The sequence below is a fragment of the Peromyscus maniculatus genome, chromosome 10 (assembly GCF_049852395.1).
Source record: "Peromyscus maniculatus bairdii isolate BWxNUB_F1_BW_parent chromosome 10, HU_Pman_BW_mat_3.1, whole genome shotgun sequence".
NCBI lineage: Eukaryota > Metazoa > Chordata > Mammalia > Rodentia > Cricetidae > Peromyscus > Peromyscus maniculatus.
This window is the reverse complement of record NC_134861.1, coordinates 27694779-27766867: the sequence shown is the minus strand read 5'-3', so window position 1 is coordinate 27766867 and position 72089 is coordinate 27694779. Positions and strand designations below refer to the sequence as shown.

Genomic DNA, 72089 nt, shown 5'->3' with positions numbered 1-72089 from the left:
TTTGATGAAGAAATGTGTCATAAATTCTACTCTGTACTTGAATCGTGTGACACAGTCATTGTGTCTCAAAGCAGGAATGATGGAACATTGTGTAGTTAAGCTGCATGACATGGTAAGGCAACTGTAGACTTTCTGTACAATGTGCAAGTCCAACATTGGTTCTACAATTTTCACATGTGTGACCTCCATATTTTTTTAAAATTGTACTGTTAGCTTCCTTGTTTATAAAAAAGTTTAAACAAAATACACATTTTGAAGGTCATATGAAATGACAGTGTAGATGGGGCTTGAAATATAGACCCTTCATATATATGAGTTTGTCTCCATCCACAGTCCTTACCTTATAATCTTTCTGCATCCTGATGGAAAGTAATCAAATAGTTAAGTGAACAGACATTGGAGTTATGCTATCACAAATTATTGCCCTGGGACTCTGGGTAACTTACTTAACCTTATCTTTAAAATTTGAATTAATAGTTGAACTGACTTCACAGGATTATACTAGGAATGAAAAGAGATGATTATATAAACGCTTAGCCCCGAGTCTCTGTCAGACAGTGCTGTGTTTGCTGACACTGTTTCTGTCATGTCTTACCTTCTTCATCCCTTCGGAAGCACAGCCCTGACGTGTTCTAGTGCCAAGCACCAGTTTCAAAAGTCCCCGAGCCAACCTGGACCAAAATGGAAAGGGCTCTATCTACTTCCTGAGACTAGCTAAGTGATATGGAATTCATTTATTATAGGAAAAATTCCAGAGACATCCCATGCATTGTAACTCCACCCCTAAACTGTTTCTTTTATTCGCTCTTCTTTCATCCCAGACTGTGCCCTCTACTATAATACTTCAAGGCAGGAAATAAAGACTTCTCTTTGGCAACATTGGAAGCCACAGGCAATGATTAATCTTGATTATCAACTTAACTGACTTAGGAACCACTTGGGAGATGAGGAAAGCACATCTCTGTGTGTACCCATGAGGGTGTTTCCAGAGAGGATTAACAAAGGCAAGACACCCCCTGAGTACTGGCACCATCTCCCTCCCTTGCTGGCAGTTTTGATGGGATGAAGGGGGAAGGGGAAAGATCAATGGCTCAAGTATTCTGCCTCTGTTTCCTGGCTGCCATGATATGAGCTGTCCGGCTCTGTAATGCGCTCCCATGGTGACAGGTGGAAATCTCTGGAACTTAAAGCCAAAAGAAATATTTTTCTCCCTTAAGTTCTTTGCTTAGGTATTTTTTCACACCTATAGAAAACTGACTACAGAAAGCACACATTTAGAGGATTCAGTCACAGTCGTTTAACTAGGAGACTACAGAGGAAAAAGGAAAGGGCTGGCCTGAGGTTAAGTAGCAGACACTGTCTATTTTGGATAATGATAAAAAGAGGAAGCTTGGGATTTGAGAGGAAGAAGTATTGTTAGACTAGGCCATGATGAACCCTCTTCAGTGAAATTTGCTGATATGTTAGGAAAGTAAATGGTTATTACAAGAAAAAGGGAATCTTGCTCTAGATTTCCAACTGAGATTTGGAATAAACTACCCTTGGATGCTCTTTATCATTATTGTTATAATTATTTCATGTGTATAGATGTTTTACCTGCATGTATGTCTGTGCACTATGTGTGTACCTGGTGTCGATGGAGGCCAAAAGAGGGCACCGAATAAGATCCCCTGGAATTGGAGTTGAAATGATTATAAGCCACCTTTGGTCATTCTTCTCTTTCATTTGAGCCCATCTATCCTAACCATCCATGTTTATGCACCTACCTGGAAGTAAACTGGGTTGCCTGGACTGAGTAGGTGGAGAAAACGTCCTTTCATTTACCCTTTGTAGCCTACTTCTATGCATAGAAGACAGCCAGATGTTCTCTTCTCTTCCTCCAAAGGACTTAGAAGGCATCTGGGTGGGGTTCCAAAGGGACTGTGATCACACTTAGAAACTACAGCCATTAGAACAAGGCAGAAGGCCCTGGAAAAGCCAGAACAGAAATCAAGTTGTATCACACAGGCATCACATATGCCCAACTAAAGACAAGGGTGTGTCTTCCTAGACCTAGCTCCTCACGCTTTTGGATAGACTTTGGGATTTGAGCTGCTTTCCATCTGCATGATGTGGAAAGGACTGGGCAAAGGGGCCCAAGTGGGTGTGACTTAATTGTAGATCTCTTTAGTTGTATTGACAAAAATATTTGTATATTTCAAAACACTCAATAAGTTTAAATTCTGGTCCCTAAACATATCCAGAATTAATTATGCCAAAAATGAAACTAAGAAATGTTTACAGTTAGTTATATATTCTAAGATTTACAGTTAGTTATATATTCTAAGAAATAGAAGAGAATAATGACCAGTGGCAGACACTGTGGTATGAGAATGTGCTGTGTACCTATGACCAGAAGTACACTTAGATAGCTAACAATGGAAGATGAAAACACAAAGGAGATTCCAAAGCATTTGATGTCTGTTGGGGTTTACTTCAGAAGCAGAACCACCAAAGGGCGGGACCAGGCCCTTAGTCGAAGGGCCCTCTGCAAATGACACTGTAAATCAGAAGTGTGATAAGTCGAGTACTGCATAAAGCTGCCTGAGTAATTTTCACACCCAAATCTATCCCAGCTGCTCCAAAGTAGTCACTGGTTACATGGAAAAAGAAGGTCTGTGACATTGGTGTTGTACCTGGGAAGATTTTTACCAACTGAGGGCCGTGGGTGAGACGTGCCAGTCTTCTGAAGGGCAGCTTCCTGATGACATCCTTCTTCGAAGCTGAACTGGTAAAATAGAACTATGTGTGTCTCAGTTCAAGTTCTCTGGGTCAAGATTTTTCCAAGCGTTCATAACAGGCCCCATCCCATCACAACCAAGTCGGGGAGGGAGGACTGTCAGAGGGAAAATCTCCCATCACAGTAGAAATATTAAACTACCCTCAAGTTCATCTCATGAATTTGCAGAAAAAGATACACAGATTTTATCTGAAATTTGGATTTTGAAAAAACATTAAATAATTAGTTGGCCATGATGTACAGCTATCTCAGGCCAGCCCTGATCTCAGGCATCATTCAACCTTGTTGTTAAATAAAGGAACCTTTGGGAAGTGAAAATCATCAAGACAGCTGCTAGTCATGGAAGCAGAATTCTGGTAGAGAGGATTCATCTCTGTCTTGATCTCCACTCCCTAATGCATGAACTATGAGCCATTTATACTGCACTGCTTGCTAGCCAGCCCAAAGAAACAAAATCAACATTCTACCTTTAGTCAGTACATATCCTAAAGATATTTGGTACCTTAATTGTCTACACCCCACCTCTAGGGAGTGGAGGAGGGGTGACACATATATCAGCCTCAAAACCATGCCACCATCTAAGCCAAAGGATGCCCGGTATGTGGAGTGACAGTGGCTTGAGGGGGCACTAGCTGTTGCAGGTAGGAGACTCCAGCTAGTGTATACACACGGTCAGTCATTGTGATGGTCCGGCACAGACGGGAAGGAATGTGCTGAGTTTCTTTCTCTATACATATCAAGAAGCTTAATTAGCACTTTTGCGGGGAAAACTGTTAGCAGTGAGCTATACACCACCACACTTACCACAGGGGTCAGGGAGCAAATGATCATCAACACTATGTTTCTCTACCTTTAATTTGGAAATTCTAGTTCAGTGACTGATACATTTGGGCTTAGAAGCAGCAATGTGTTTATCAGGGTTGCATCTGGGACCATTTTTAATGGATATTTCCCTTTCCCTTTCTCTGCCTCCTTTTGGATCTCATTCTAATCCTGTGTGCTCTGGGACCACACTGATAATTCTGTGTGTCTGTGCCTGAAGGGCACTGAACTCTTTTCTGGCTTTAGTTACAATTAAATGGGTACCAACACCTAAAAACAACTAAAGGAATGGAAAATAAATTAAGAGAATAAGTAAATGAATAAAAAGTCCTCATGTACCCAGTAGACCCGCAAACTCTGGAAACACAGAACACACCTGAAAGCCAGGCCCAGTCCTGCTCTCTGAATCTCCCAGTGACCACCAATAGATGGGATGCTAATATTTATTTCTGAAACTCATACTCGAGGCACTCTATTAACTGTTAGACATGTCACTTAACGTGGCAATGAGCACACTGGTATAATAAACCACAGAGGGGCCCTACTCTTTCCATATGGAGACTATATGGGCCTGGTTCCTTCATATATCAATAACTTACAAAATATATTGTTAAACAGACCAAATTGTAAACACCTGGTAAGATTATGCTGAAATTTTGAGATGTTTTTTCTTTTCTGTGATTTCTGTTGCTTTAAAACATTGAAGATCTCCATTGGAGGAAAAATACATTTAGTGTTTTTGTTATTAAAGCCTTTCATCTGCTTGAAACAAATGGGCCTTTATGATCTCTGCCATCTAGTGAGTATTTTAAATAATTCTCAGATTTCTTCCAGGGAAGATGATGTTATCTTCACAGAGAAAACAAAAAATCAAAAATGGGTGATATGGCCCCAAGGAGACTTCTAATCTTGCCACCAAGATACATTAAAATCATGAAATTCAAGCCATGAGTGGTGGTGTGTTTCCACTGTTGGCACTTGAAATGCTGAAACAGAAGAAGCATGAGTTCCAGGTCAGACTAGGCTGCATTCTCACACCTTATCTCAAAACAACACAATAAAATGCTAAATACGTGCACCCAGAAAAGCCTCACCAGTGTCAACCACCCTGGTTGTGTTATGTAGGTGTTCTTACCTTTTCTGTGTTATTCATTTGTTTGGTATTTGCAAGTATCTGCTTTGTAACACTTTGTCCTTCACCTTCCTTAGGCCTTGCAAGCATAGATTGTACCATTCACTGATTTATAATCTTTCCTGGCAACTACCCTTTCACTATAAATAGCCAACATGAGGGAATGGATTATGAATGATGCTCCCTTAAAGCATACACATGCTCTAAAAGGTACCAACATTCTTTTACCAATGGATGCAGAGTCAGCACCACAAAGAAGAATCTCCCTGCTGAGTAGTTGTGCTCCCTAGAAAAATGAAACCTCTGGTTTCTAGCTTCCTCCATTTGTGACCTGACATTAATGTTGCTGGCCATGGCTGGACTTACCTTGTCTTTGAAGAACCAATGGTCAAGGCTGATGTAATGAAGTTATTGCTTTTGAGAGGTGAGTAACAGGTGATGCAGAATGACCATTCTGATAAAGAGTAAATAATGTAATACCCGCGCCACTCTCGCTCTCTGCCTGGAAGTTGCAGTGAACCACAGAAAAGAGAAAGAAAATCAGAGACGAAAGAAAGAAAGCTAGAAAGGGAAAAGAAAACAAGAAAGGAAGGAAGGAAGGAAGGAAGGAAGGGAGGGAGGGAGGGAGGGAGGGAGGGAGGGAGGGAGGGAGGAAGGAAGGGAGGGAGGAAGGAAGGAAGGAAGGAAGGAAAAAGGGAGAAAGAAAGAAAGAAAGAAAGAAAGAAAGAAAGAAAGAAAGAAAGAAAGAAAGAAAGAAAGAAAGAAAGAAAGAGAGAAAGAAAGAGAGAAAAAGAAAGATCGCTGAGAGGAGGAGAGAGGGCCTGGAGTGAGGCAGAGGAAGGAGGTGGCTAGAATTTGGCCATTCAGCAGAGAGCAGGTGCCCTAGCAGGATGCTGGTAGAGTCACAGACTCATAGTTTCTGGTGAGAGAGAGAGAGAGAGAGAGAGAGAGAGAGAGAGAGACAGAGACAGAGACAGAGACAGAGACAGAGACAGAGACAGAGACAGAGACACAGAGAGTGTTGTAAAGGGCTAGGATGCTGCTGACTGACAACTCCAAGAATTTACACTGGAGGAAAGACTTTCAAGTTTGCGCTACCCATACTGGAGGGGGAAAGAATCGACACCAGGAAAGACAGGGTGCTATTAGGCGACCTTAAATCCGTTGACATACTCATTGAGATAATATTATTTTTAAAAGCCAGAAAGTTGACAGCTTAGATGAAACAGATAAGTTTTTTGAAAGACAGAAATTATCCAACCTGACACTAGAATAAATAAAAAAATATAAATAGCAATATGTGTTAAACAAATTGAATTATCAATTTTTAAATGCTCCCAAAATAAAACCTCCTAGATAGCTAAACTGGTGAATTCTATCAGTCATTTTATAAAGAGAATTTTCAAATTTTATATAAACTTCTTCAGATACTAGAGTCCAAGAAAACATTTTTCAATATAACTCTGAGTCCATTGTTTCCATGATTCCAAAGAAAGAGGCAGCTGGGAATGGGAGAAAACATTATAAGTTAGTGTTTTTCAAGAGACATATGATTTAAAAAGTGGGTTTTATTTTCAAAATGAGTTAAAGTGTGTGTGTGTGTGTGTGTGTGTGTGTGTGTGTGTGTGTGTGTGTACCATAACACTTTCAGAAAAAGCATTAGCAACATTCAATGTTCAGGCCTGATACACTCAACAAGGTAGGAATAGAAGGAAATTCTCTCCACCTCACATAGGGATGTATCAGAAAGCCTCTAGGTAATATTTCTCCCTAAGCTTGGATATCCACCCTCATTATTGTTATTCAGCTTTACTATGAGAATCCTAAATGTGTAACATGAACACATACACACAACAACAAAGAAACAAATCCACAATACTTGCCATACTTATGTATTCATCATAAGAAAATAGAAAAGATACACTTGACAGGAAAAGGAAAATTGTTTTTATCCACATCCTACTTGATTGTAAGCCCAAGAAATCTACTAAAAAGCCATCTGAACTATTACATTAATTTAGTGAGATTTTAGAATGCAAAGACAATGTATAAAAATAAACTATACTTCTAGATAAGGATAACTAGAAAAATATGGATCAAGTAGGGATAAATTCATACATACTTGCAAGACTACAGAACACTGCAAACAGTGAAAAGACACCTGAATGAGAGCTGTATTATCATTTTGTTTCAGAGTGGAATTTATATGTGAAATAATCTAAAGCTGATTTATGGGTTCACATAGTCACAACAAAAATCATACATTCCAACTTTCCTTTTGACAGTAATTGATAAATTTTATAAGGTCAGGAAATATCAAAGTGGTCACTCTGTTCCTCCTGGTTCCAGAGATAGCCTTATTCTCTCTTCTCATGTGGTGCCAGTCTTGTTCCTGAGACAAAATAATGAAGAGTAACACTGGCACTCTTAGCTCAGGCTACAGAATACCATAACTAAGATGGTTAAAAAACAGAGATGTGGTTTTCACAGTTTTGGAGACTACATAGTCCAAGATCAAGATGCCATGTGGTTCAAGTCTTTATGGGAATACCCTCTTTACCTTGTACATGAATATGTTCTCACGTTCTTCTCATGTGAGTTGAGGAAGAGAGCTATGTAGTTTTCTCTTATAGGACACCAATCCTATCAGATCTGTTCCCCATCCTTATTATTCCACTTAGTCCTAATTACATCCTTACTCAAGACACTAACACATTGGGAATTAAGGCTGCTACTCATGCTTTTGGGGAAGTTGACATTTGGTCTGCAGTAGTGACAGCACTTTTTTTTTTTTTTTACAATTTAAGGCTTTTTTTTTTTTTTTTGCAAAGTCATAGTCATTAAGAGAGTTTGAGATTAGTGTAGGGAGAGGAATACAGATCAAAGGAAAAGAGTAGTTTATAAAGAAATCCACTCATATGTGTCAATTGATTTCTTATGGGGTTGTTGTATTGATTCAATGGGAGAGAAGACTCTTTATAACAAATGAATGGAATAAGTGGGCATTCAGATGTAGGTGAGGGAGGAGGGAAGCATTGGCTTTGCCTTATAACATGGGTGATATGTGAATGGATTACAGTCTCCAGCCTAAAAACTACAACTGTAAAATTAAAAAGTAACCATGGAAGAGCATCTTTATGATCTTGAATAGGTAAAGTCTTCCTACAGAAGACACGCTCACCCATGACAATATCAATTTTTATCCAAATTACAAATTTGATCATTTCTGTTTTAAGTCCCCATTGAGAAAATAAAATGTTGAGCCATAAAGTGGGGTGGAATTGGTTGTAATTCATACATCTATCTGTGAAGGGCTTTATTCAGAGCAAGCGTGGTAAGTCCTATTTATTAAGAACACAACTTATTTTTGGACCAATCAAAAACATGCAAAAGATGAAAGAGACACTGCAAAAAAAGAGGATGTCTGAGTGGTCCACAAGTTGGGGAAAGCTGTTCAACATCATCATCAGAGAAATGCAAAAGCCACAGTGTGACAACATTGCACGTCCACTAGAAAAGCTAAAAATAAAAATAAAAACTGACAAGACCAAATGTTGTTGAGGATGTGGAGTAACTGGAATTCTTGAGCATCAGATGGGAGTGTACATTTTTGTTATCACTTCGGGAGAGAGTTTGGCAGTTTCTTAGAAAGTGAAATATACATTTACCACATGACCCAGCAATTCCACACTTGAGTGTTTATCCGAGAGAAAATGTATCCACACAAGGAAACTTGAACATGAATGTTCCTTGTAGCTTTATTCGTCACAGTTAGAAATTGGAACTAATCCAAATGTCCAAAAACCCGTGAGTGATAAACAAATTGTTGTTTATGCGTATAATGGAATAATACTTGGTAATAACAAAGAGTGAACTACGAAAAACATGAATGAATCTCAGAAAAACATTATGCTGAGTGACAGAAGTCTGAAGCCAAAATGTGCACAATGTAGGATTTCGTTTAGAAGACATTTAAGCACAGGCAACATAGAATACACAATAGGAGATAAGCCAGCAGCTGCTGGAGCCAACGGCCAAAGGCAGAGGTCCTGGGAACCTGGAAATTTTTAGTTTAATGTGGGTCACAGGGTATGTATATTTATTAAATTCCACTGAACTATACGTTTAAAATTATGTGTTATAATGTATCAAGTAGATAATTCAAAGAAATAAGTGAACGTACTGTCATCGGTAAGTACTTAAGGAAGCCAGGCTGAATTCTGCACGATACGTGATAGGTTTAAAAAGAAAAAGTAGGTCTTTCTTTCTCTCAGTTCCTCTTTTTTTTTTTTTTGAGACCAGGCTGGCCTTTGCCTCTGAATACTGGGCCCTCCTACTTCCTCTCAACAATTTCAGAACTTTCTATGTTCTCTGAAAAAAATATATGAATACACTTGCCATATCTCTACAATTACAATAGTGATAGTTTTAGAGTGAATTTTAATTATTGAGTATTCTTAGATAGTGATGTCTTTAGAACTTAGGTGTGTTTGAGAGATTAATTCAATCTTTTGTTAATTAATCTTTTGTTACAGTTTTATGAGATCTGATAGACTTGAGACAAGTCATCTACTGTATCAGAACTGACAGACTTGGAGAAGTGAGGTGGGAGCTAGGAGCAAGGAGTGAAGTAACACTTACTTGTATGGTAGACTGCTGTGTTGGCTTGAATACCAATTGCACTGTTAACACACATCCAAACCAATACTGTGACTCTGCTTCTGAGAATGCATAGAAACTGTAAGCTCCTCTGAACATATCCTACAGATGGCTTGTGTGGTTCTTCAAGACTCAGTCCTCGGCACTGTTTCTACAGGGCAGTCTGCTTGGTGATAAAAATCCATGCATTTATTCCACACCTCAGGAAATAACTGGTTTATTTTTTCTCATTATTTCCAAATCTTCTTATAAGTGCTAATTCACCTCTTTGAGCTCAGTGGATCAAATGAATGAACTCTGTTTCTAGATATTGGGTGCACAGACCCAACTGCAGCTGCGACACCACACAAAAGCCGTGTTCCGACTCTCTATAGCCCATTCAACTTCCACAGCACCTTACTTTCTGTTCCGTTGTTCCTTCCCATCGCCATTCTCTAACATTCTACTTTTCTGGAGTCAGATTTTTTTGGATGCCTTTAAATAATTTATTTCTATCCCCTTACCTGACAGCATGTATGTGTGTGCATTTGCACATGAAGGTCAGAGGTCACCATTAAGGATCCTTTGCTATTGCTCTGCACCTTTTTTTTTTTTTTTTTTTTTTTTGAGACAAGATGTCTTACTAAGCCTTGAAGTCATTGCTCAGGATAAACAGGATGGCCAGTGATCTCTAGTGGTACTCATTTCTCTGCCTCCCCAGTGTTGAGTTTACAGATCTATACCATGGTGCTCGGGTTGTTTGTGGGCACCGGGGATCCAAATTCAGGTCCTCGTTCTTACGTGGTAGTCACTTTACTGATTGTGCTGTCTTCCCATTCCTCACACTGTTCTTGTACCTGCTTTGACTTCTGTCTCCTTTACTACCCCTCTGGTTTAGCTTCACATTACTTTATGAAGAGTGATCCTGATTCCCACAATTGGTACTCTATATCAGCACACTGATCACATAATTTCAATCTCTCCATTCCCTGGTGACTGTGGTCCATGTGTTATTATAACATGCAACTCTCCACAACCCCAGCCTTGCAACTTTGTTAGTGTTTGCTTTTAAATCCACTCCATTTTTCTGTATTTCTTAAATAAATCATGTCAAGTTTGTCTCAAAGTTTGTGTCTATAGTTCTCAGACCTCTGTAATTCAGCATTTTACTATTTTCTCAATATTCTATTCAAAGTCTCTGTCCTCTGGAAAGACTTCCATTAGTTCTTAATATAAAACAAATACCTAGATTGTAACTCTTTTTTTTGTTTTGTTTTTTTTTTTTCTTTTTTCTTTTTTTTTTTTCGAGACAGGGTTTCTCTGCGTAGCTTTGCGCCTTTCCTGGAGCTCACTTGGTAGCCCAGGCTGGCCTGGAACTCACAGAGATCCGCCTGGCTCTGCCTCCCGAGTGCTGGGATTAAAGGCGTGCGCCACCACTGCCCGGCTAGATTGTAACTCTTATATCTGGCCATTTTCTGTAGACACAGATTCTTGTAATCAGTGTCTATCAAGATCTGTCAATAGTCACACTTTGTTTTTCTTTTAAAATTTTTTATTATTTTATGTGAATGCTTGTTTTTGCCTGATGTGTATCTGTATACTACATTTGTGCAATGTCTGTTGAGGCCAGAAGAAGGCATCATATTACGTGGAACTGGAGTGACAGATGGTTATGAGCCACTTTATGGATGCTGGGAATTGAACCTGGACCTTTTGAAGATCAACACCTTCCAGTCCCACTTTGACTTGCCCTATGTAAGGTGTTCTCATGCTAAACTTCTACCATGACATTATTTAACCCACTCATCCTCAATGATCTCTTAGGGAGAGAATCTTGACTATGAACTGGGTTCTTTGTTGAGTCTTATCACATTTCTAAGCACTAGACTTTCATGGAAGTATTGGGTTAACTTCCCTAGTCACTGCCCTATAAGTGGAGAGGACTCAATGTCATTCCCATCTTCGGATGGATGTGGTCTGACTTATCTGATCTCTACAAACACACTATTGATAAGTCATCCTGAAGACTATCAACTTCAGTATTCTCATCAAGAGTTCTCTTTTTTTTCAAATAATCTGTGATTTGTTTGAATGAATTGACTTATATGAATAATTCCTTTCTGTCTCTTCACGAACACTGTATTTATAGAGAGCACATATTTGTTAACTGGTTTGCTGGGGCTGCTGATGGTGGTGATTCCACTTATTGTAGTTAACAACAATAATGTAGCTTGGAGTTAGAGATAATTATGAGGATTGACCAGAACTATATTGTTGCATCAACTTATATGCCTTAATGTAATTAAGCATATATTCTGAGTATGGGCATTTTTATAAGAACATCAGTTGAAGTACTTATTGGAAAACCTCTTTATTTTGATAAGCATAGACTTGAGGAGAAGAAATGCTTATCACTGATGAGTAGCAGGAAATATACATCTTGATTTATAAAATATGGAGAATAAAGCATAGGTTATTAAGTAATTTGTAAATAACTAATAATATAAGCTTGATTTCCATTAGTGTCTTCTCAGCACTTTAACCATTGCAATTTCCAGTAGCCTCCCCCAAAATATACAAAAGCTACCACTAAAATATGTCCTCCCTAGTTGCCAAATACAAAGATGGGTTTATATTCTATTTTTCACTTTCCTCCGAATATTGTTGAAAAGTGATATTCATACCCATTAAACAAATGTAGTCAGGATTGTTGCAGTTATATATAACACATCAACACCTGCTTGTTTCTTCTCATTAAAAACGTGATATGTACTGAGATCTGGTTGCATTTGAAAGGGTGAAAATGCATATCAAAAGCAAATCAAAGATTTTGTAAAAGAGCAGTGGTGCAAACCTCTGAGAGCATCACTTCTCAGAGATGATGTATTGAAATCTGTCCTTTCTGTGAAGTTTCGTGTGCAGCCTCTTTAACTGGTGAAGGCTCCCTCTCCTAACCTGATGGGTTTTTAATGGATGTGTTGGGGAATGAGGTATAGGGCTTTCATTTACACGACCTTTCTAGTGGAAGGTGAGTAATGAGAGCATTCAACAAGCATCTTTTGACTGCCACATCTTATTTTGCATCATTGTAGGATTCATTTAAAGGCGATATGGGCTGTACTGGCATCTCATATTTGCCAAAGACTGTATGTTTCCCAGTTCCAGAGATCTACCAGGATTTTCAGGATGATGCAGCTATGATAAGGGACCTTGTTCCCAGCACCATCAACATGATATCAAGAATTTCCAAGAAGTTTTAGAGTATTAAAATATATTTTATTATGCATATTGAAGACATAAAACATGATGCTATTTATATGTTTGTGTAAAAAATATGTGACATAGAATGTTTATTGTGGTGAAAGAAATTAGAAATAGATATTTTTTTAATATAACTTACTTTGCGTGACACAAAAAGAAACAGATTAGTGGTTCCTAACATAGGCAACCAGTAGTATTTTCATGTTTGATCATATCATAATGTCTTTTATTTTCATCAATATTAACTCCTAAATGTTGATTTTTCCAACTAGCTCTTTTCCAACATAGTGGCAAGATCTTTGATATAGCTGAATTTAATGGTGTCCTTGGGCCAAAGATTTTAAGAATTAGTTGCTCACAGTCTCTCATACTTTCTAAGAAGTTTCCTTTTTTATTTTATGGGTGGTTATGTGTGTGTGTAGTGGTTTGAATGAGAATGGCCCCCATAAGGTTCATTTATTTAAATACTTGGTTCCCAGTTGGTGGACTGTTCAGAAGGATTGGGAGGTGTGGCTTTGTTGGAAGAAGTGTGTCATTGTGTGTGTGTCTGTGTGGGGGTTGAGCTTTGAGGTTTCAAAACCCCACAAGATTCCCAGTTAGTGTGCTCTTCTCTCTCTCTCTCTCTCTCTCTCTCTCTCTCTCTCTCTCTCTCTCTCTCTCTCTCTCTCTCTGCCTCATACTTGAAGCTATTGCTCTAGCACCATGTCTGCCTTCCTGCTACCATGCTCTCTGCCACTATGGTCATGGGCTCATCTGAAACTGTAAACCCCATTAAATGTTTTCTTCTGTAAATTGCCTTGTTCATGGTGTTTTGTCACACCAGTAGCAAAATAACTGAGTCAGTGTGTCTGCGTGAATGTATGCCACATATATGCATGTGCCCATAGAGACCAGATCTCTGGGAGCTGGAGTTATAGGTTGTTGTGAGCTGCCAGATATAGGTGCTGGAAACTAAAACCAGGTCTTCTGGAAGATAAGCAAGTGCTTGTAATCACTGATTATCTCTCTAGCCCCTCTCTTATACTTCAAATTAAACATTTCTGTCGATTTAGTTTGCTTTATTTATAAGTTACATGAATATGGGAAAGTTAAATTTTGGTTAAGAGACAAATACATATAAAACATGAACATGCGAGTTATTAGACAAAGTTAGAAAGGGTAGACTAGCACTGAAACGAACGGCCTCAAATCTGAATAATTTTACTCAGCTAAGATGGTTTCTTGACCTTGTCAAAGTGGAAAGGAGCCCTTGGTATTCCCGAGGGATCAGTCCCCTGCCTGGTTCCTGAAGATCTTCCCATATTGCCAGTAGGTGGAGAATCAGGATAAGAATAACATGGGGGACTTTTATGTCCCAAGACTTTGGTCAGAAATCAGTCTGTGACATTAAGCACAACCTAACTGAAAGGAAGACTGATGAATGCTGTCTCTGTGACCTGAAGGACAAGGGACATGGCTTAGGAGACAGTGGTGGTCAGTGCCACATGAACTGACAAGACAATTTCAAAACCACAAAGCAAAAATGAGAAACTAAAAACTGTAGGCCTACCACTGCAGCCTCTGTGGAGAATGTGCAGGATGTCCCACTCATTGGACTACTCATTCAGGGAGACGCTGTAAGGTTTATGTCCACCAAATGCTGCTGATGAAAGGCTTTTGGATCATCTATCACTCACATCCTCCATTTTTTTTTCTTTGTCAACTGATCGGCACCTGCATGAACTAGGCCAATGAGCTCCCTGATGTAGGCTACATTGTCTTTTGTATAAAGATATTTAGTTCACAAGCCAAGATTCTCTGAGGGTCAAACACAAACACATCCCCCCAAACAACCATCATGATATATTCATAATTGTAGGAAAGGCTGTACTGGAGGTTATAGAGCAATGAGGGAAAAATAGGGGTCATTCTCCTTTAAATAAAATTGTGGCATATTTTCTACTAAAATGATTTTTCGAAATAATAGGTAAGCTGTCCTTGTTATTCATAAACATCTTATTTATGCATCTTCACTGTTGTGATAAATTAGCTTGGTTTGTTTTATATTTCCCTACAGTTTACTTTAAATAATCCTTCACAGTCATTCACCACAAGACCACATAAGGTTCTTTTTTTAATACCTAGAATGCTGAAATAGCACTTTGAGCACAGACTGTACTGCATAACAAGTGTATTGTTTCTGCTCAGGAATGCCTTACAAAGACTTGTTCCTTTCACATTGTTTGTATGTTGTTTAATCCTTCAAGGCTGCTCTGTGTTTTGAAGCAGTATTACTTGACCTTATACTCAGACACCACCTACTTTTTCTTCCCTGTATTCCTCAACACCACCACAGCAGCCTCTCCTGAACCACACTGTCACAAATTGCTGACCATTTCAGTGAGGATATTAACAGAGTACAGCCTACTCTCTTTCACTGTAACCAGCTCTTTAGTTTCTACACCAAACCTAATAATTCTGGTTTAGGAGCATCACTTATTCAAACTCACCCACCTCGGCCAGCCCAGGTACCTGAGTGTTAGTAATGGAGTCAGGCTTACAAATAAAAATTCTGAAATGCTGATTTTCAACTTTAACACACCTCCACAAACTCCAGATCCCCGCATGCCAACATCAACACTGCTGTCTGTACATGTATGCCAAACCAACATTGTGATCACAGCTAACACAGCTTTTACAGGAAAAGCATTTCGACCCACAGATGTCTCTCTTTGGATGTGACCTTTTGTGCTACAGACCTGATTGATTCTGAAGAACATAAAAATTACAAAAGCACTTATTCTTCTTTTATAATACATCTTGTGAAAGCAATAGAGAATTGTATGAAACCATTTATCCAAAAGACTATGTTGAGTACCAAGTTAGTGGAGGTGACAAGGTACTGGGAGCCTGACTCACGCAGCTGGGAGGAGCTGGCCGCAGTCACGATGCAGCAGGCAAGGGGCTGAAGGTGGTGAGAGCGGGACCCGGCCCTGTTTTCCCTGAGCTTCAGAGTCATAGTTAGCCCTGAGCCATAACTCAGACTCGATCACCCTGCTTCAAAACCCCTGCTCTGTGTCTGGAGTGTTTTAGATGTAGCATTTTCTCTGACTGAGGTATCCTTTCTTCTATCTTGTCTTCAGTGCCTGAGATTCTCTCCCCCATCTCCTGCATTCTGTTAGTTTATGTTAAGTTTAACTTGCCTCTAAGATTCTTGTTTGAGTTCCTAAATTTTTCATTTCCACTTTTGCTTCAGTCTGGATTTCCTTTATTGTTTCTATTGCTACGTTCAGGTTTTGAACTCTTTTATTCATTTCTTTCCACTGCTTGTTTATGTTTTCATAGATTTCTCTAATGGATTTATTCATTTCTTCTTTAAGGACTTCTGTCATATGTGATATGATGCATGTATATATGTGGACATTTTTTGTCCCTACCACTTGTTCCCAAATACCTGGCAACTCCTTCCCAAATTACCATACAGAGGCTTAATATGAATTATAAATACTTGGCCGGTAGCTCAGGCTTATTTGTAACTAGCTCTTATACTTAAATTAACGAATAATTATTATCTGTGTTTAGCCACGTGGCTTGGTACCCTTTCTCAGAATGGTGATCTCATCTTGCTTCTCTACATTTGCCCAAGACTCTCTGATTCCACTCTTCCTCTTTCCAGAATTCTCCTATTCTGGCTCTCCCAACTCAATTTCTTCCTGCCCAGCTATCAGCCAATCAGCTTTTTATTAGCAAATGAGAGTAACACATATTCATAGTGTAGAAAAGAATTGTTCCACAGCATATATGCATATATACATGTGTGTGTGTGTGTGTGTGTGTGTGTGTGTGTATGTGTGTGTACTTAGTTTTTGTTATTTTTCCAAATAAAATTTAGGATGTTTTATTTCTCTCTTTTATATTTTTACTGGATCTTTGGGAATTTCACATTATGTATTCTGATCACTCTCACTTCCCAGCCCTTCCATGTCCACCCCTCCAAGCTTGTGACCTCCTCCCCCAAAAAACATTAAAATAAAAAAGTACAATTTGTGTTATCTCTATACTCATTGGACCATGTTCAAACTCCCAGCGGCCTGCCCCTCCCACACCTGTTCAGGAAGCTGTCAGTTGCAGAGAGCAACACCTCAGCATCACATTCCCATCACAAGTCTTAAGAGTTCTCTTTGATGGCTTCCTGTCTAGGCTGCTACCTTTTCTCCGTGGGATAGAAGGATAGTCAGGGTTGTCACGGAAGCCTTCCATGCCATCCATCCTGACTGCAAAAGTGGTTTCCTTGCTCTTTACAGTCAGTGGGAGCACAGATCATGGGCTTCCACATGTTTTCTGGTAACAGCACTGAACACGAACATGGCCCCCAGCTGCAGTAGGATCACAGACCTAGACAAGGCCCTCAGAGGTAGCCCAGACCACAGACACCAACCTGGACCCAGGTGGCAGCTCAGGCCACCCACATCAGTACTGCCCCTAGCGACAGCACAGCCTATGGACATCACCACGGCTTCAGGTGGCAGCCCAGATCACGAACATCCTGAATGGCTTTCAGTGGCAACACAAGCCACCAACATCAATGCAGACCCTGGCCACAGTAGGATCACAGGTATAGGCATGGCCCTCAGTGGCAGCAGGGACCCAGACATCACCGTGGCCTCAGGTGGCAGCACAGGCCATTTCTATCAACATGGCAGCATAGACCATGGACATACATCAACATGGCCAAGGATATTTCAAGGTCATTGTTTTATGCTTCAGCTATGTTGCATTTCTCAGGGCCCACTGTAGTAGAACAGGCCCCACTTTCCTCTTGTGTGCTAATGCTAACCCTTCTTTGCTTTTGCAACATCCATTCCCCCACATTTGGACAGTAATGGTTTAGTCATGTATTGAATTCTCCAGTCTAGAAACATTTCTCACTCAGTTTTATATAACTGGTACTTAGTACAGTGCCTAAAACATAGCTCTTGAGTGTAGAGCTACATTACATACATTTAGTATTAATCAATACTCAATAATACATGAAGTATATTTATATAACATATATAATACATACCGTTTATTACCAATACAATTTTTAAATGAACTGGATAGAAAATTTTGTCAAGGAAAGTTAGGGGTATTTATAGACAGAAAAATATTTGGAAGCAAAGAGGGAGGGATACATCCTGGATAAAGAATACCTAACAGAGGTGCAAAGAACTGGACCAAGAGATGGAGCAAGGCTTCAGAATTTCAGAAGCATGTGGCAGGTGCCACAATGGAGCTTTGAGATAGAGCGAATGATTGCTGGCATGAACAGGGCAGGCAAAGATCATCATGGAGCACACCCATGAGTATGCATGTCCCAGGCTTACCCTTTATTTTACACAGACGTTAAGTTTAAAGTAACTTCAGTTCATCAAAAATTGAAAGGTACTGGCAGTTCTCCCATACCCTCTAACCCTTTGTAACTGTATCTTCTTCTATTGATTACACCCCCGCCCCAACACTGGTGGGTTTGTTCTGTGATAAATACTCAGTAATATGTCATCACCTGGAGACAAAAAGGACATATGTCAATCACCATAGCATATGAAAATGTTCCATTGGTATACTCTTCTGTTATCCATCTATCCATCTTTCCTTTCAACCACACAAAAAAACTGATTTTTTTCTTGTCACCATACATTTGGCTTTTTGAAATTGTCACATGGTTATACTGCTGCAGAATGCAGTATTTTTTTTTTTTCAGATTGACTTTGCTTATTTAATAATATTTAAATACCCACCTTGATTTTTTAACAGTTGGACAACAGGGTTTTTTTTGTTTGTTTGTTTTTGTTTTGTTTTGTTTTGTTTTGTTTTTGTTTTTTGGTGATTAAAAATGTTCCATTTCTGGGACATACTACAGTTAATACATTTACCTATGAAGGATATCTTATTTGATTCAAGTTAGGCAATTACAAATAAAGTTTCATATGTAGGTTTTTATATTTTGTTGTTGTTCTGTTTTTTCCTAAGACAGAGTTTCTCTGTGTAACAGCCCTGACTATCCTGAAACTCACTCTGTAGACCAGGCTGCACTGGAGCTCACTGAGATCCACCTTCTGCTGCCTCCAGAGTGCTGAGATTAAAAGCATGGGCCACCACTGCCACAGCATATGCAGGTTTTGTATTGATGTAGCTCTTTAGTTCTTTTGACTAAATACTAAGTGGTGTAACTGCTAGAGCATATGAAGAATATTTGTCATTGCTCCATATCTTAACCAGAGTTTCTAAGTGGTCTAGACTTTGGACATCTGAACAGGAATACAGTGATAACTAAACTTTGCAGAGTTACTAAGCTGTCTTAGGATTTCTGTTGCTCCCTCCTGGAGAGGAAAGGATTTATTTGGCTTACACTTCCACACTGTAATCCTCACTGAATGAAGTGAGGACAGGAACTCAAGCAGTACTGGAACCTGTAGGCAGGAGCTGATGCAGAGGCCTGGAAGATTGCTGCTTACTGGCTTGCTCCTCATGGCTTGCTCAGCCTGCTTCCTTGTAGAATCCAGAACCACCAGGCCAGGGTAGCATCACTTACAATGGGCTGGGCCTCCCACATCAATCACTAAATAAGAAAATGGCCTACGAGCTTTCTTACAGCCCCATATTATGGAGGCATTTTCTTAATTGAGGTTCTTTCCTCTCAGATGACTTTAACTTATGTGGCATTGACATAAAACTATCTAGCACACAGCTATTTGAAATAGGGAAGCATCCACAGACTTTTCATTTTCCACACAAAATAAACATACTTGCATAAGCAAATAACATCAGCATTTTGGTTCTTAAACTTCCTTAAAGTCACTTAAGGAATATGTAAAACAAACAAAAATGACTTGTTTGGTTTTTGTACCACTGGCATTTAGCATTATCTGAGGCTGTGATGTCACCTTTGATTTAAGAGTAAATCTAATTAGTTTAAGGTCCCTTTAGGGGAGAAGAGGCTGGAAATCAAGACTTCAGTTGAATCTGTTATTCTCCCAGAATGGAACCCCTTTGAATAAAGTCTTAGTCTTTGAATAAAGTCTTATTCTCCCAGAATGGAACCCCTTTGAATAAAGAGATAATAAGCATTATCTCTGGCTGTGGATACATTTTGTTGCTTTTTCCACCCCTTTTAATTTGTTCTTTTGATCCCCAATAGAACTTTTTGATATTAATCTCTTTGACTCATATTCCACTTGTTGTTTTCATGCATGTTTCTATGGTACCTGAGAGTTGGCCAAGGAGACATAGTCCTTATTCAATAGTCGTGTAGCAAGGAGACAAGGGATGGGCATCTGAACAAGTAGAAAGGAAACAGATCACACACATTTAATAATTTTTTTTACATAAAAAGCACTGTTTAACTTTAAGGTCAATATGACAAGGCTTAAACAATTAAGTTAACAACATCACATGTCATTACTTTCACTCTTTCAGTCATTACAGACAGATCTTGTTCATGTGATAGCAACCAGCTTTCTAGTTGGCTTCATTGTAGTTGCTATATGTGATAAATCTGGAAAATAAAGGTGATGGTAAATAACTTCTGAGTTTAAACTGTAGAAGTGATGTTTAATATCCATTGCCAAGTTATCAATCATTCAATCAGTCATCGACTTCTCTCTCTCTTTATACATTGTTTTCTTCGATCACAGGTACTATGAAAGCCCACTGCTGTGCTGCAAGGACTTCCCTGAAAGGAACTAAGGCTTCCAGCCAACCGCTCCTAGAGACCTAGTTACTAATGGCCATTTTGGGTGACCCACTGCCCCAGCGGAGCCTCTGTTTCCAGCCTAGTCTTCAATAAACACAGACTTTACAGAAAACTGGCCTGCAGCCTTATGAAGTTGGATGAGCTAGAATCATCCAGTCAAGCTGCTTCTAAATGTCCAACTCCTAAAAGCTATTAAAAAAAATAAACATTTGCTGCTTTAATCTGTTAAGCTGGGGAATGATGTGCTATACAGCAATAGGTAGGTAACACAGCACAAGGGTTCTTTGGTATTTTTTCTCTGTTTTGAGGCTGTCCAGGAATATTTTAACATAATAATCCAGACAGCTACCTCCAACATAGCATTAATGTTGGCAGGAGACAAAACCTCCTTCTTTGATGTGGTGGTTTGAATGAGAATGTTCCCTCATAAGTTCACATATTAGAATGCTTAGTAGCCAGGGAGTGGCACTATTTGAAAGGAATAGAAGGATTAGGAGGTGTGGCTTCCTTATTGGAGAAAGTATGTCCCAGAGCCATGGGATACCTGCCAAGAAGAGCTGCAGATGGGGGGAGCCCAAGAGAGAGAAGTGTGTCCACATCGACAAACTGAAAGGAGTTGAAGATCTGAGGAGAGCTTTGACATGAGACATGGAGATGCCGATTCTGGAGCTGCCCTGCCGGTTTTCAGTCTTGCTTTGATCCACTGTTTCCTCACTGTGCTCCCTTTCCTCCCTTTTGGAATAGTAAAGTAGATTCTGTGCCAGTGTAGACTGCAAGTATGCAATCTGCTTTTTGGTTTTTCATTTTACAGGGGGTGACAGTTAAGAGATTGTTCTGTCTCAGAAGAGACTTTGGACTTTGGACTTCAAATAGTGTTGAGGCTGTGAAAGATTACTGGCACTTTTGAAGCACAGCTGTATGCATTTTTTCATTATGATGTGGCTATAAGCCTATGGGAGCTAGGGGATGGAATGTGGTGATTTCAATAAGAATGGACCCCATAGGCTCATATATTTGAATGCTTAGCCACCAGGGAGTGGCACTATTTGGAAGAACTAAAAGGACTGTGAGGAGTGGCTTTGTTGGAATAAGTCTGCTGCTGGGGTTGGACTTTGAAGTTTCAAAAGTCCATGCCAAACCCAGAGTCACTTTCATTCTGTCTCTCTCTCTATCTCTGTCTCTGTCTCTGTCTCTCTCTCTCTCTCTCTGTCTCTCTGTCTCTCTCTCTCCTTCTCTCTCTCTGTGCTCATGGCAACAGGATGTAGCTCTCAGCTACTGCTTCAGTGCCTGCCTACATGCTGCCATTCTCCACAGCACAGTGAAACTGTTACCAAGTCCCTAGTTAAATGTTTTCTTTCTAAGAGTTGCTTTGGTCATGGTATCAGTTCTTCAGGACAGAACTGGGACTAAGCCAATGGCCTTGCCTAATATTCCAGCTCCAGGAAATACAAGGGTAATACATTTTGGGGAGTCATCTGGGTACTCACTGCTTCTCTCAGCCTGCCTGGGAACTGTGTTTATAAACTATCAACAAAAAGAGCTAGAAATGATCCTAGGTCTCACGTAAAACACTATTGCATAATGGAAGTTATAAACATTAAAGGAAAGTCGTGTCATTTAGGAGAGCATCAGGTCAGCCTATAGTCTAAACAAAGAAGTATTCTAGAACAATTACTCCCAGGGCCCATCAAAGCAGCTATGACAAATAATAATGGCACGAGGACACTAGAACTAACATTTGGAGAGTGTTCCAGCCAAACTCCCTATCATACTCACTCAGGGCCTCCTTAGCTCAAAGTCATAAGAATGATTATGACTCTGGATATACTGACTAGGGAACTGGGACTTTGGGGTTGGAAAACTTCAGGAGCTATGCTCCATATCAAAGCCCTTGTAAAGGGCAGAAACAGAATGTATCTTAGTTTATAAAATGCATCTGGTCTCAGTTCCTGTGAGTTTAGCTCTCTTCTCTTCCCTATCTTCATTGAAGCACTTTCTGAGTCTCAATGCATTTATCTATATAGTGAAAATACTGATAATACCTGGTTTTCTTTTTCTTTTATTTTTTTTATACTATAACATAATTACATCATTCTTCCTTCCTTTTCCTCATTCCAAATGCTTCCATATATACTTCCTTGCTCTTTCCAAACTCATGGCTTCTTTTTTCTCTAACTACTGTTACATACATACATATACACACACATATATATTCCTAAACACAATCATCTCAGTCTATAAAATGTTACTTGTATATATGTTTTCAAAGTTGACCATTTGGTATTGGGTAATCAATTGGTGTGTTTTCCCTAGGGACTGTTTCTTCCACTCTCAGCATTTTTGGTTGTCTGTATTACTTTGTGTAATGTTGAGGCCTCATGGGCTTTCTTACATCCACTTTGGCATGTCTGTCGATGTCTAACTGTCCTTGTTTAGCTTGTTTTAGGTAGTCATGTTGTTGAGACTCTATACATATAGCTCTGATATTACTAAGTGTCACAGCCTCACAGCTAACTCCCTGATTCTATGGTTCTTGTAATCTTTTTACCCCCTTTTCCACAATGTTCCCTAGGACTTATATGTAATTGTGTTTTGGAGATATATCCCTTGGGATTGGGCCCCACAGCTCTACATTTTGATTGGTTGTGATTTTTTGTTGCAAAGTGAAGTTTCCTTGATGAGAGGTGAGAACTATATTTTTCTGTGGGTGTGAGAACCAATGTTTAGATTGTTGTTAGAGATTATTCTGGCTTAAAAGAGTAGTGGTTGTAGCTTTCCCCCCAATATCCATTGCTTCACCAGCACTGTGTAGTTGGCTAGGGTTTTAGTACTAGATTTTGGGAAGCTAGATTAGTGTTTGCCTGGCACATTCTGGTACCATGAAAGCTACTTCTCAGAAAGGAGTCATTCAGGTCAGTTCCAGCTCAAGGAATACCTGCTTTTTAAATTGCCATAAAAGAGTGCTTAACAGACACAGCATATTTGGTCATTGGTGCATAATTGAAGCACAGTGCTTTGTGGAGTTCCATGGAATACAGTGCTAGATCCTGGGACCTTTCGGTATTCATAGATTCCCCCTAATTCCTCTGGATTTCGTTCTGTGATTGACAATGTGTTTTCTCAAAATATAGCTTCTTTCCTATAATTGGAAAGACTATCATTTGACCAATTACCTGATAGGTTATGTACTTAAGGTTGTATTCCTAAACTAACATTCTCATCTTTTCATCTTTCATTGATTTTTTTTTTATAAGCCTGGATTGTCACCATTGAGTCAAACACTGTTCTGAGCCTGAAAACAGAAATGTCAGACAGGAGCAAAAACTTAATTCACAAAAAACATCTGTCCTGAGGAGTATGACACAACAATGTGTCTTTCTGAACAAGACCCCATCTCCTTGAGGCCTCTACAAAATCCTATTGCAGTATTTCAAAAAGACAAAAAGAAATTAACCATATTCCAAGCATTATGGAAGTCCTGCAGCCTAAGTCCCATGGCACAAAATCCCTTTCCTTCCGAAGAGCAGCGTCTAAATGTCCCCTTTGACACTCCTTTGCATGTTTAGAGCCAGTGCCATGCTCTGTGCCTCTCACCCCACCATGCACTGAGCTCATTCAGAGAAGTGCTTGGGCAGTCTACTATTCAATAATTGGGACATATGGGGATTCTAGCTCCCTGACTTAATATTATATATTAAAACAGCCATTTCCCTTTTTAAGATTCCCCCCCTTTTCTGATATGCATCTCTCTCCAGTCCTTTATTTATTCACTTTTTAATTATATAACACTATCAAAGAGGTCTAAACCCTAAGCTGGAAGGAAATCTGAATTTTCTTACTGATGCATATAAAATCTTAGTCGGCTGGATTTCGTGCCATGCTGTGCTCTGTGGGGATCAGGAAACAAAAGGGTGAAGGACAGTGGCTGCCTGGTATCTTAATAAGATGCAGATCAGCCGAGGAGCATCAGACCATCAAATCCAGGGTCTGCTGCAACTGCACACCTTTCGTTAGTCTTGGAATGGGCCGAGATGGATTCGGGGCTTTATTGAAAGATCATACAGGATGACTGCGAAATCCCATTACTTGTTGATTAAGTATTGATTGCCTCAGTATTAACAAGCCAGCTAATATGAAGTGACCTCTGAGGCCAGTGGTTTGGGGGGAGGGGAAGACAATTTACTAAAACAGGCAGGCAGATGAATACAGGGCTGGATTTGCTCTTGGCTTTTAGCTTTGGTTAAAATGTCACACTCGATAGTGCAGATCAATGCCCACTTTATTTCCTCACAGCCGTCTTATTACCATCATGAGGCTGCCTCCTTTGATGCTTTCTAATGACCCTCTGAACTGCCTGCTCAGCTCATTCTCTGCTTTCAACTAAAAGGAAAGCCCTTGCTGCCCCTTGCTGCTGATGGAGAGGCCATGGCTGCAAGGTTGGGCCAGGAGGACCAGTCAAGCATTGCTTGGGGTCAGTAGGCCTGCTCTGTCTGTGTCTTTCTCCTTGTCCTCTGCTTTCCTCTGAGTGTCCTCAATATCAAAACTCAGGCCCTCTCTCCAAAATTCTATGTCATATTGAGGCTTTCCTCAGATCTCCTGCTCAAAGTCATCCTGGAGGTCAAAGCCTTCATAGCTTCACTCCACACTACAGAATCTATAGGAAGGAAACTCTTGCCTACTATTTAGAACCTGCCCCTCCCATCCAGAAATCGATGCCTTTGATTATGGTTAAAATAAGTAAATAATTAAATAGCTCAATAATCAAAACCCTCTCTGTCTCTTCAGTCAAGCAAACTGTGATTTCAGATGACCCATAGCACACACCAGTTAAGGGACATGACAAGGCAATCCAGTGCTGTGGAAATTGCCGCTTCCTTTTCAATCTCTACAGAGGAGCATTTGTGAACATTGTCTATGATTTTGGAGCGGCACTGGCTTCTGTGATGCACAATACTCTCCTAACTACTTAGTCTAGCTTTCTCTAAGTATAAATATTTTATGTGCTGGGCAGTGTAGGGATTCATCAATGCTCTGCTATTGGCCAGAGGTCTGACTCCAACTTTGTGCATCAGAGAGAGGAGGGAGAAGGGAATCTAGTAAAAACTTTCTCCCTGGCAGACACACTCAATTGGTGTCTGAAATGAAAAGGTTTCCAACACTGGATGGCTAGAGGGAGGGAATGAGAGAACAGAGAGGAATCTTCAAGCTCTCTCAGGCTGCTATTCAAAGCCGATGTCGACCTTAAGATGAAAACCACAGTAATTTCTCTGGGGCTTTAAAGAAACTGCTTCCATAAGTTTTGTTGCTGCAGAATTCATAATTTAAAAGCTCTTTCCATTTATTCTGAACTAAATTGTGTGAATAAAGAGTATTTCTTCTTTTATTTAACTGTATCAATCTTCTTTTCTCAGGGTGGTATCAGTTCTGCACAAAGTCTTATGCAGAAATACAGTCTATCACAAATAACACTATTTATCTTTTCATTTTCTCCTCTCTGTCATTTCCTGGCCTGACAGGATCATTTACCAAATGCCCCCACCCCACCAATCTCTCTGCTTCACTGTTGTTTCATTCAATGAACTACAATCATTAAACATTTATTGAATGAAATATATTTCTATATAAACAGATACATAGATAAGTAAGTAGGTGGATAGATAGATGATAGATGATAGATAGATATAGAGAGATATCAATAAGTTGATACTCAAAGATTTGTTGAAGGAGCCACCTCATCATTTTTTATTGAATTCATGGAATTTCTGCATGTCTCAATGCATGGAGACTGGTTCTCTTTCTAAAAATTTAGAAGTGATCATAGTGAAAAGGGCTTTCATTCTTTCCTCAATCCTGTGACCCCCAATGAATCTGCTTGAAACTCATCTATAATAATGAGCCCAATAATGAAAGGAACTTTTGGACAAAAACATAAAAATCCCAGAAAGAATATTCTACACTTTCTGTTCCCAGAAACTCCCACATGCAATAGTATTCTATTTAATCTTTCTGCATAACTATTCTTGCCTGGGAGAATTTGAATTTTTTAGCTTATAGATGTTAACTTATGGTACATTATGGGGGAAAACAGTAAGTGGTCTCATAAAAAACTCACATAAAGTTTGAAAATTTTATTATGCAGTAGGATGGGTGTGGATAATGAGGTTTCAAAAGGAAGCTTCCTTAAGTTTTTGAGTAGGTCCAGGGTTTGCTTTCATACCCAACCACACATTCCCATAACCATTCATAATATTAGTGGAATTCTGGCAAGATGATTAGAATATGAATCTGAGTGTCAATTATTATTGGTTAGTCACATCTTGGAAAGATGTGTGGTGCACTCCAAAAGGACACACAAGTCTTCTCACAGTAAAATTGGAATTCCACACTTTTACCTGGTCTCCTACTGTCATGGACTGACCCACAAGAGTTCTGTCCTTATTGGTTCAGATCTCAATGAACTCAGGCTGTGTCTTGCTCAGTTAACTTGCAGCTGGACTCACATAATTATAGGTTTCTTTCTTTTAATGAGTAAATGATTCAGCACTGGAGCAGTAACTGAGAGCTGCATCCTAGTCCACAGGAAAAGAGAGAGAATTCCAGGTTTACTTGGGCTTTTGAAAAACCTCAAAGTCCACTCCCAGTGACACACTTATTCCAACAAGTTCACACCTAATCCTAATCCTTTCAAATAGTTACACTTCCCTGTGACTAACCATTCAAATGTATGAGCCTATGGGAATCTTTCTTATTCAAATCAGCACTCCCTAGGACCCATAGGCTTATAGCCACATCATAATGAAAAATACATTCAGTTGAACTTCAAAAGTACCAATAATCTTTCACAGTCTCAACACGTTTTGAAGTCCAAAGTCCAAATTCTCTTCTGAGACAGAGAGCAATCTCTTAATTATCACCCCCTATAAAATCAAAACCAAAAAGCAGATCACACACTTCCAAAATATATTGACACAGACTCTACATTACCATTCCAACAGGTAGAAAAGGGAGCACAGTCAGGAAATGATGGATCAAAGCAAGACACAAAACCAGCAGGACAACTCCGAACTCTGCATGTCAAAGCACTCCGCAGAATTCCAGCTCCTTTCAGGTCTGTTGAAGGCATCATACTTGTCTCTCTCTTGGGCTGGTTCCACTCCACATCTGCAGCTCTTCTTGGCAGGTATCCCATGGCTCTGAAATCTCCATCATCTTGGGGTCTCCAAGGCAATCTAGGCTTTACCTTTACAGCTTCACACAATGGCTTCTGTAGGCCTCCATGCATGGAAACCCCTGACACACACCTGGCCTCAGTGGCTTTTCTTAGCTGCTGAGAGGGAGATTCCACAACCCTTTCTTATATCCTCAGCTTTAAAGCCAGAACCGAACAGTGTGGCTGAAGCTGCTAAGCTCTGCTGTTTGATGGGGCTGAAACCTGACCCCTCCTTCAGTTACATCTGCATCACTTTTCTGTTGATGTTTTCCTTCACTGCTTAAGCTTTTCTTTAATACTTTTCCACAAGTTGGAAGCTTAGCTTGGTGGGGTCTCGCCCTGAGGCCACCACTCCCTTTAATCTATTTAGCATCAGGCTTTTCTTCCTGTTTTTTTTCTCCTTGAGCACTGAATATAGCTCTGTTATACTTCCTGGTGCTCCTTTTCTCCCCAATTTACATCTTTTCATTATAGATCTACATAAGACTGGCCACTAATCACCACACATCAGAGCCAATACTAGGCTATCTTGTAATACTTTCTAGAAATACCATTAATCCTAAACTCTTTAATTTAGCTTCAAGCAGATATTTAGGACAAGAGCAAAAAGCAGCCACATTCTTGGCCAAAATATCACAAGAATAGTCTCTAGGCCACTTAAGTATTTTCTCCTCTGAAATTTCTTCAGCTGGGCCCCCACAGTTTAAATCACCCTTAGCACCATTGCTTTCATGCTCCTAGTAGGATGGCCCATCAAACCCTGCTTAACGCATCCAATTATTTTTCTAGTCCCAAGTCCCAAAGCCTTCCACATTCCTCAGTCCCTGGTACCAACTTCAGATTTGATTTTATTGCCAGGAGGAAACACCATGACCAAGGCAGCTTGTATAAAAGAAAACATTTAACTGGAGACTTGCTTACAGTTTCAGAGCTTTAGTCCATTATCATCATGGCACGGATCATGGTGGCATGCAGGTAGGTCTGAAGCAGTAGCTGAGAGCTACATCCCAATTCAAAGGCAGAGAGAGAGAGAGAGAGAGAGAGAGAGAGAGAGAGAGAGAGAGAGAGAGAGAGAGAGAGAGACTGGCCATGGCATGAGCTTTTGAAACCTCTTAGCCTACTCCCAGTGACACACTTCCTTTAACAAAGCCTATACCTCCTAATCCTTTCAAATGGTGACACTCCCTGGTGACTAAGCATTCAAATTTGTGAGACAATGGGGGTGATTCTTATTCAAACCACCACAGCTGCCCAGACAGACAGATAAATGGATGACAGAGACAGAGAAATAAATGAGGTAGATTCAAGGAATTAGTTGAAGGAATTATTGATGCTGAGAACTTGTCTGGAGCTGGAGACCTAGCATAAAGTGGGTGATATAAATCATGAATCCAAAGCCCAAGAACTTCAGGGGCTGTTGGTATAAGACCCTGGGTCTAAAAATTCTGAGTTTTCAGGGTGATGATATCTGAGAGGAAGAAAAAAATAGATGTCCTAGATCTAAAAGATAAAGAGCGAACCTGGCCTCCTTGATTGATCATGCTCAATGACAATGGTGAGGGTGATCACCTTTACCACTCAGTGCAATGTTTTAAATCAAATTGTTCCAAACATACCTTGATAGGTAGGTATCCTCAGCAGAAATACTTTCCAGCTAGTCTGGCAACCTTCAACCCACTCAAACGAACATGTAAGGTTAATATTCATAATTAACCACTGGCCTTGCTTGGTCTTGGTGGATTTTCTGTTTTCAATTTCATTGGTTTCTGCTGTAATTTTTAATTTTTTAAAAACTATTTCTTCATTTCTTTTTACTTTGGATTTAAGTTGTTCAAGTGGGATTTACATTTTAAATTTTTGGTCTGATCATCCTAACATTCCCGCCATCCCTGGCATTTTACTTATGATAGGATGCATGACTACTTCCAAGAGTCTCAAAATTCTTCATTATGATTTTTAGAACTAGTGTGAAGCATGCAACTGGCTTTCTCATTCCCTTTCTTTGTATAGGAGGAAACATGGTGATAAAGATTAAATTATGACCTAGATCTGTACATAGAGCAATGGCTCCCTAGTATGACTGTCCATGAAAGCCACAGAGGAGAAAGGAATACACTCATCAGTTTCAAGTATGAACATCGGTTTGAACTTCATGCTGCACTGAACTGGAAATAGGAAAAAAAGGTAAATACATACCATCTGGGTCCCTTCCCTCAACACCATTAGCAACAACATTCTTTTTTTTTTTCTTCTGTCCAGTTTCCCCAGGACTATAATGATCTTTTAACCCCTTGAGTACTCTCAGTCTACCTCTTCTAATTTGCATTTTAACCAGTGATTTCTTTCAGACTCTGACCTGCTTCTCAAGTTGTGATGTCAAAGACTTAAACATTTTCTAGAGAGCTGGTGATCATGAGATAGCTATGTTCTGACGTTCCAAGATGGTACACTATGTATCCAGGACTACTGTGGCTCCCACTCAGAAAAGTAACACTGTATACATTGACTTCTAACATGACAGAACTCTCTGACTTAACTTTCTAATAGAATTTATATTTGTATTTTGGAAGGAAATGATAATAAACATCTTAGAAATTAGGATGAATATTACAAGTGAAAATAAATGAAGCTGTGAATGGTATACCTCCCAAGTGTTTATAGTAAAGCCCTCATTCTGAATTTGAATATATTACCTGGAAAACCACCAAGTTACCATGAAACTAGAATATCCAAGCTGCCACTCTTTGCTGTGAAGACCTTAAGAGCATTAATAACTAATGTTAAGGTTGATGGGGAGAAGTACCTTGGCAGCGTGAGGCCAAGGTATGCCACAAAGACCACAGCAAGCAACAGATTTCATATAAGGGGTTTATTGGAGGGTTGAAAGGCCGTCTGGTAGCAGGAACAAGAAAAAGAGAGAGAGACAGAGAAAGACAGACAGACAGAGAGACAGACAGAGTGAGAGAACAAGAGAGAGGTCTGTCTGTGATGGCCAGGCCTTTTAAAGGGTACCAGTATAGCATTTGGTGGCTGGCAGCTAGTGCTGAGTCACTGAAGGCAGACTGGGAAAGTGCCTGGTTTCTAACAACTGAGACGGCCCAGTCACCACTTTAGAAAAGATTACTAAAGTGAAATGGAGCAAGTTCCTCAGATAACTTGACTTGTGGGGTGAAAGAACCTTAAAACCAATCAGTGAAAGCATGTAATGTGGGTTATTTTAAGCTGTAGTCTAGAAGCAGAAACTGAGTTCAACAACCTGTGAGATAGTGACTCTTTGTTTCCGAGACACATCCTTCTGGATCTACTATCTACTAACTCTGGCTTGCTGTAGGTAAACATGCTGACAGATGATCCAGGGACCACTGCCTCTCTAGCCAAGAGTTGACTAATGGCCCCAGGACTGAAGATCTGAAAACAGGGTAAGGGATAGGTGGAGGCTTATTCATTCAGTCTCCTCCCTGGCAGTCATTGTGGGTGCGCATACTCCCTTTTTAGACTCCTGTTAGCATGTCTGTGTCCCCAGCTTTCTGAGGGGCCAGCCTCTCTGGAGTCTCTAAGCATAACCCCTTCCTTTGTTCATTCAGTCTTGGGGATTGCAGTAGCTCACAATGCCAGCCCCCCAGTACTACACATACCCTTAGGTTTCTATGGCCTTGCCACTTGAATTGTTTCCTCTATTAAGTTTTAAACATGTGTGTGGTAGTGCAGATCTGAATAGATTCCATACTCAATAATATACCAGTGGTGGAGGAAATGCCTAAAGACTCAAAACTTAAATAAAATCCCCAAGTCTAGGGCTTTCTGAGACGAAGCAGCACATACAGAGCTGTAGTTACCTTCTGACTTCACAGACTCTGTGATGGAGCTTTCAATAGAATGTGTTTATATTTTGGAAGGGGATGGTAGTAAACTTAGAAATTAGGATGAGCATCACATGTGAAAATAAATGAAGCTATGAATGGCATACTTCTCAAGTGATTATGGTAAAGCCCCAACTCTTAATTTGGATAAATTGCTAACAACCCAACTTAGCACACCCATTTGCGGTGGTAATCATTATTTTGCTGACTAGGCTCTATGTCTGGATTGCATTTCAATAGTGAATGCGAAGCCTATAAGCATTTTTTTTTTCTAAACATCTTCTTACTCATAGGGAACCTAAAACCAGATTCAGAAAGCCCCAACACCTGGGCTGTATTTCTAGCTGAACATTTAGGACTTTTGATGACCTAAATGTTATCAAGGATCTTTGAGGTTTGTTACCAAAGCTGGCTTACTTCGAAGCTGAGCCTACTAGCTAACTGACTTATTGCCATCATGAATCATATTCCATTAGAAGACTTAACTGCAGGACTCATTCATTCTCTGCTCTTATAACCATGTGTACAGGAATCCAGCTCCAAGCACAACCTTTCTGAGGACCTACTGAATTAGCAAGCTGTAATATTGTATTATATTATATTATTGTATTATATTATATTATATTTACACAAAATATATCATATTTACACATATTTTAATATGTTTCCCCCCACTAGGCACTCTTTTGAGTTGGAAGGATCCATAGCAAATTCAGGGGAAAAAAAGAGCTGTAGTTTAAGAGTTCTAATCCTAGGTCTGTGACAAAGTATCAAGCATTTTTGAGCAGGTCACTCAACTCCCCTGGACTCTGGCTCCTTATTGACAAAGTAGAACATTTTCTAAAGTTATTATCCACACTTCAGTAGTTGGGACAGCCCCCTCCAAAGATCTGAGTGCTTATTTATTGCCTTTTGGGTAGTATCTAGAGAATACCGGACTATATATGCCTAGATATCTGGAGGCACTTGGAAGAAAGAGCTATGCATTCTGAGCATAGACACTCAGTTCCCCCAGCACAATGGTGCTCACCTCTGCTCTCCAGAATCCAAATTCATCTGCTGGCTTAATATCAGCTTGACCCTCCAAGTCCTTGTCTGTTACAGGCCAACTTTGATTTCATTTTCAGCTGACTTGTCTATTTTCTTGATATGATAGTTTATAAAGAAAACTTGAAGGGATTCTGAAATTGGTCTGGGCAGTATTGTTTTAGCAGGGGCCTTGAACTTCAATGGAAGAAAGCCAATCATACATTCTGCATGTATTTCACCAGAGATGACAGTCTGTATGTAGCTAATACCCGAGAGCATGCATTCTGAAGACACCTTTAACTGGAGGCTGCTCAGATGGAGAGAAGGGCAGAGGAAGGGAAAGGAACATCTGGCAGGGTCGAGAGTGGTGAGCTGTGCCCACTATCAAGCATGTCCTGATTAAATGTTTCATGTTTCCCCCAGTCGGATACCACATATCAGCTGTTCTTTTAGGCAGAGATAAAGCCACCTTTACAGGAAAATGCACTAGAGTGGGGTTAATAAGTTACACAAAAATGATTGTTTCCAAGTGCTTGTATAATTCCCTCCCTGCCTCTCTGCTCCCTCCTAACCTCCCTCACTCCCTCTTTCTATTTCCTTGGCCAGCTCCACACCTGTTAATAGAGACATAGATTTTTACCCACAACGACAAGGATGAAAATATTTTCCCTTCTACTGTTCCAGCACTCATTTTCCACACCCACTAATTCCTTGCTTGTGAGACCTTCTGTCACTGGACACCCACGAAGAAGACACTACACTGTGTGCCTGCATTTTTCTTTTCACAGAGTTATTATTAGCTTTGCTACAGGATGAATAAACTTCACAGTGGTGAAGTGTCTTTTGGTGGCTTGCTCCTAATTGATTTACTTCATCTTGAAGCCTTTAGAGCTTCTGCATGTTATTTTTAATATTGTTCTACCATCTTGAAGATGGCATTTACATTGTGTTCATTTCTGCTTTATCCTTAACCTGATGACATGGGTTTGTTTTGATCTCTATTGAGCAGCATAGAGCTCCACCTGTTAGCGGAAGTGCTCACCTCTGCTCTGTGCTGTAATTTTGCTGATGTACTTGCGTTGGATTCTCACTTGTCATTGCATTTACTTGATTACTGATACAGTTGGCATTATTTTTGCAGTCAGGTCTAGTGTTCGCTGTGTCCCTCTTCTCTTCAAGCTTCCATTTGATCACAAGACTGCTTTACACTCTTCTCTCACCCTCACCATGAGCTTGATTTTTTTCCTCTGGTGATCTAGAATCTGTCTGTACATTGTTTCAATTTATGTAATATGTGCCATTAATTTTGTGACATATCTCCATGACTAAAAGTTTTCTATAAATAAATCTATAGCAATTCCATTGTTTTTCTATTTTTCTCATAAAAACCACTGTAATTTTAGTACAACTTAGTTATCCATTAAACACACTGTTTTATTGCATAGAATTATAATTTTACTTACATGAATATCCAATCCTCATGTTAGATTACACAACAAAGAGAGTCACTATAAATTGTTCCATGACTTCAGGCAACATGTGTGTCACTCAGGCTGGTTTTCTCCCGAACTTTTCTTACATTTTGCTGTGTTTTCCAATTGTTACAGAAACATATGAGTTAGCAATTTTTAAAAATAAAAATTTGAGACAGAAAACAGTATTTGTATGTCTAAAATGTATTTGTTTTGTCTTTATTTTTGAAGAATGTGTAGCTAGACACAAGATTCCAAAGTTAAAATTAATTTCCTTCCATTTGCTGAGGACATGAAGCCACCATTCTGACCTATATTGTTACGGGTTAAAGCCACTGCCAACAAACGGGCACCACCAAGGCATGTCACCTCCCCGAGTAACTCATCTCATGAGTAAACTCATGTTTACTGGAGCTTTATGATTACTCATTATAACACAAAATGCATGTAGAAGTATAAAATTATAGTTCCATATGAAATGATCATACCTTTAAAAGTAGGTGAGTATACTTAAAAACTTGGGTTTTCAGTCTGGTGAGATGGCTCAGAAGCTAAAGGTTCTTCTGCCAGGACTGACAGTCTGAGTTTGATGCCCAGTACACATAGAAGAAGGAAATAACTGACTCCTGTTGTCCTCTAATAGACAGACAGACAGACAGACACACGCACATGTACACACAAATAAATAAAATAAATTTAAAATCTTAGTTATCAAAATGCAGATGAGGAAGTGAAATAAAATTATTTCATATGATTATAAAAAGTCTACTTACATATTTTTGTTTAATTTAACATCTTTACAATTTAAGACATACCCACCAATAATGTATTTCTTAATACTTTCAAAGAATGAGCACAGAAGCCTCAGGCTAGAGATAGCCACTGTAATGAGGAGACTCACAGACATGCAAATTTGAAGTTTCTCATTCTGTAAATGTATGAAGGACATGAGTAATGAATAATGCTGTGTCCATTTCATATACTGAGAAACTGGAAAGACATATTTAATGCCTGAACAAATTTAAGTAAATGAATGAACAAACTCCTGTGGAAGGACCCTTCTATATGCTGTGAATATATGCTGCTTTCATTGTTTGATAATAAAGCTGTTTGGCCAATAAGGTTAGGCAGCACAATCAAACTAAAGACAGAGAAGAAGGATGGAGCTGGGGAAGACACTGCCAGCCACCCAAGAAGCAAGATGCAAATTGACCAGTAAGCCACAGACCACACAGCGATACATAGGTTAATAAAAACAGGTTAATTTAAATGTAAGAGGTAGTTAATAATAAGCCTGAGCCATTGGTCAAATATTTATAATTAATATAATTCTCTGCATGGTAATTTGAGAAGTGGCTGCCTGGTATTTGTGAGTTGCTGGTACGACAGAAACTTCATTTATATATGGCACCTAGCATTTGGCACCTCCATCCACATAGAACCTGGGAAAGCTTAAAGAAAGATTCTAAAACAGAGCTAAGCGCAGCTTCCTAGTCTCTTGCCTCTCATACAGGCTACTGCCCGTGTACTTGAGCTGCCAGCATGAGCTGAGCCAACACGTGGAGGTTTTGGAGTTTTGCTCTATGAACAAAAAGGGTCAGAGATACACACTAACAACAGATTCAGACAAAAAGGTCTATAAATTGGCCACTGTGTGTTTGAAAAAATATGCATAGACTTTGGAGAGAGAAGAGAAAGAATATATACAAACTTAGATTAAAAATATAGATTTAAAAATAATAAATTCCTTGAAAAGGAAATAGATAAAGAAAATATGATAAGCCATGTAAAGATGGAAAATACACAAAGTCTGGATTCTATATTTTAATGTGTTTTCTTTATATTTTTTGACTGCTAATGAGCAAATAATAACTAAGAGAACTTGGGTTATGGAAGCTATACTTATAACCACAGTATTTATTTTAAAAAATATCTTGACTCCAAAATTTAAGTCAAAAGATATGCCACTTTGGGGGAGAAGTTGTGTTTTTGTTTCCACAGGAAATAAGAGGCTATGGATTCATTCTGGGTTAAGGAAAATCAGGTTTGATTGAGGAAGACCCCTTTAATCCTAACTACAGACATGGGAAAATAAACTTAAAGCAACTACAAGATATGTAACATATATTTTACCTGCTCAAGCATAAAACAAAAAATTATCTTTGGCTGGCTTATATACAATACACACTCTATATTTCTATTAATATAGATATGTGTGTTAACCTTAAAAGTTCATGTAGTTTCAGAACAAGGAAACCAGAGACCAATAAAAATGATGGTTCATATGATCCAACATTCAAAACAACTTCAAGGCTACTGACAGAAATGATCAAACCTCACATCCAAGACTTAACAATTACCCTAAATTTTCTCAGGGTCCCAAAAAATTATCAGTGCTCCTAATCAACAGGAAGTAGTCTAGAGAACTATGCCCACATTCCCAAAAAATAGATTATGGATGTTTATGGGGTTGGTTATAAATTGTTATTGGTCATAGTCAATCTCTTTCTAAAAGAAGAAAGGGGTATATGATATAAAAATGATAGGATAAAAGGGTAGATTATTGAATCTACTTTAATCCCCAAAACAGCTGTAATCTCAAAATATTTTACATTTATATGGATATGATATGGATTTAGTTTATTGATACAAATTTAAAATTAATTTTGTTATTTGTATATTTCTACTCTTGTTTAAGATATGTTTATGCAACTTATTTAAAATTCTAATTAATATATAATTTAAAAATATAGATTAATAGTCATCTATAAGAGCAAACTTACAGTCATGGTAGGTTTTCTAGGTAGGTAATTTTCAAATACTTCAAAGACCAATAGAATGTGGCATTTAAAATGTTTTAATAATTTAGACTTTTCTTGATGTGAGACATGTCTGCTCCTGACAGCACCGATCTACTCCCAAGAGGATGATGGTCACCAAAGACACTCCATATGGAGTTTGTCTTCTTTTTGGCAAAACTGGCCTGTTGGGAAAGAAATTGCCCTTGCCTCAACTGCTGACAGTAAGTATGCTGTCCAATCTAGACAAGCAGAACACAAAGAAAGGGGACTGTTGAACTTTGCCAAGACAGGGTAGGACAGTCTTTCAAATTTTCCTGCTTCTGGAAAAGGTCTGTCAGATAATCTAGGCCGATAAGCCAATGCTGGATTCCCCAACAACACAGAGAAACCTTGGATAACTGTCCAGGCAGCCAGCTGTTTCTGTCATTTCTTACATTTTTTGGAAGTCACTTGCTTGTATTTTCTGCTAACTCAGGTAATATTTTCTTTTTTGGGTCTTTGATGGAGTTGAAAACTAGATAATTATAGTTATAGTTTCCTTAATTATGATAAAGGATAAATTAGATATAAAACCTTAGACTCACCAAGATAGGATAGACAATTGAATGTTTTCTCTGATTTTGTCAAGTACAAATAGACTAGATATTGTAACTGTAATTCTTGCTTGATAACTATTTTATTATTTGTAATTTTACTATGTTAAGTTTAAAACCTTCCTTTTCGATTAGACAGGAAGGGTGAAGTGCTATGTGAGGATGCTTCTATGTGCAATGAATGTATTATGTTATTCTCACTGGTTAATAATAAAAGCTGATTTGGCTTATAGCCAGGCATAATAAGACTGAGTGAGAAAGACGAACAGAGATATAATAGGGGGAATTCAGGAAAGACTTGATCAAGCCATCCAAGGAACAAGATGCCAAAGAACCAGTAAGCCAAGGCCCAGATGATGATGCATAGGTTAATAGAAATGTGGTAATGTAAATCTAAGAGCTAGTTATAATAAGCCTGAGCCATAGGCCAAACATTTATAATTAACATAAGCCTCTGTGTGGTAATTAGAGAAGCAGCTGCTGGGTATTTGGGAGTTACTGGCAGGGTAGCAACTTCCATTTACAACAAACAAATGAATGGATGGTCAGTCAGAGAAACAAAAAAAAGCTGCTTCAAATTGTTCCCCACCACTCATCTAACCATCTCCCCCTGAAACTCCCAGAGCAAAGCTGCAGCTCTTAGCCTGTTGAAGAATGACTGTGCTTAGGCTTCTCATGTCTGTCAGGTCCTGAAATCATGGAGGATAACCCAGATTTTGAGATTTACATAAACCTAGATAAGAAAGTGAGACCTCTAGCATTTCTGCTAAATGATTACCATCAGTGAATGTGCACATGTGCACATGCACACTCATCAGTCACATTATAGCATATTATTTGCAATAAGTGCAACATAAACTAGTATTGGCATGAGATCAGATACACAAGCCAATGGAGTTAAATAGACAGTTTAGATTAGAAACAAACCATGTAATTACAGCCACTGATCTTCAAAAAACAAGGAGCCAAGAACATGGAGTAGGGCAAGGACAATATTTTCCAAAGATGGTGCTAGAAAATTTGATATCCAAGTGCAGAAAAAATTAGACCTGTATCTTTCAATATAACATAAACCAACCCACAATTCATCAGACTTAAGTATAAGACCTGAAACCATGAGATGCTCAAATAAAACATGGGAGAAAAGCTTTAAACATTGGAATGGGCAAGAAGGCTTCAAAACACAGGAAACAAAAGCAAAAATAGACAAAGGAGATGATATCACATTAGAAAGCCTCTGCACAGCATTATAAACAGAACGAAGAGACAACCCACTGTACATCTGATAAGGTGTATGAAGAGCGGCAATCAAAAGCAGTTCAGTATGTATTGCAATCACCTATGAGCAATAGAACTAGACAGATCTCAAATGAAGACATACAGCTGGTCAACAGATGATAAAATGTGGTTCAGGACAATGCAACATCACCCCAAACCAGTGAGAATAGCTATTAATAAGAAGACAAAAGGTACTAAGTGCTAATGAAGATGGGGAGAAAAAGAAGCCTTTGTATAATATTGGGGAGAATGTAAATTACTTTAGGCATTGTGATTAAATGGCATAATTTTTCTATAACATTAAAAATGGTGTTTGTTTATGCTCCAGCAATCCCACTACTGGGTATATTTAAAAAAAAATAAACATCTGTATTTCCATTATTGCAGCTCTACTAGATATAGTGAATAAAAGAGATCATCTGGGTGTCTATCAGCTGAAAAGTGGACAAAGAAAATGTATTATATATACACACAATAGGATTCCACCCCATCAAAAAATCTTGTCCTTTGTGAAAATAAGAATGGAAAAAGAGGACATTGCAGTAAGTGAAATAAGCCAAGCACAGAAGGACCCATATGATCTCATGTATACGTGGATCTATGAATGTCAATCCCATAGAACTAGGGAATAGAATAGAGGCTGGGAGATATAAGGGATAAAGAAGGAGAACTACTGGTCAATGGGAATTAAACTACAGTGAGACAAGAAAAATGATCTCAGATACTCCAATTCAAGCAGGGTGTTTGTAGACAATGATAATGTGCTGCATATTTCTGAAAAGCCATCAGAAAGAATTTTGGATGGTTTTACCACAAAGAAATAATGCATGTTTTAAGAAATACATCTGTTTACTCTAGTTTTGACATTGCACAGTGCATATAAATAATAAAACATCACTGGTCACTCCATAAATATATATGATTTATGTCAGTTAAAAAAATAAATAACAGCAGCCCAATTATTTCTATGTGATGTTCAAACATGACCTTCCCAGGGTATCTATTCCATTCCAGCAAGCACTAGTAGCTAAATGGGTCAGTATTACCATGTTGGGAAACAGCATGCCACAAGCTAAAGATGCAGCTTCAAACAGCATTAAAATCTTGCTGAATCTATTAGATTTTCAAAAGAAGAGGCCCTGTTTCTTGTTTGGATGTTGTACCTCTGTGCTATATGCCAACATGAAAAACTTATACTCAACTGATGGTTGGTCAATAAAGCTTGCCTTTTGAAAAGTCATTGTTAGTCAAAATAAATCCTCAAATTTAATTGTGTTGTTAGAGATGTCTAAGTTGTCAGAAGTCTTAGGGTTCCAAGACAAAGCATCACGCAGTAGTTCATATTCATTCAGGTGAAATGTTATTATTCACTTTTAATGTGGTAACAATGAATTTCAGGCACTGTGCTAGACTTTGATAAAAAAAAAAAGAAACACAACTCCTCCCTCTTTGTAACTGTTATGGTTTGGATCCTAGATGTTTCCCCTAAGGCTCATGTGTCAGATTGAAAACTAGCAGAAGCTTTCAGAGGTAGGGCTCAATGGAGGAAAGCTAGATCATTGGAAACATGACCTTGAGGGGGATATTACAACCCCAGCTCCTCTCCTCTCTCTGCTTCCCCACTGCCAGTGGGCAAACAAGCTTTTTCTGTCATGTATTTCTGCCGTAATGTACCATATCACCATAGGCCCGATTGACCAGGTAGCCTCTGAAAGGTGAGTCAAGATTATTCTCTTCTACTTTTAAATTGATCATGTCAGATATTTTGTCTCCCTGACAGAGAGCTGACATGGTAGTTTTGGAACCCATTTTTCAAATATGTCTCTGGTATGCCCTGTGTGTCTTAAAGCCTTGCTCAAAGACATGTAGCCAGTTAATGATGGAGTAAAGGTTGGGGCAGATGCTTCCTGCAGGTAAATGACCTGAAATCTCTTTATACAAGGAAAATACTGAATGCATTAACTAATCTTTGAATTGAGTTCCAGAATATTAAGAACAATAACCCAAACATTCTGCCCCAGTCTCTATTAAAACAGTAATAACTACTAACATTAAGTAGTCCTCAACAAGTCTCAGATATTTTCTTATCTCTTTATATTGACTAAATAATTTACTTCTCAGAGGAACCCAATGGAATGAGTTATTGAACCCATTTTCTAGCAGAAAATAAAAATCTGAGACACTGAGTTCATAAGTAATTTTCCTCCAAAATAACAGGGTTTAAATCTTGCAGAAGGCTCTATAGTCTTGGCATTTTCCACAGTGGCCTTTGGTCCCTAGGGAAAACAATCATTTATGTGCCAAGGCTCAGAAAGGTTTTGGAATTGGGAACCCTAACCCACATTTTCTCTTTATCTTTGCTGTTTTCTCCCCATCAGATTTTCTTGGAAAATCTGCATATTTAAATTCTTATTAATTTGAAGACCTCTTCCCATGTCTATGCCAAATAAAAGGCATTATTTGTGAGCACAGTTTCAATTCTATTTTTAAAAGAGTGCTTTTAATAACCAAGGATCTCAGGATCCCACATATCCATTTAGTTCTTGCTACATTTCTTGTCAGAATTTCAGGTTTTAAAGGACTTTGATATACACCCAGATAAGTGTGCAGTGTACTATAAGAGTTGAGACTCCCAGAGAACCATTGAACATTGTTTTATGATACAGCTGGATCCTGACTGAGGTGCCTCTGTTTCCCAGATCCTAAGTTCATCAGATTAAGTGCTCTAAAATCAGAGGTGTGCTGTTAGTTTTATATTTTAGAATATTTTTATCATAGTATTTGTTCTCTTATAGATACTCCATTTTTCTAAGAAAAAAATTAACAATTTCAACATACCTTTCTGTACTGGGGATGGCCCCACCAAGAAAAAAGTGGCTCACCAATCTGGAGCAAAATATAAAATTTTTAGATGGGGAAATTTGCTTGATTTATATATTTTACATTCTTAGGAAATTGAGATATATCCTTCTTGATGTTTACCTCTTACAGCTCCAAGCACTGAAATGAAAGAATGAACAAATGCAACCTAAGGGTAAGGAATGGGGAGAAAAAGAAAAGAGAGAGCTGGAAACACTCTACAGAGTCTACCCAACTATCATGCGCCTGCTCAATCCTGTTTTTAGTCCTGGAAAATTAATAATACCATGTTATCTCCTTGCTTGCAGGTTAAAATTAGAAACATATTGGCAACTTGACAAAGAAGAACATGGACAGTTTCCGAGTGGCAAGCAGGTCTTGAGTGTATTCATATCCCATGCATCCCATGCTCAGTGCACAGCAGGCAGCCAGGGCTCTGGCTGACTTGTTGCATGTATTACTATTAATAACATGTCATTAGGTGGGAGAGCTAATATCTGTCCTTAGCCTGTCTGCATTCTCTCAGTATTAGCAACATCAAGGGTCATGGGCATTAATCTCTGATTATGTTTAAGGTTGATCACAAGGAAAATTCTTCTGGCTCTGAGACTGCAATATGAGCTAGAAAATGTCCCAACAGTCAGATTTCTATACCAGGAGAAAGAAACTGTTTTCTGGAATATTCCAATGCACTGCAATAGAATAAAACAGGAACAAAACCAAAACTCTTCACATTGATATTTTCAAATGTTTTGTGTGATGGTATCTTGTGTACCCTAATAATCTTATCTGGGGATCAGGGAACAGAACAGCCACTAGATTAAACATAGAAGCCAAGACAGTGGTGGCACACACCTTTAATCCTATCACTTGGGAGGCAGTTCAAGGCCTTGGGAGTTCAAGGCCACACTGGGAACAGAGTCAGGCAGTGGTGGCACACACCTTTAATCCCAGCACTTGAGATCTCATGCCTTTCCCTGGGAAACACACACGCCTTTAATCCCAGGAAGTGACATGGCTGGGTGGAGAACAGTATATTAGGCACGAGGATAGAGGAACTAAGCAGCAATTCAACTGAAGCCCTCGGGAGTGAGGACTCAGAGGATTTTAAGCTGAGGATTCGTGGAGTTGGTGAGGTAATAGCTGATTGCTGTGGCTTGTTCTGTTTCTCTGATCTTTCAGCTTTTATCCTAATATCTGGCTCCTTTTTTTTTTTTTTTTAATAATAAGACCTTATAAGACTTGTGTTACAGATTTATTTTTATATATATTTAGGAGACCCATACATTCCAAAACAAGCCTTTTGTGCCTCATTATGAACTACTCAATGGTGAATTTCTTCATAAAAAAATGAGTGTGACCTAAAAATAAACGTGTGCTCTATAGGAGAAGCACAAATCCAGAGAAGGCTCTGGTGGGGAAAGGAGAACCATCCCAATGCACTCACGACCCTTTCCTTTCTTTCATTTAAAAAAAGCAATTTTCTTCATTCTTCATAAATCCATAACAATGAAATGTGATAATATCCATTCTCATCTGTCTTGTTCTTTTTTCTTTTTCCTTTTCTTTATTTTTATTTTTCATTTATTTTTACTTTTTTTTTGAGACAGGGTTTCTCTGTGTCTTCCTGGCTGTCCTGGAACTCGCTCTGTAGACAGACTGGCCTCGAACTCTCAGAGATCTACCTGCCTCTGCCTATTTGTTTTTTGTTTGTTTATTTTTTTTGTTTTCTTTTGTGTAGGCAGAGTTTCTCTGTGTCTTGGCAGCCACTCCCAAATAACCACACAGAAACATAATATTAATTATAAATGCTTGGCAAATAGCTCAGGCTTGTTGCTCACTAACTCTTACAACTTAAATTAATCCTATATTAAGCTACATTCTGCCACATGGTGTTACCTCTCTTTCATCTTGCACATCCTGTTTTCTCTCTGTGTCTCACTGGCAACTCCTCTGACTCTGTCCTTGTTTCCAGTATCTTTAGTCTTGTTCTCCTGCCTAACCTTATTCTGTTCAGCTACTGGCCAGCCAGCTTCTTTATTAAACCAATCACAGTGACATATATTTCCACAGTGTAAAGGGATATTCCAGTTTTGCTTGTTTTTTAAACTTTTATTCTTCTCTTTCTTCTCTTATACATTACTTCCTTCTCTCAGTTTCTCCTCCCTCCACTCCTCCTAGTCCCTCCCCAAACCCCATCTTTCCCCATCCACTCTTTCTCCATTTCCCTTCAAAACAAAAGAACAGGCATTACAAGTTATAATAAGAAAGACACAGACCCTCTTATCAAGGTGGGACAAAGCAACCCAGTCAGAGGAAAAAGGTCCCAAGTGCAAGCAAAAGAGTTTGAGACACCCCACTCCCACTGTTAGGAGTCCCACGAAAACCCCAAGCTAAACAACCTCAGCAGGTATGCAGTGACTGAGGTTTATTGTTCCAGTCTCTGTGTGCCCTTATGAGCCCTCATTAGTTGATTCTGTGGGCTGTGTTCTCATAGGGTTCTCAACTCCTCTGACTCCTACAATCCTTCCTTCTCCTCTTTATAGGTTTCTCCTGCCTCCATCTAGTGTTTGGTTGTGGGTCTCTACATCTGCTCCTCCAGTTGCTGGATGAAACCTCTCTATTGACAACTGGGCTAGACACTGATCTATCAGTAAAGCAGAATATATTTAGGAATCATTTCACTGACTTATTTTTTTTTATCCAGTCATGTTTGGTTCCATCCTAGTTCTCTGGGCTGTCCTGCCTCTAGTTTCTGGACATCCAGTAGTGCTAGGTGTAGGTACCCTTTTGTGGCATGGGCCTCAAGTTGGACCAGTCATTGTTTGGCCACTCCCACCAGTTCTTTACCCCAGCACATCTTGCAGGCAGGACAGATTGTAGATTGAAGGTTTTGTGGCTGGATTGATGTACCAGTCACACTACTGGGAGCCTTGTCTGGTCATAGAAGATGGCCAGTCTTCTATAACCCATTACTAGAAGACTTCACTAGGGTTACTCTCAGATTCTAGGGAGTTTCCACTGCACTAGGTTTCTACATCACATCCTCCAAGTGCCCCCCAATTCCAGGCATCTCTCCCAGTACTCACTACCTCCATCTTTCCTATCCCCACCTGATCCCTTCTATTCCTGTCCCCACTCACCCCCAGTCTACCTGCAAAATCTACTCTATTTCCTCTTTCTAGAGAGATCCTTGTGTCCAACTCTGCTATATAGCTTCTCTAGGTCTGTGATTGTAGCATAATTATCACTTACTTAACAGCTAATGTCCACTTAAAACTGGGTGCATACATATATAGTGCAAATATACCATATTTTTCTTTTGGGGTCTGGGTACCTCACTCAAGATGACTTTTTTTTCTAGTTCCATCAATTTGTCTGCAAATTTTATGTCATCTTTTTAACAGCTAAGTAATACTCCACTATGTAAATGTGCCATAATTTCTTTATCCACTCTTCTGTTGAGGGATATCTAGATTGTTTCCAGGTTTTGGCTATTATGAGTAAAGCCACTATGAACATAGTTGAGGAAGAGTCCTTGTGATGGGATGGAACATCTTTACGTTATGCCTAAGAGTGGTGTAGCTGGGTCTTGAGGTAGATTGAGTACTAGTTTTCTGAGGAATTCTCATATTGATTTCCAAAGTGGCTGTACAAGTTTGTACTCTGAACAATGGAGTAGTGTTCCTCTTGATTCACATCCTTTCCAATATAAGCTGTCACTTGTGTTTTTTATTTTAGTCATTCTGACAGGTATAAGATGGAATCTCAGAGTCATTTTTATGTACATTTTCCTGATGGCTAAGGATGTTAAACATTTCTTTAAATGCTTGTCAGCCATTTGAGAGTCCTCTCTTGAGAATTCTCTGTTTAGACCTGCATTCCTTTTTTTAAAAAAATTGGATTATTTGTTTCGTTGATGTCTAGTTTCTTGAGTTCTTTATATATTTTGGATATTAGTTTTCTATGAGATGTGGGGTTGGTGAAAATCTTTTACCATTCTGTAGGCTGCCATTTTGTCCTATTGCCTGAATCCTTTATCTTACAGAAATTTTCAGTTTCATGGGGTCCCATTTATTAATTGTTGATTTCAGTGCCTGTACTATCATGTTTTTCTTTAAGAAGTTGACTTCTAGGCAATGTGTTCAAGGCAATTTTCCACTTTCTCTTCTATTAGGTTCAGTGTATCTGGCTTTATGTTGAGGTCTTTGATCCATTTGGACTTGAGTTTTGTGCATCATGATGAGAGATAAGAATCTATTTGCATTCTTCTACATGCTGACATCCAGTTATGACAACACTATTTGCTGAAGATGCTTTTTTGTTTCCATTCTGTAATTCTGAATTCTTTATAAACAATCATGTGTCCATAGATGTGTAGATTTTAACCTCTCAGGGTTTTTGTTGTTGTTGTTTTGCCAATACCATGAAGTTTTTATTACTATAGCTCTGTAGTAGAGCTTAAAATCAGGGATGGTGATGCCTCCAGAGGTGGTTTTATTGCACAGAATTGTTTTAGCTATCTTGGGTGTTTTTTTTTCCATATGAAGTTGAGTATTATTCTTTCAAGGTCTGTAAATAATTGTATTGGAATTTTGGAATTGTGTTGAATTTTTAGATTGCTTTTGGTAGGATGGCCATTTTTACTATGTTAATCCCACCAATCCATGAGCATGGGAGATCTTTCCATCTTCTGATACCTTCTTCAATTACTTTCTTCAGAGTATTAAAGTTTTTGTCATACAATTCTCCCACTTGCTTGGTTAGAGTTACACAAGATAGCTTATATTATTTGTGGCTATAGAGAAGGGTGTTGTTTCTCAGAGTTCTTTCACAGTTTGTTTGTTGCTTGTATATAAGAGGGCTATGGAGGTTTTTTGGTTTTTTTTTTAGTTAATCTTGTTTGCAACCACTTTACTAAAGGTATTTTTCAACTGTAGGAGTAGAATTTTTAGGGTCTCTTATGTATACTATAGAATCATCTGCAGAAAAATGAAACTTTGACTTCTTCCTTTCCAAATTGTCTCATTTTGATCTCCTTCAGTTGTCTTATTGCCTCAGTTTGAACTTCAAGTACTATATTAAATAGAAATGCAGAGAGTGGGCAGCCTTGTCATGTCCCCAAGTTTAGTGGAATTGCTTTGTGTTTCTCTCTATTTAATTTGATGTTTCTGCATCTTTGTTTTATAATCCACTCAGTCCAATTAATGCTATCCATGTTCTCTCACTCAGAACTTCAGCCACTGATATAGCACAGTATTTATCTCCTGGATTTTCCTCTTGGAGACAAAGGGCAGGAAGAGTGCAAGGCTCACTGGACACTAAGGAAGCAGACAGAATAAGGAGGAGGTGACACTGATAAACAGAGTGGCGGACTTATTTATGCATCTTTTATAGTATTTATGCCAAATTTAAGCCACAATTAGTGCTGAACAAGGCATTTTAGTAGGAAACCTCCTGGCATTTTGACATGTGACTCCAAGAAAAGAAATTGAGGCAGATGCAGCAACTGGAAATTAAGGGTTTCCACGGAAAGGAGAGAGACAGGGAATGAACTCTCACTCTCTATACAAACATTCCCCAGATCTTTGGCTGTCACTGAACCATACAAGGTCTGCATAGATTCTAACTAAAAGCTAAAAACACAGAACTGGAATTTGACCTGCAGCCAAAGAGACAAAGTTTTGATTTGAATCTAGTTTATTTAATTACCTCTGTTTTAAACAATAAAAAATTATCCTTCCAGAGAAATATAATACAATTCAATGTCTTCACAGAAATATTTACAACTTCAAAATATACTTGAAAAATTTAACATAAAAAGAATCAGGAAAATATTATTCATTCTTAAGAGAAAAGTAATCAATGACAACTGGCCTTTTAATGCCTGGAATGTTGGAATTAGCAGGTAATTAGAGTTATTTGCAATGGTATAGAGGACAATATGCTTACAACTAACAAAAGTGTAAGCAGGTAAGATACCTCATGAGATAAACATGTAAATGCACTATGTGGAAATTCCAGAATTGAAAGGCTAGAGTAAACGCAATAAAAATTGGAGTAGGTGGGGTCTACAGAATGGAGATGACTGGAAGGGCTGGTGAACTAGTAAACAGCAATTAGAAACTGTTAACCTAAGAACAGAGAGAATGGAAGGTTCATGAGTATGTTGAATCTTTAGTCTCGGGATCATACATTTTATTAATGAATGCAAAAGGTCAAACATATATAAAATTGGAGTCTCAAGAGAAAGAGATAGCCTAGAAAGTTTCTCAAAAGTTATATATTCATAAATCAACATGCATAGAAAGTTCCAAGAATGATAAATATGAAGAAAATGTACATGGTATGTCATAATTAAACTACTAAAACTAAAGCTAAAAGGTAACTCTAGATTTTTCAACTGGCTGTGGTTACCTGAAACAAAACTGCATTTCCCAGATTCCTTTGCAGCTAGGTATGATCACATGAATAAATGCTTAACTAATTGTATGCAGAGAACAGGGGCTACACGATATCTAGGAAGTGCCCTTAAAGAAAAGAGATGCCTTTCTTCTTCCTTTTCCTGCCTTCATGTTGACTGTAGTATCATATGATGTGGTGTCATAATGGGCTGTGAGCAAGTGCAATGCCTTCTAGAATACAAAGTGACAATTTAGAAGGCACCTGAAATTTGTAATGCACATAGCACTGTTACAGATCTGATTTTTTTTGTCTTAGTTTATTTTCTGCTATTATAACAAAGTGCCTGAGACTGAGTAACTTATTAAAAAGAGAAATTTATTTTGCACAGCTCTGGAGTCTGGGAAGTCAAAGTGAAGACATTATCAGATCAGGGCTGAGCTGTCTCACTCTGAAGATGTCACCTTGAGTGCTGTGAGTCTGGAGAGGAAGAGTGTCCTCACAAGGCAGAAGAGCAGAAAATGCTGAGGCCAACTCTCTCCCTCAGCCCTGTTAATGGAGGAGGGGACCCAGAGGTCCCATCACTTCTTAGAAGCCTCTCTTCTTAAAGAGTAGCCCTGGTGTCTGGGAATTCATCCCACTGCCCCATCAGGGCACAATACCAGCCTCACTGTGTGATATGCTACTGAATATCTGTTTCAGGCCACAATCGCACAGGGGCAAAGCAAAGCACAAAGGAGCTGAACGTCCAGCAAAGAGATAATTAGATTTAAAACAAATGTTTATTTTAATAAGGCAAGTGGTTACTAGTGAAGCCAGTGTTATTCTCCTCGGTAATTTTCCTAAGCTTAATGTAAATAATTCTTTGTTAAATGACTCAGAGGAGTTTTCAATCAATTAATGCCAGAAAAACAAGAGAAGAAAGTCATGAGCATAAGAGAGGGGGCCTATTGCTGTTTCTTCACTGTGCTCTCATCCTGTCTTAGCATAACTCAGAGCTGTTCACCCATTCTCCTGACTTCTCCTAATCCTTTGGCTTGCATGAAGTTGGTCTATGTGCTGACTGGAGTTGGCAGGACAAGCAAGGATCTATGAATTTAGCATGCGGATATAGCTGCTTTTCTACTTTGTGTTAGGGTGCACTTCTAATCTCCCACGGGTAGGGATTATCTTTCATCTTTTGTATGCTTTACCGGGTGAGCCCCATCCTCATTCTCGGGTTTTCAGCCTCTATCACTATCTCACCCTGGGGTGAGACAGCTACTAGTTAATGGTGTTACCCTATGAAAAAGAGTAAGCATTTTTTATATGAACTTTTCAGTATGGATTATTGAGTAGAAAAATGTCAGGATTTTTTTCTAAACATTGATTGTAATCTCTGATACATATGTATACATATGATAAAATATTTAGAAAATTAATCACTAATTTAAAGCAAGAACTTAGAGTAAAACACTTCATTGTGTTTTCTTGGGACTTATCTACAGATGAATGCTTCCTCTATTTTATAATCTTGCTAACTGTCTTCCCACGGGGCTCATGAATGACTCCCTGATGGACTTGTTGTCTTGGTGTGGGGGAGGGCAATAATGGGGACCGGGTTCCATACCTCATGCATACGAGTAAATACTGTACCAACTGTACAGCAGGTTCCTGATAGTCTAAGGATCAATTTAGAGCTAAAGATGGAGCTGACTTGTTTGTTAAGACATTTCTGCTCAATAGTTCTTCACAAACGTTGCTTCCTACATGTGTGGGAGAGTGCTGTGGATATCACTCTATATAAATAATACACTGATGCCAGTGACCAGGCAGGAAGTATAGGCGGGACAAAGAGAGAGGAGAATGGGGTAAACAGGAAGAAGGAAGAGAGACACTGCAGCCACCGCCAGGACAAGCAGCATGTAAAGACGCCGGTAAGCCACCAGCCATGTGGCAAGGTATAGATTTATAGAAATGGGTTAATTTAAGATAAAAGAACAGTTAGCAAGAAGCCTGCCACGGCCATACAGTTTATAAGTAATATAAGCGCCTGAGTGATTATTTTATACGTGGATTGTGGGACTGCGGGGCTTGGGGAATCTGGAGAGAAGCCTTCCAGCAACAGGAGAGCACAGGCTTTTCACTCTGCCTCTCCTTAGTACTTAAGTCAAGTTGGTATTAACTGTACAAACTGGAGGAAGGAAGGCAGCTGCCCAGTGTCCCTTTATTTCCTACGCCTACAGTAGGACTGATCTGAGTTATTGATACTTTGCAGGTCTTTATCAGTGTCAGTCCCACTGATTCAGGCCTTTGATGTTTGGCTGAGTACAAACCTCAGATGTGAAAGCTTGATCTATGAGCCTCTCTCCACCTAATCCATACCTTGACCTCTTTACCCTGTATTTTGTAAGATGTAACCACATTGGGAAACAGGGTAATTAATAATAATAATTACTTAAAATGTGGTCATGCCTGGGTATGTTAGGACTTTAATCAAGTATTTCCTTATCAAACAGAGAGATTCAGACACTCTCACACGCATGCACAGAGAGAATGCCCTATAAAGACTGAATTATAATTGACAAGCCAGGGAAATTCTAGAAGCTGGAAGAGAAGCCTAAAACAGATCCTTTCCTATTATATTCAGAAGGATCATGGCAAAATGACACCTTTATCACAGACTTCCACATGTCAAGCCATGGGACAATACATCTGTGCTTTATGTCACGGTTTGTGGTACTCTGTTATTGCAAACCCCGAAGCCTAACAAAATGACCCAAATGAGAGGGCTAATACTGCATAAGGAAGATCCCAGGGAATGCTTATCTGTAGATACCAAATAGTGCTGGAGTCAACCAACCTCAAATAGGAAGGGAGAGAGAGAGAGAGAGAGAGAGAGAGAGAGAGAGAGAGAGAGAGAGAGAGAGAGAGAGAGAAGAGAAGAGAAGAGAAGAGAAGAGAAGAGAAGAGAAGAGAAGAGAAGAGAAGAGAAGAGAAGAGAAGAGAAGAACAAAAACCATGTCTGTACTGAACATGTAGAGACCTTTTTCCTGTCATTGTTCCCTAACATAACAACCGTTTTCGTCATACTAACATTGTACCGTGTAGTAGTAAACTGGGGACTACTGAAAGTAAATGGAAGGATGTGCCAAGCTATCCGGATGATATGCTATTTTCTGTGAAGGATTTGAGTGTCTGTATATTTCCATGTCTGTGGGAGTTCCTGAACCCAGTTCTCCATAGATCTTGAGACATGATGATCTGTCAATTTCTAGCTCCTGAAGGCTTATCATCAGCTTCATGGCTTTTTAAAAATCTTAATCCTGCCGGGCGGTGGTGGTGCACGCCTTTAATCCCAGCACTCGGGAGGCAGAGGCAGGCGGATCTCTGTGAGTTCGAGGCCAGCCTGGGCTACCAAGTGAGTTCCAGGAAAGGCGCAAAGCTACACAGAGAAACCCTGTCTCGAAAAAAAAACCAAAAAAAAAAAAAAAAAAAAAATCTTAATCCTTACAGCTACTCTATAAACGAAGCTCCATCATTAAGCCCTTTTTATGGGTAAGTAAAAGTTCAGAGAAGCTAAGAAAAACAGAAATTCAGAATAGTTCAGAAAACTGCCTACACCAGGATGCTTGAAAAGAAGAGGAGTGGGGAAGGCGGATTCCCTGGGAACCAAGTTGCTTCAGTGGACCGAACATGGGTGTCATTCAGTCTCCAGGACTAATTTATTCCTTTACTAAACAACACCACTGGCCAGCAAGAAAACAATACTGAAGAAGTCAGTGACATCATACTTAATTTCCAGAAGAGATGTTGAAGTTATCTAAGGTTCTCTCACCTTAACAATGAGGAATTCTTATCCTGGAAGACTTTACAGGGCCAGCAGCAGGGTGCCGTCACCAGATGAAGTCCTATGCTGTCTTCACGCTCAGCATCTGCTCACTCTCTTAACTATTATGTAGATAATACTAACGCGGGGGTGGGGGGGTGGGGGGGACGACACAGGGTCTCTGTACCCACTGCCCTCCTCCTTTTAAAGGAGGATCACATACCCCTACATCCATGAAAATCCAGGACAGGCTTCTGGTCAGTGACACCAGACTTGGATGTTGCCTCCACTTTGTGCTTGATCAGAAGAAAGCTGGCACCTCTTTTCTGAACAGAAATGCTGCTCTTTCACCAGGCATGACAGAGAGTTCATGGCAAATATTTGTCTTGAGTGATCACTACTGGACTGAAATCCTATTTTTCTAGAGGGGCTGCATGGTGACTGCAGATGTTTGGAATTTGGAACCTGTGAGGAAAAAACTACCGCTTTGTATACTGTCAGAGTCTCCAGTCTGCCAAGGGAACATGTACTTTTGACAGACACAAATTTGACCTTAAGAGCTTTAAAAGGCCTTTTATACTCAAAGGTGCATTACTAGGCCTTACTCTAATTAACCAGTGTGGCTAAAGTGCTCAGTGTAGCCCACAGGAGACCTGAATCCTGTGGGTGTGGGGAAGACAGCATTCAGTGCGTTGAGGGGAGCCAAGAGGACCACAGTGAATATAGGAGAAGACTATGCGTACTGTCTGCAATAGGGCAGAGGAACGGTCCCCAGAGGTCCCAGTGGGAATCTTCTTCCCCAAAAGTCTGTCTGAGTTTGGGACTCACTCAGCACAGGTCCGTCTCCGAGATGTCTGCTCCCACTGCTCTATTTTTGCTGTGAAGCAGCCCACAGGGTGCAACAGGAATACCCTAGCCAAATTTTTATTCCAAGCAGACTGGACATGACTTATTAATTCACTTTTGAAATAACAATTGCAGTTGGGAGGGATCACTTGAAAGCCTTAATTACATTTGAAAATATGCCTCACTTCATCTGCCCAATCCAGGGTATAGAACACATGATTATCATAATTTTAAAATTTTATTATTATTACTACTTGAAAAAAATATGATGGAGAGCAGACACTGTCAACTTAGCAACTTCAGAACACTGGCCAAATCACATTTAAACCTTTGGACAGATGATTTTCCTGGCTTGCTTGCTAAGGCCCCTCGTATGGGGATGAAATCTATGGGCTGTGCCAGCCTTGGCCACGGTTTGTCCAGTAGAACTGTCTTCCTAGCCTCTCATCCTCCTTTGTGTCCAGGGGAAATGCTCAGGTGTGCTGTTGCTACAGTGATTAGCCTAGCTCCGGACTCTCCTCGGACAGAAGGTTGAAAGCCTTTGGGATCGTGCCCTTCCATCCTTGCCAAATGACTGTGTGTGTGTGTTCATGTGTGTCTGCTGCATGCACACCTGCCTAGAGAGAAGACTGCTTTCATTTTTAAAGGCCCAAAGAGTTTTTAAAGAGGAAGAAAGCCATTTCTAAAAATAATACTGGTGTTCATGTTAAACACCGACTGCAGTACAGAGTCCCCACTCCTTGGCAATGCTAGCCCAGGCCTTAACGTCTCTGTCTCTGGATTTCTGTCCCAGACGCTGAGTGTGCGGACCCTGCCTCTGCTTCTCTGTAGGGTGGCGGTGGAGGTGGCGACTGATGAAACCGTGACAGTGCTGCATTGAAGCAGGCTCCACCTGACTCCCGGGATGATCTATCTGCTCTCCATTTTCCCAGCCTTCTCCTCCTGCTCTGATCTTTACATGTTCATGAAACTCAGATGGGGTAATTCCAGAATTTTTGGGTAGTTTAAACCTTCTATATAAGTGGATACATTCAATAAACAAAGCAATTTCTTTTATAAAAAAAACACTGAGCATAAGAAAGGCTGGTGATGAGAATTGCTCAACCACTGTGAAATTTCTCCTATCCTAGGAAAATTTCAGGTGGGGTCCTGAATGGGAAGCTGCAGAGTAAGAGGCACCAGGCCCTGGAAGCAGAACAGCCGGAGTCCAGTCCTGGCTCTTGCACACCTGAGAAAAATCCCCTCACTGCTTGTGTGGGCTTCAGTCTAGTAAACACTGAGACAGAAGACCGGCTTCCCTTCCTCTCAGTTCTGCTGAGCATTTCATAATTGTCTGTCGCTGTTGTTTAATCCTTGAAGTGCTTTTGACATGCTGGATTACATGATGAGGGCTAGCTCAGCTTCGGATAGAGTAGGAACTAAGCAAACATTTCCTAAGGTGAATCAACCCCCTCTCCTGTTTTATAATGAGGAAAGATGGGATGGTTCTCATCCCTTGAGATGACTCAAGCCCTGCCTACAAATTCCCTGGATAACATAACTGGGGGCAGGCTTTCTTAGTGAGGATGACTAAGAACCTGGACAAAACCCGCACTGGTCCCCATCTGTCTTAGAGAGAGCATTTTATTCTATGTCAAGGCATGGCTGACACAGAAGTTCACAGATCCAGCCACTGTGTCGTGGAGGTACAGATGTAAAAGAATGAAAGTAATGTTTAATTTTCATCTCCTACCTATACTACAGAAAAACCAAAACAGCAATGTGACTTCCAGTAATCTGTCTAAATTAATTTTGTTATGATGAGAGGAAGGCCTGTTAATCCCCACCTAGTAATCTGTGACCCCTTTTCACAGAGTATCTAGAGGGAATAGAGCTGTGAGGAACTTTGGAAATTCTGTCATCCAGAAGAGGAGCCCAAGGACCACATGGCCCTCAGATTCTGCAAAACCACAACAGTCACCTGGGAAGACACAGGAAAAGTTCCCTTCTGCAGGCTCTAAGAAGCCCCCTGTGACCGAGGAGCAGGAGATCTTTCAGAATCAATGGGTCAGAACTCATCTACCAAAACTGCTGTGCTTTATGCTAAGACTGTATTTGACAAACAGTTCTCTGCTATGTTTTCCTCTGGAGGAGGGGACCACGGGCAAAACCATGTTTCCACAGTTCTGGTTTCCTCAGTTTTCAATGGGGTCATCCATTGAACTTTTCCAACAGCAAGTGAGCGAGTGCCCTGAACCCTGCTCCACAGAGAGCACACAAGCAGCCCCAGAGCAGATAAGGCAGTTCTCTGGTCAGTTGAGGACAGGCCATGTGCTGCTTTCTGGGTGGCAGTTGGCTTTGGTGAGATCTCAGGGGCAAACAGACGGAGGAAGCATTGGTGGTGATAGTGGCTGCTAGACGTTCAGAAAGTGGAGTTTGTTCTGCTCTCCTTTGGAAAGACCCCAATGCTGTATAAACAGGTGGTGGCCATGGTGTCCTGTGGTCTTATGCATTCACTTGTAGACTTGGCTCCCCAAAACCAATAGGAAGATGGATTAAAACTCCACTCCAGCCACAGCTTGTTCACAAGAACCTCATATCTGAAAGGAAGAGGAATAAATGGGTCATGTGTCTCCAATTAAAGGGTTAAAACCGCATGGTTCCCTAAATAAGAACTCATTACTGCCTACTACTGGCTGTTTGCTTTTCTTTTCCCTTGAGAATGGGCTTTGACTGTGTATTCAAGGCCAACTTCTAACTCCTTCCTGACTCAGTTTCCAAAGTGCTAGAATTATGGGTGTATGCCACCACACTTGGCTCACTATTGATTTTGAAAATTAAATAGTGCTCCCTTGAGCACTTAGACCATTTGCCAACACCTAGATGAGTGGGAAAATAGCTAATCATAGTTTTGAATATGGAACAGTGGTCAATAATGAAGATGCAATCCATTCCTCCTACAACCTGCTTCCTCTGCCTCTTGACAGCTCTAGGACACAGCCTCACTGTTTAGCATATTTAGGCGATGTTCCTGGAGTGAAGGCATTGTGATCATCAAAATATGAAAAACTGAAGAGTATTTAGATGTTGAACAAATATTCTACTGTTTGAAGTGTACTGTTTGAAGAAGGCCATGTTCCTAAGGAGAAGCTAGCCCAGCATAGGAGAGCTAAGCCCAGCCCAGGATTCTTTTGAGTGTGCTGGCTTTGCAGCCCATTATTTCCTCTTACTGATGGTTGCAGGACTCACCTTACTTCTCAGGAAACGTTATATTTACAGCTCTCCATCTGCCTTGCTATAGACATCTGCTTAACATGACTTTCCCATTTGAAATTGGATGGACAAGAACTGCATGCCTAGTACCATCTTGAATGAAATCCTTGTCAGCATGGAGGATGGCAGGATCAACCTCTGGTGTGAAGGAGGAAGTAGAGTGTTTGGGAAGATTTGTGAAACTGAGAACGTGTCCATGAATTTGATCTAGTCACAGAATAAACAGTGCATTCTCATGACAAACAGGTCTCTGTCTGGTTTCCTCTGAATCAGAGGCAAAGCCACCATGTTTCTACATTCTGACCTCCTCACCCAGGGGGCTTGTAGGAAGTTGTGAGCAGGACAAGACCACCAGGAGAGGTGCAGTAGAGAGGACAGAGCCTGGCAAAATCAGTTGTGCTCACCCTCTTAGCCTCATCCTGAGTGAGCACAGGATCTGCCGTTCACTGATCTGCTGTTAAAAGTGCTTCGTCTCCCCTGTCTTGACTGTTTACTGCCAACATGCCTCTCCTCCCTCCCACTCGTCTCCCCACATTGGAAAGGTGTAAAAGAGGTACCATATGTGGACTCTCTCTGCTGACATGTTTCTGAAAGACCTTGTCAACTGGTACTAATTGTTGTGACTGCATACTTTCATCCCATCCTGCATGCTGTTGCAGGCTTCTTTTTGCCTTTCACATTCTGGGACAATGTCACATTCCCATGTGGTTTCATTGACACCAACATGACTTCCACTCCTAGAATCTCTCATTTCACCATCACAACAACCTTCTAGTCCTTTGGCATCTAGCCCATGATTTGTAGAGCTCAGTGTGACTTTCACCAAAGGTACCCAGTACTCAGAAGCCATTCCCTCCAGCTCGAGCTCCAGCCCTTTCCTCCCACTAGGGCTGCAGAGCAGCAGGTGATCTCTGATGACATGCATGCTGTTGACCTGCACCTCAGAAGGGTACCAGACAGTGCTCCAGCTTTCTACCTGCAACAAAGCCAGGGTGATCTGATGGACTCACGGGGCGATATTAATACTGGAGGAGGGAAAGGAACGGGGAGGCTTTATGAAAGCAACTTCAGAACACTATCCAATTATTAGTATGCTTTTTCATAATACCAACGGTTTCACATTTTATTGAGAGAGAGAATTTTTCCCTAGCCCTCTTGGGAATGATTTTATTGAAAGCATCAGAACGAAGAAGATGGCTGCATCATTTCAGCAGCGCCAGGGGTCAGAATCTTTGACTGGTTTGGTGTAATGTGCACATATAAAATTTCACTCAGTGCTTATTCATTGCCTTTTATTTAATATATAATCTTGCGAGATCCACTTTTGTTTCTTTACATTTCTGCTTGCCTGTATTAACTTATTCTATTGGCTGCCTTAATATGTATATATTAAATTATATATATATATATATATATATATATATATATATATATATATATATCCTTGGATCAAGAGGCTTTCTTTACTCTTGCTCTTTTAACGGGTAGGAATAGGCTGTCCCTCAGACTGAATTTTACATTTGATAACCATTCACTTTAGAATGCTGTTATTCTCCCAGAAGTAAATACCTGCCCCTTTGCCCCTTCCACCTCCTCGTGTTCTTTCTCTGTGATCCACACCCACCCCACCCCTTTAAAAAAACATTCCTTCTCTACAGCCAACAGAAAGCCCTCTAAAATGTGATAGATTTTCTTAAGTTCAATTATTGAAAATTCACAAAACCCCAGCCCAAGGGGATGTGATGTTAAGATCATGATGACTCAAAGTAGAATCCAACCCACCAGCTTCTGATCAAGGGTGAAGGGACCCAAAATGATGAGCACTAAGGCCAGTTGTATTTGTGAAGGTCCAATAACTTCCTAAACATGAGACTCCTCGGTAAAGTTAGATTGGAGAACAACAGCAGGTTCTAGGCTGAGGTGATCGCCTCGTCTGCCTTCCCATGGACAGACAATAACTGAATCGTAGAAAAGACTGAGTGGGAGTTGGCAGATGTTTGAGTATCCTGTAAAGAGAGGGCATTGATTAAACAGTACAGAAAATTATCTTTCTCATCCAAAGAGGTCTGAACAGTGTCAACTATGGATTCTGCCGTAAGTCCACTGAGTCATCAAAGATCCAGGTGCTTCTGTAAGAGCAGAGCTGTGACCCCCTGTATCTGCCTGCCTGTGCTGTGGCCAGTTAGGATCTAAGCTCCTCCAGGAAACCTGTCAAGGAAGCACTATTCTACCTTCCAACTGAGGTCTCTTAAGGGAAAATATGGTTACATGACCACACTGAGCTACAAAGGCAGGCAGGGAAGCAGCATTTTAGCTGTTTAATATTGAGGCTTCTGTGCTTTGGGATTTTTATTTCTAAACAAAGGTAGGAAACACACTGAGAGGATCCGGAAGGCTCTGCCAAGATTGACTATGAAAAGGGTTATTTTTATAATTTAAGTCTAATTGTGATTCCAAATTCCTTATCACTTATAAAATAAAGGCCAGTATAATAGTCATGGTATATAAGCAGCATGACCATAAAATTTATCATATGAACTGGGCTATCTTTGAGAATAAACAGGACCACTATTAATAATGTGCCATGACAAAAGGAGCCTGCTGACTGTCTGCGAAGGCTGTATGTGTGAACCAAGCCAGAGTCACCCTTTGGATCTTATCATTTTCTACTTACACTTTATTCTGTATCTATAAAATTTTCCCTAAACACAGCATCATTCTCTACTTGTCTTCACTTTTGTGGGAATACCCACACTAGCCTTGTCCTTGGTCTTTCCTATTCTCTACCCAAGCTAAGAGAGCGTTCTCAGGTGCTTTCCCTGGCAGGCTGTCTTCATTCATAGAGAACTAACCACTTTTTCACATACTCTTATTCATTAAAGATGATTTGCCTACGAATTTACATTAGCATCAAGATAAACCAAGTTGCCACCTTTATAATTGTTTCTGACTGCATCCACTTTATAATCAATTCCAACCGACAAGGAAGGCATGCTCACTGTGGTTAGTTGTGAGTTACTATACTCACCATCTAGCCTGTGACTGTACAACAGAAATATCTAAACTTCAAATCCCACCAAGAGCAGAAAAGCCACATGCAAGTTGTCTCCATACATCACAGTACAAATCAGTTCACAGGTCTCTCTTGACTTCAGATGTTAGTGAAAAATAATCTTTTCATCTTCATAGAAGTGGGAAAATGGCATTAACCTACTGTCTTAGCAACTGACAAACATTTTTCTGTAAGGACAAGACAGCAAATATTTAAATGTTTGCAGGCCACAAAGTCTCTGTTACAACTCTTCAGTTCTTCCATCATAGCAAAAAGGCTGCTTAGAAAATACAGAAGCCAATGATCACAGCTATATTTCAGTAAAACTTTGTTTGCACAAATGGTTGGTAGATGGTATTTCATTCCTACTTCTTAGTAAAGATATCCATGTTGTATTAGGTGTTTCAAGGTACTTTCTTGATTTGTTTGAAATATATCAGAAGCAAAGGAAATGACTCATTTCTTCATACATTAAAAAAAGTAAATTTCCATTCACTTAAATCTTTGCACATGTAGGCTTCTATCACAAAATTCTAAAGAGTAGATGGCAAAGCAACACAGTTGAGTGGCTCACAGTTCTGCAGGCTGGGACAACAGCTGGGTGCAGGCTGATGCACACGAAGGCCTACTTCTTAGCTCTCAGGTTTGACACTGTAGAGGGGACCAAAGTTCTCTGTGGCCTCTTTTTAAAAGCACTGGTCTCATTCATGAAAGCTCCAGTATCATGATTCAGAGTCACATTACAGATCAATGTCAACAAAAGAAAATTGGTCTATATAAATAGTTTACAGTGTTCAGTCCTATACAATATTTTATAAGAAAAGGTACAAATTTGAGCTTAGAAGATGACAGCTGGATCGAGTGTGGAGAGAAGTGAAGCTCTCACAAGTACCAGTGTGACTGAGATGAATGACCATGCGACACAAGGAATGAAGCAACCTCAGTCAGAACCCAAGTGTCTGCACCCAAAGCAACATCTCCAGTGTGCCAAGGGACAAGCATGTTGGAAGGAGACTAGGGTAAGCATTCTTTTCTCAACTCGGGGCATGCAAGCCAGTATTACAAGGCCTAGAATATAAATTATCATTGATCAAGGATGAAAGCTGGATGGATAAGCTTTATACTGAAATTTAATATCCTGAAAAAAACAAGCAGACCAGAATTGGTAGGGAAGGAAACATTAAGGAGAATGGTGTGTGGAGAGAAACAGATACCATCACAAGTCCAGAAGATGTCTTGTCAATAACTGCAGAAAAGGCAGATACTTTAAATAAAATTACATCTTTACACGCCATATTTTAAAAAGTCTGAATTTGTTGTAGGTCTCTCTCTCTCTCTCTCTCTCTCTCTCTCTCTCTCTCTCTCTCTCTCTCTCTCTCTCTCTCTCTCTCTCCCTCCTCCCCTCTCTCTTTCTGCCTCTGTGTGTGTGTGTGTGTGTGTGTGTGTGTGTGCATGTGTGCTTGTGTGCGTGCCTGCATGTGTGAGTGCGTGCATGACTCTATGTGTAGAATTCAAAGGACAACTTTTGGTCTCCCTTCTCTCCTTCTATAATACCAGTTCCAGAAATCCAGGCTATATCCTTGGCTATACCATCTTACTGGTTCCCCCAAGCCATCTTCTTAAGCACAACTTAAGTAAAACACAGATGAGGTTTCTTTGTGCATGAAGTTGAGAAGAAGATGCCTTCCAAGTGTTCTCCTGTTTGAGTAGACTGTCAGGGTAGATAAACTTGAAGTCTACTTAACTTAATGACCATAGGCAAGTTGGAGGCACTTGGTGGGAAAACATTGTAGGAAGCAGAGCCATTATAATTAAAGTTCACTGAAGTGTGCATTACTCTCCAGCAAGGCGACTAGTAGCAACAATGACAGTAATACACAAAACAGGCTATAATGTAAGAGTGCTGGCCACATGGCTTTGAGTGGCTTCTCACTACAGAATCCAAAAGGCTGCTCAGAGCCAGATATATAAACCATTTGGCTCACAGGGTGTGAAAAATGGGCAAATGATACATATGTTTTTCAGAAAACAGTTCAGCTATGGCTATCATAGGCCAGCTGCATGGACCAGAAGAGGGTAAGATTGTGTGATCTGAAGATGGAAAGAAAAGAATGAGAAGAAGGATAAAGGAGGAAAAGACCTTGAAATAAAGCAAGACTGGGCTCTGTTCCAAGCCTGCATTTATAACATTGTTCCAAACGAGAGAATATGGCAACACAGTTTCACACGGAACCTCACTGTCTGGCACTGTTATTCCAGCTGCTAAGACCTAAATGAAGTGTGGTAAAATTGCATTTCAGAGCCTCTACTTCAGACTACATTAATATCCCTTTTAAAGTATAAGGAGGAGATGTCATTCCTACACACACACACACACACACACACACACACACACACACACACGAACACACAATGATGATAATGAAGAAAGACACTTCTTTTCTTTTAATGTTTTGTAGTTACCATTATGTGGTAGTATGAATGTAATTGTCCTCATAAGCTCATAGGGAGTGGCACTATTAGGAGGTTTTGCTTTGCTGGAGTAGGTGTGGCCTTGCTGGAGGAAGTGTGTCACTGTGGGGGTGGGCCTTAGAGTCTCGTTTGCTCAAGCTATGTCCAGTGTCTCAGACCACTTCTTGTTGCCTGTAGGTCAAGTTCGACTCTCAGCTCCGTCTCCAGCACCATGTCTGCCTGCATACTGCCTTCCTTCCTACCATGATGATAATGGACTAAACCTCTGAACTGTAAGTGAGCCTCCATTGAATGTTTTCCTTTGTAGGAGTCACTGTTGTCATGATGTCTCTTCATAGCAATAGAAGTCCGAAGACACCTTGAAAAGGCCATGGGACTTTTGCGGTGATCAAAGCATGTTTGGCAGAGCTAATGAGGGGATACGCTGAGCTGATGGCTGAGGGAGCTGCATGTGGCAGAGCTGGACTGTAGTAGGCTCTTGGCCCAAGTCGTGGTTTTTTTCTTCTCACTTTCTCCCTCCATTGACTTTTCCTCTGCTTTGCATATAATAACTGTGATCTTTCCAACTGTTGTAATTTTTTCTTTCCTTGGAATACAGTGACACCTGTATTATTGAGCCAGAGAAAATGTCTTGTGATGAGTTAAAAACCTGCTCCCTGTACAGTGGCAAGTCATACTTTTGGCTGGCCTTATGGAAACAAATATCTTGTATATACTGTTTGCTTCAATCTTGTTTTCCAGTAGGTGGCTAAAGAGGGAATGTTGGGAGACTTTTAGGCTTCCTTGTGGTGGTCTTTGAATAAGAATGGCCCCTGTAGGCTCATATATTTGAATGCTTGGTCATCGGGGAGTGGCACTATTTGAGAATGATTAAGGAGCTATGACCTTGATGGAGGAAACATCACTGGGGGTGGGCGTTGAGGTTTCAAAAGCCCATACGGGCCCAGTTCATTTTCTCTTTTGGCCATCAAATAAGGATCTAGTTCTCAGCTACTACCCTAGTGCCATGAGTGCACATTCTCCTGCCATGATGATGATGATTGACTAAAGCTCTGAAACTGTAAGCCAGCCCCAATTAAATGCTTTCTTTTATAAGAGTTGGTCAGCTGTCTCTTCCCAACACTACAATAATGAGTAAGACACTTAGGCTCTTCAGTTACACAAAGTTGTTGACTACATTTCTGGCCCCTCCCCCTTTGTATATATCTGTGTGTATTAAACTCAGTTTGAAAGAAGAAAAAGTCAATCTTACTTTAGAATTTCTTCTAAGCACTGGGGGTTGAAAAAAATGAGGATCGAAGTAATATTGAGGACACAATTCCCGCTAGCTTAAAATCCTCTCCCAGTAAACACCCCCACTGTACTAGAAGTTTTCCTGTGTCCCACCCAGCCCTGTGGTCCTGCAGCTGCTTATAAAATAATCACTCAGAGGCTTATATTAATTACCAACTATATGGCCTATGGCAAGTTTCTTGCTAGCTAGCTCTTTTATCTTAAATTAACCCATTTCTATTAATCTATGTATTGCTACATATTCTGTGACTTTACCTGCATCCCATTACATGTCGCTCCTTGAAAAGTGGTTAGGCATCTCTTCCCACTCTCCTTCTTCCTCTCCTATCTCTCTTGGATTTTCCCACCTGGCTCCATCCTGCCCTGCCATAGACCAAATATTTATCAACCAATCAGAGCAACACATATTCACAGCATACATTAAGACATCCCATAGCACTTCCCTTATTCTATATAATCAGAAAGGAAGGTTTTAGCTTTAATATAGTGAAGTTATATATAGCAAACAGTTATCAAGCAAGAATTACAGTTATAGTATCTAGTCTATTTGTATTTGGAAAAATTAAAGAAAACATTCTATCATCTATCCTATATTTGTGAATTAAAAATTTTATATCTAATCTATCTTTTATCACAACTAAGGAAAATTATAACTATCTATTCTTCAACTGCAACAAAGACCCCAGAAAGATATAATGATACCTAAGTAAATAGGAAATGCATTGCAAGCTACTTCCATAATTCTAGAAATGACAGAGACATCTGACTGCCTGGACAGTCATCCAAAGTTCCTCTGTATCGCTGGGGCATCTATCTTCAGCCTACAGGCCTAGAGTCTCTCACACAGCTTTCAGTGAAGCAGGAAATTTTAAGAACTGTTCCACCCATTCTGGCAAAGTTTGTCAGTTGCTTCTCCCTGTGTCCTGTAGAATGTCTGACAGTTTCTTCTTCAAAGCAAGAACCTGAAGTACCATCTCACCTTGCAAAGTTCAGTGGTCACCTTCCTATGGTTCCTGCATGTCCAGTTTATATAGCAACCTGTCAAGCAGTCCAGGCAAGGGCACTTTTTGCCCAGTGGCTAACCTTTGCCACAGTGAAAGTAAACTCCATTAAAGGTTTCCTTCGATGCCCATTATTCTCTTTGAAGTAGATTGGTGCTGCCAGGAGCAGACATGTCTCACTGTCCAGAAAAGTTTAAGTTCTTAAAACATTTTAAATGCCATATTCTGTAGGTCTTTGAAGTGTTTGAAGATTGCCTACTCAATTGAAATATATCTATGTATACCTAGAAAACTTAACTAACATGACTATAAGTTTATCATAGATGACTAATTATTAATCTGTGTTTCTTAATTATACATTATATTTTTAAATGAGTTGCATAAGCATAATACCTTAAACAAGAGTAGAAATATACATACAGTATAATAAAATTAACTTTAAATTTGTATCAATAAACTGAAATCTATATAAGGGTAAAATATTTTAAGATTAACTGTTTTTGGATGAAAGTAGATTCAATAATCTACACTTTTATCCTATCATTTCTTTATCATACATTTCTACATCTTATCCCCCTTTCTTCTTTTAGAAAGAGATTAACCATGATTGATAACAATTTGTAACCAACCTCCTAAACAAAGACAAACATCCATACTCCATTTTGGGGGAATGTGGGTGTAGTTTTTCAGGCTACTTCCATGATTGGGGGCACTGTTAATCTTATGGGGATTCTGAGAAAATTCATGATAATGGTCAGGTCCTGGGAAGAACAGCCATAACCGTTGTTGATAGGTGGAATTGAACTTGAGTCCTCTGGAACATCAGTTAGTGCTCTTAACCACTGAGCCACCTCTCTTCTCTACCATCTGTCAAAGGTTCAGGCGGTCTTGCTTGACCAAATTTGATCCATCTTAACCTGGAACAAATCCACAGCCTTTTGCTTGCAGTAGAAACACAAGCAGAGCCTCCTTTTCAAAGCAATATATCCTTAGACACAAATTTTGAAGTCAAGATATCTTTAAAATATACATGTTGGTTTAACTGAGTAGTCCCTACAATCAAATGTCTGTTTGCAGTTAAAAATCACAAAGACAATATAATCTAGACTCTCTATGTAATTTCCATCTTTACATGGATTAACTTTTATATTATTTTTACTGTCTCTTTAAAGACTTTATTTTTAAAAACTATTTGTTTATATACTTGTATACACTCATTTTCCTCTCTCTTCCAAGTGTACATACATTTTATACACACTGTAAACTATTTAGAGTTTTATTCCATCTGAATCTGTCCTCCTCTGACCAGGAGAGATTTTAAACTGTTAAGCTGCATGGTGACTTTGGCTGTTGACTCTGCCCTGCTCAGCTTTCCAACATGGCAGAGGTAGGAGGTATGTTTACCACCAGCTCTGGGATCCATGTTCATCACTGAGTCTGGGAAGCAATGGGTCTATGCCTTCATCCAGCAGTGTGTAGCCTAGAACCCTTTTTTTTCTGTACTAGCAAAAGCTAAATCAACCATGCAGTGAGCTGCACAGCTTGGAGACACCTCTGTGTGCTGTAGGTCAAACCCACGTACCGCATTGTCTCTGCATCATGGCTTGTCTGGAAGACACAACTAGGAAGCTGCTCTTGGCTCCATATTAGAACCCTTTTTAAAAGTTTTCTTAGGTTTTGGGTGGAGATGCTTGCCCCACATTGGGTGCCACCACTCTCCTTCAATAGTCTTAATAGAAGTAAATAAATATGATTTGCAATGCAATATGGAATTCTTGTTCCATAAGTCCTGATGCCAAGATATAACTATCAAATGTCATTGAAAACAAAGCTATCTAAAAATAGAGCTTGCAAATTGATGTTTCTCATATCCAGTTGAAAAGTCAGAGGCTCCTTATGTCACATCATGTCCCAATGTGAGACTAAAACAAACAGGAAATGGCTCTGTATTGCACTTCTTATAAAAAAGATAACATTCATCCCCAGAGTAGATCCAGGGATGGTACTGGTTCAGAAAAGTCACTGCTTTCCTTCCTAATTCCATTCATAGTCCATTCCACCACATATGAAGAAAACTGATACTTTTCCTCCCATGAGGTATACAGTTATGCAGGGAGTAGTCAAGTGGACTCGATGATGTTCTAACTGAAAGGGTGTTCTAATCCACTGGCTTAGTTAATTAAACAGATGGTCTTTGGAGAGTGGCTTTTCTGGGGTCTCACTTCTCTTCTGTGAGATAGTTAAAAATTCTTCTCTCCATAACTCAAAATGTCCTGAAAGAACATTAGAACAGAATCCCTCAGCCTCCCTATGCTTATCATACAAGAGTGTATCATACATGGCTAGTGGTCTGTGTAAGCATTCTGCTTCCACATTCCCTTCAAGAATCTTCTTCTGGTTGGGTCTTCAGACAGTATGTTAGGTGTGGCCTGTGTTTTCTAAGCTATAAAAAGACAGAGTCATTTTATCATCCCCACTGACAGACCCCAACAGGAATAGGAGGTAGGCTTAGACCATCCTCTGCCCCTCTTGGCGTTGATAATGGCCTAGAATACAGTAAACATTAGGCTGAGAGGTAGAACCAGGCTATCATCACCTTTGATGATGGGTTTCTTTCTTCATAGTAGTCAGAGAAACAGACCATGGGGGTCTGTTCTTGGGGCTGCTATGAATTCCTTTAGCCTTCAGTGAGGCAAACCCACAGACCTAAAAGGGACATTGTGAATGTTATTGCAATTTCTTAATTCAAAACATTGCTGCAAAGAGGCTTCCTGGGCCTGGGCTGAAGGAAATGGAATGGCTCAAGAAGGGTTGTATTCCTGAACTGTTGGGTTGATCTTGCCCCCTAGTGGTTAGAGACTTAGGGACCCCATGAGTTAAATGGTTCCAGCACTGAAAAAAGGAGGTGTCTGGATGAAGTAAGGGGCACCATGGTGCTCAGGTGTAGCCATTAATAGGTGTTGTGAACTCTTAAAATTCTAGTTAGACTAGAAAAAAAAGGGACCAGATTATGAGGCTGTCAATTCTATCTGGGGTTATTAGTTGATGATTCTGAAAATTGAAAACACAGTGCTGCAGTTCCCACATGATTCCCAAGGGCAACAGAGACAAATTTTGGAATTTTTGATGTTTGCTTATTGAGAACTACAAATTTATCTTTCAAAGTCTTTGATAAGGACTACAAAAGAAGAAAAAGCTGTGGTGGCCTATAGAACAAGTTTCTATTCTTCATGGCTGTTCACTATGACCTTTCAGACAACCCTGGAATTGCAGGGTGTGTGTGTGTGTGTGTGTGTGTGTGTGTGTGTGTGTGTGTGTGTGTGTGTGGTGTTGAGAGCATCACTTTCATAGAAGCAGCAGGGTGTTCTCCATTTAACTCATGGCTGCATCAGATCCCAACTACATGTGAACCACAAACCACGTCATGTGGTTTTTCTAACTCGGGATGACCACAGGGTGCTAGGACTGACCTATGAGGTCTAAGAATGATGCAGTTACTCTGTGTTTCTTGGGCTATGGACCACGGATTTCAGTGTAAGAGTGAGGGTCCCTCAGTGCTCCCTGCTGTGGCTTGCCTTTCTCAGAGACATTTGGGCGTGCCGTTACTTGTCACTATTACTACTTTTTACCTTTCTCATCTTTCTGTGCATGTGCATTTTATTGCAGGAGTCAGGCAATTCTCCAGTGTTGGTACAATGTAAAGGTTTTGAATAAAAGAAGCTAAAAATGTGCATTTTTCTGGTTAGGGTTTCCCAAATGTGGTGGCTTGTTACCATTTCCACTTAAATTTTTGTCCTGAAAATTAAGTGGATTATGTCTTTCCTGATTTGCACAATGACTTAAACAAATCAATCAAGTTGAGGATAGAATGAATTTGGGCCTCATTATTCAAAGGAAGGTTACAGATACTTCTTTAGGGGAGGTGAGTGACCCTGAATCATCTGGGATTATTACTAAGGAGAATTCCAGGGAACTAGAAAAAGGAATGGACTACGCTATGCAATTAAAAGTAGCAGAAAACAAGAAGCCCACAAGCTTTCACTAAAACCTGCCTCCCTCTAACCAGAGTGAAAATGGAGACAATGAAATCATTTTCAGCAAATTATTAGTGCAATATAATTTTTTCCTTTCAGGAAAAGGAAAGCAAAGAATGGTTGTGGCCTTTTGTTGTAGATAGCTTTTCAGCACGCTGTAACGTAAACAGATTATCTGCAGTGTTTATTCAGTGTGAAAAAACAGTTCCAAGAGCCCCAGGTGCTTGCCAAGATCATAATTGTACCTTCTTAAATACTTTCATTACTTGGAAGTACAATAAGAGAAGCAGGGACACGTGCTTTCCATTTTCTTGTCAACAAAACACCTCCAAGAAATTAAGCTCTATTTTCTCTAGAAAATGTCTCTAGAATGGCTCAGGGAGTATGAAAAGGGAAAGGAGGTGGGGATTTGGTTTAATTTCTTTATGACCTTGACAAGAAGCATATAAGCCTTTTCCCTCCAAAAGGTGTATAGGGTGAAGGGGAGATCAAAATCACAGTGTTGAATCTAAGGTCGTTTCTATGTGGTTTAAATATGACTATGAGAGTTCAGAGTGATAGAGAAACATAGCCATCCTTTTCAGATACAGCAGATGTTTGTGTGAAGGGAAAGGAGTTGCTGGGGAGGGAGCGGTAACAGGCAGCACAAAGGGGAGGTCATCTATGAAAACTATCTGGATATGTCTGATCTTCAGAAAGGCACAGCGGGGCTGCTGAAGGTGCCGCAGCTGACTCAGCGCAGCTCAGGGTGGAAGGCTACCGTCCCATTCCCACACCACTGTCCCTGAGCCAACAGCATCATCTCAAGGGGCTGTGTGCTCAGGACCAAGATGGAGTAAGGTCGGAGGATAAAAGCCCGGTCCACATGACCTGTTCTTCTCCCAGGGCCTCTACTCAGCACCCTTCTTTCCCTGTCTTCCTCATGTGAGCCTTCCTCTCCCCCAGCTCACACAATGCCCTTTCCCGTCTCGCCCTCCACCACTGCATCCTCACCGACTCTGCTTGAACACTGCAAAACCGGGCTTTACACTTCTCTGAACTGACTCCCTGTGCCCAGCAGGGAGAGCCAGCCTGGAATTCTAGCACCTGGAACTGCCTGAAAAAACACACACAGTAAAAACATTTTAGGTTTAAATTAGGCAAATAAAAATTCAAGTATTTTGCCATGTCTCTTTCCCTCTATTTACCTCTGCATCACTGTATAATGTGATATGCTAGGGAGAGAGAGAGAGAGAGAGAGAGAGAGAGAGAGAGAGAGAGAGAGAGAGAGAGAGAGAGAGAGAGAGAGAGAATAACTGGGATTTGCCAAAGAATTAAGATTTTACTGCACCTGGATTTTAGGAGACATGGAAAGGAAGTGAAGAATTACCTGCACTGACCGATTCTGGTAGCACATCTGCGGCCATTGTTTAGGTTTAGGTTTGTCATCTTACCCAGCAAGAAAGGTTTTTTTGTTTGTTTTGTTTTTGTTTTTTGCCTGTTTTGCTTCCAAGGAAATTGAATTCACAACCTTTCTCTACTGATTGTGGTCCATAGGTCTAACTTGGTTACTTTCACGATCCCCAGCAGAGAGCAGTTTATGGGAACATAAGCCACAATGATTGCTTGGCTTTAATAGCTCTTTATTAACCACCAGTTTAAACAGCATCATTACCATCATTCAGACATATGTGATAGAATAAAGGCTCGATCTTTAACCTAGAACTTTCTGTCCAGAGCCCTCTAGACTTTGACACAGGAAGCAAAGGAAAAACCAAAACCAAAACCAAAACCAAAAAAGGAAAGAAATTAGGTCATACAATTTTTGTTGGATAATTTCTATTTTAAATGTCAAATCTAGAGAAAAAGAAGGGAGATGTTCTGAGTAATCGAAGTTAATTGAATCTTTACAAATCTTTTTCCATAGAACTTAGAAATGTTCTAAGATCTCTGTGATTTTATGCATATCCCGCCCTTTACTGAAACAGGAAAATGGGAAGAATAACACTGTTGAACTTCAGTATTCACACATTTGCTACAGTTCAGATGCTGGTGCAGTAGTTCTATGATGGGGCTCAAGGTTAGAACTGCTCTCAGTCTTCAGCTAATGCTGTTGCTGCCAGTCCTTAGACCATTCCTTAAATAATAACAGCTGATATGGTATGACAAACACCTTTTAAAATTTAGGCACATGACCAGGCAATAGTGGAATATGCCTTTAATCCCAGCACTCAGTAGGCAGAGGCAGGAGGACTCTGGATTTCAAGGCCAGCCTGGTCTACAGAGTTCTGGGACAGCCAGGCCTTCACAGAGAAACCTTGTCTCAAACCTCATCCCCCCAAAAAGGTTAAGCACATAGAGTCAAACCTGAATTACTCAGAAGATAAGAAACATCTACATATTCTTCTAATTTCCCAGTAAGAGCCCAACTAAACATGACACTTGTATATGTGCCACTGCTTCTCAGAATCGTGGTCCTGGGGCAGGGTCAAACCCCAAAGAGTTGGGAACACCTGTGTTCTGTGCTAGACCAACACTTCCAAGAGATTTCAATGTAGCTAAAGTTTGTAAACCACTGGTTTATGCTAGGGGTGATTGACCAGAAGGTGACAAGTTCTTGTTTTTCACTCATGCTTAGGTGTGTGTGTGTGTGTGTGTGTGTGTGTGTGTGTGTGTGTGTGTGTTGCACACATGCATAAGTGCAGATGCATGAACATATGCATGTGTGCATCATGAGACTCTATCTTTGTTTCAGTTCCTGTTTAGGTACTACATGTTACATAAGCAGAAAGAAGCTGAAATAGGAAATAGGGAGAAACACTCTAATATTATTCTAGGGCTTTCTTCCTCCTCAGCAGGGCACAACAAATCCCATAGTACTACTACTATTTAACATCAGTTGGTATTTCCATGGACAAATTTCTTATTAGTTAATAAAAGCCATCATAAACACCTGCACCAACTTTGCTAGTGTAAAACACAGCTCTGATAAATCCCAGTAAAAATTCTAAGTTTTGATCTTTGGGGGCTTTTGTTCAAAGTTCTATTGGAAATTCTTGCAGTGTTTTGTATATCTAAGACATAAATGGTACTGAGTTCTAGACAACTACCCAAGAAGTAAAAGTTACTACTTCATAGAACTGGGAGAAAACTCTAATCAAGTGATCCCAGCATCCTCAAGTGCCATTCAGATTAACCAAGGATATTTGCAAATGTGTGACATCTTCATCTTCCCTGAGTCTGTCTTCTCACTGATGTCTACATGCACAGTGATGCAGGACCATTGATGCAGGACCATTGGTTCTTTCATTCATAACCTGGAAGTGGGAGAATGATCGTGACTCCTGGGCCAATAAGAGATGAAAGCCAGCAAATGCATCTTGCCCCTACCTCCAGCTTAGCCATTATGAGGTACAGCCAGTACCTAATATCCTTTTGGGTGGAAATGTACAGTGTAGAACAAGAAGCAACCCCTGAGATCCAGCGGCTTCCACTCAGTGATGCATTCTGTCTCCCTGCTCAACTCTTTCTCTGAAGTCTGATTTCCTGGGTTTCTCCTTCCCAGCCAAATGGAAGAGCATACTCCATCGCTCCAGGCTCTGCTGCAGTGAAAAAAGCAAAGCTACTCCTTTATACCACAGCAGGAGTGTCTTTCCTAGACTCAATGCAGTCTGTGATCAGTGGAGTTTCTAGCTTGTAAAGAAGAGTTGAGAAGCTGAGTAGGAAACTTGGATAATGGAAGCCAAATTACTTCAGGAAGGATGCTAGGAGCTCCTTGTGATAGGAAGAGTAGCAATACACTTCCTTAAAATATGTTACTTTCTCAGGTGAGAACACCAGAGGAGAATCATCCTGTCTCTCCTTGGGACAATTAATGCAGGAATTGAAATCCACAGATATCGATAGTGAATCTATTTATTAAGGGGTTATATGGGGTATCAACTCACTAATAAGAGATATGGCAATTTTAGTCACAGAGTCCCTGGAAGGCTGAGAACCAGTCCCATGCTGTTTCATGCCACTTGGCCGGGTCTTCACCATCCAAGAGCACAAGAGAGAAGGCTCCTGCATACATGCTGATCCTCAGGTCTTAAGCTAGCCAAGAGGCCACACCCTAGGGGCTGGTACCTCAAGGTCATAAGTGGAACGAATACCCACTACATCTCCTCCTTTTGTCTAAATAAGAAAGTTCTAAACCTAATACAAAATTGTATACAATAAGAATAATTATCAAGTATTGTCCAGGAGAAGGGAAAGGTAATAACATAAACAAAAATAGAAATACAACCAAAAGAAAAACATCAAGCAAGAAACACATACTGAATGTTCAGAAATGTTCAGACCATAGGTAAATGGCAAATTACAGAGATTACTCCAATAGCTGTCCTATCCTGAAGAATACAGCTCTAGTACCTAATATGTTCTAGTTAAGATACAAGAGGATTGTAACTGTAATGGGACATGGAGAAACTTTTGGCTACATTTTGCACCCAGCCATGATG

General features: G+C 39.8%; 2 long non-coding RNA genes across 2 annotated transcripts; both read right to left on the bottom strand.

The window, feature by feature from the left end:
* Positions 1-1766: 1766 nt before the first annotated feature.
* Positions 1767-5207, bottom strand: LOC121832665 (uncharacterized). Its single transcript, XR_006076293.2, has 2 exons — positions 2676-5207; positions 1767-1968 (listed from the first exon to the last, which is right to left on the bottom strand). It is a non-coding gene; the product is annotated as an uncharacterized LOC121832665 (long non-coding RNA).
* Positions 5208-19688: 14481 nt separating this feature from the next.
* LOC143267580 (uncharacterized) lies at positions 19689-41698 on the bottom strand. Its single transcript, XR_013042854.1, has 3 exons — positions 41572-41698; positions 41428-41475; positions 19689-20148 (listed from the first exon to the last, which is right to left on the bottom strand). It is a non-coding gene; the product is annotated as an uncharacterized LOC143267580 (long non-coding RNA).
* Between the last annotated feature and the right edge of the window lie 30391 nt (positions 41699-72089).